We start from the raw sequence: 70,618 nt of genomic DNA on the forward strand, positions 1-70,618 counted from the left end.
ACACTCTCTGAACAGCCTCCCTGTGCTGGTGGATGCAGAGAAAGGGAGGCTGTTGTATAAAACAATGCAACGATTTTATATGTGTGTACTGCAAACATTAGCTTAAGGAAAAGATTTATGATAAAAAAAAATCGAGGCTGGCTGAGATACATATATAGTAAATTCAGTAAATGAAAATGATTCATCTGTTTGAATTGTTTATCCCACTTCAAACATTTTGTAATGTAACTCATTCAAAATGCCATTGCCCAATACACACATACCAATGTATTGATCTCCAGAATCGCAATAAAAGTGTTGATGATTACCAATAGCAAGCTGAATTTTCAATTGCGTTCTTAACAGCACTGAACACTTTTTGGGGGGGGGGGGGGGGCTCCCACTTTATATACGAATGTTTTTTATTTGCCCCATTCAGGCATTTTGGGGGGTTTACCATCCGCGCTGTTTTCTGCCTTCTCACTCACTTCCTTCCTGTGTGAGTGGAGGTGGGCGGGAGGTATTGTGCAAACAGGAAGTGACATAGCGGTGCTGTCCCTGAGGTTTCTTTGTTCGGCACTTCTGTGTCACGGGTTCCTGTTTGTGTCGTGGTGTTGCCGTGTTTCTTATGTATATTAGGGACGGAATTCACGCTCCGGTTACTGTAACTCCCAGAGCCATCCTCCTCTGCAATGTACCTTGATTTGACAAAACACCATGCTTCACTTCACTGTGGTGTGCAGCAGCAAAGATACAATCTGTATAGAGAGCTCTGTGTGGTACAGGCTGGGTAGAGAGCATTCTGTATAGATTATTATTATTTATTATTATTTATTTCTTAGCAGACGCCCTTATCCAGGGCGACTTACAATCGCAAGCAAATACAAATACATTCAAGTGTTACAATATAAGTCATACAATAAGAACAAGAAATACAATAATTCTCAAGTGTGACAAACCACAATTCAATAATACAGCAGATAATAGTGAAAGTTACATCAGGATATGATTAAGTAGTGATAGTTACATCAGGATATGATTAAGTACAAAATACTACAGGTTAAACACTTGGGAGATTACAATATTCTGAGGTACAGGATTAAATGCAGTAAAATAGGGGGCAGATAAGAGCAAAATAAAGCATATTTAAATGAAGGGTGATAGTGTCCCAGGATACAACAGAGGAGTTCTACAGGTGCTGTTTGAAGAGGTGAGTCTTAAGGAGGCGCCGGAATGTGGTCAGGGACTGGGCAGTCCTGACATCTGTAGGAAGGTCGTTCCACCACTGCGGAGCAAGGGTGGAGAAGGAGCGGGCTCGGGAGGCAGGGGAGCGTAGCGGAGGTAGAGCCAGTCTTCTAGTGCAGGCGGAGCGGAGAGGTCGAGTGGGGGTGTAGGGAGAGATGAGGGTCTGGAGGTAGCTGGGTGCAGTCTGATCAAGGCATCTGTAGGCTAGTACAAGAGTCTTGAACTGGATGCGAGCGGTGATCGGGAGCCAGTGGAGCGAGCGGAGTAGTGGAGTAGCGTGGGCGAAGCGAGGTAGAGAGAACACCAGGCGAGCAGCAGAGTTCTGGATGAGCTGGAGCGGACGGGTGGCAGACGCAGGGAGGCCAGCCAGGAGGGAGTTGCAGTAGTCTAGGCGGGAGAGTACCAGGGCCTGGACCAGGAGCTGGGTAGCATAGTTGGTGAGGAAGGGTCGGATTCTTCGGATGTTGCTCAGGAAGAATCTGCAAGTGCGTGCCAGAGTGGAGATGTGCTGGGAATAAGAGAGCTCTGTGTGGTGCAGGCTGGTGGGTGTGCTGTGTGTGGTACAGACTGGTATATGTGTGCGCTGTGTGGTGCAGGCTGGTGTACGGGGGTGCTCTGTGTGGTGCAGGCTGGTGTACGGGTGCGCTATTTGGATGATAGAACAGTTTTTATATTATAGAGTTAAATAAGACTGTAACACAACATAGCTAATAAGCCATGTGATTCCAACTTCCCTAATGGAAATACATCATCAGGGTTTGCTGGGTGGTTCTGTTACTACAGTTTATATAATATATTGTTTTTGTTTTAAACTTGCTTGGATAATCCTAAATGCCGGCACTAAACAGCCTTTCTAATTCCGTTCAAGTCATGCGACACCCCTCTGCCAACCCATCACATACTTCACATAACTTCATAGTCGGCTTTTTTAGGATGGATCTGTCTCTATCTCTTATCTCCTGAAAGGATGCCTTGTCTTTCAGGTTCAGCTCATGTGGGGGGGAAATAAGTCTTCAGTCAGCGAATCCAGAAGTTTTCTCTTATCTAAGATGGTTTGCTTTTCCTATTGGAAGAATCTTCCTGTCCGCAAGGCTGTGGTTTGAGTGCTGTGGTAAGGATGTCAGGCGTTCTGAAGCGAGTTTGCTGCTCCTTGTCTGTAAGTCACTGAGCAACCCTCAAACTCTCAAAACCTAAACCAGCATCAGTCAGGCCTGCCTGTTTCTACCATGCTACACGAAGGAGGCAGGAAGCCACAAATGCTGCAGCGGATTATTTAAATAGTGAGTGTTTCGGTTTGTTTTATTGTTTGTTATAGATAGATGTGAAGCAGCAACAGAACCCGTTCAGAATGATTTCAAACTACAGAAGATATCTTTTTTTTCTACCCCCCCCCCCCCCCCCCCCCCCTCATACCGCTGCCTTCTGTGATGGCTTCTTTAAAAAAAAAAATCGAATTTTAAAAACACTTTTTTGTCTTTCAATCTAGTTTCAAAGGAGTTCTGTTGCTTCAATATTATGTACTTTTTTTTGTTTGCTTGCGGACAGGAAACAAACTGATTTGAAACGGCTCGGCCAATGAGATTGCGGCATTGTTGTTGTTCAGTTTGATGGGGTCTGAGGGAAAGCCCCCCACTCTCTCGTCTCCTCACAAAGACCAGCTCTTCAGCCTGTGCCGGACTAACCCCTGCTGCCCTGCGTCGTGTCACAGCAGAGCCCTGATACACTGAAGTCTCTCTCTTCCCAGCACAGTCACATGAAACTCACTGGAGTCACAGGGGTCTGTGTGGACGTGCGCGTAATTCCAGCAAGTTACTTGTCATCAGATTGCTGCTGTATTACAGCAAGGTATTACTTTTAAAAAAAAATGTAATCTTGATAAAGTAATCAGATTACTTTTTTCAATGCCACCTCATTTGCTTCCCTGACGACACCTTGGTTTTAAATAAGTTATCTGATTTACTGTGTTTTTTTTAAACTCTGCATTGCCATTTCCTCGTCCTGTACTGTCCTGTATATACCGTGGATGAATACGTCACGGAACTTCTTCCTCGAGCTTAGGGCTCTAATATAGATCCCATGTTTCAGCAGCTGCAATTCTGTGGTTTGGGGGGGGGGGGGGGGGAGTTTGAGACAATTTTGGAACACGATTCATCAGAGCTAAATTTTACGAGTTTACATTTCGAATCAATAAATAGGAAAAGAAGAGAACCACGAGCCTGGTTCATTTAAAATGATATAATTGTCCAGAACGACAACCTTCAATGTTTTCACCTCACCCGAACACTGATCTCACACATATAAGTTTGATTTTTTGCAGGTTGTGCAGCATATGGCGGGTCACTTGGCTGGTCTAATTCTGAATGTCTAGGCGTGGCGAGGCACAGTATTGACGTACTTCTGCAAAATGTAATTTTTTACCACAGTTGGCAAATCTGTGCAAACATGCAGTACAGATTACAAAGACTGTTCATTTCGTCTTGTCCTTGATGTACAAAGGCCATGGCTGTGCGGTTTGCCTGACCTTCTAAATGCGTTGCTTCTTGTATTGTGATAAGATTTCCCCCAGCCATTTAAAAACTGATTTGTTGTTCAAGGACTACACCGGGAAAGGGGGCGGGGTCATTTCTGAAGTCATCTTCCCGGGAGCCAATGAGAGACGAGGTGTGAGACAGAAGGGGGTGGAGTCTGGAATGTGGTGTGATGTAGTGACAGTAAACGAGTAAGGCGAAGCCTGAACCATAAACAATACAGCTTCCTATACAATCACCAGGATGTCACCACATTCCACACCAGCCTTTCTCTCCATTAATCACAAGAGTACTGGTTTGCAATACAGGATCCAGCAAACACACACACACATTATGAAGTATTTTTTAGAGAAGAAAGCCATTCTGAAAGTTGTTTTTATATATGTTTTTGAAGAACCCATCCTTTTTTTTAACTATCTATCTATATAATGTGTTATATAAGGTATGGGAGAGGAAGATTGTATGTTTGTTTGGGTTGATTTGGTGATGCTGTGTTACTTGCGCGCTTCCTGTTTTTGTGTAAATAACAGCTGTTCAGATTCCTCCACACAGTGTAACTGCACAGTTTCCAGGTCTAGTCGTGTGCTCCTCACTGTGGTTCCTGTTCAGATTCCTCCACACAGTGTAACTGCACAGTTTCCAGGTCTAGTCGTGTGCTCCTCGCTGTGGTTCCTGTTCAGATTCCTCCACACAGTGTAACTGCACAGGTTCCAGGTCTAGTCGTGTGCTCCTCGCTGTGGTTCCTGTTCAGATTCCTCCACACAGTGTAACTGCACAGTTTCCAGGTCTAGTCGTGTGCTCCTCACTGTGGTTCCTGTTCAGATTCCTCCACACAGTGTAACTGCACAGTTTCCAGGTCTAGTCGTGTGCTCCTCACTGTGGTTCCTGTTCAGATTCCTCCACACAGTGTAACTGCACAGTTTCCAGGTCTAGTCGTGCGCTCCTCACTGTGGTTCCTGTTCAGATTCCTCCACACAGTGTAACTGCACAGTTTCCAGGTCTAGTCGTGTGCTCCTCACTGTGGTTCCTGTTCAGATTCCTCCACACAGTGTAACTGCACAGTTTCCAGGTCTAGTCGTGCGCTCCTCACTGTGGTTCCTGTTCAGATTCCTCCACACAGTGTAACTGCACAGTTTCCAGGTCTAGTCGTGTGCTCCTCACTGTGGTTCCTGTTCAGATTCCTCCACACAGTGTAACTGCACAGTTTCCAGGTCTAGTCGTGTGCTCCTCACTGTGGTTCCTGTTCAGATTCCTCCACACAGTGTAACTGCACAGTTTCCAGGTCTAGTCGTGTGCTCCTCACTGTGGTTCCTGTTCAGTTGTCCTCCTCGCACTGTTTCCTCTGCCCTTTTGGCCCCTCGTTCCATAAAGCAGGTAAAATAACAACTGTAGCTAAGAACTCTGATAGTAAAGCTCCGAATGGGAACGTCAGTCAGCGTGTGTATTTACAGTGCAGCTCTCAGCAATTCATTGATTTATTTCTGTTGTCGTCTGACCAAAACACGTTCAATGTACAAAAAAGCCAGGTTGGAACAATTAGATGATCTATTATCATTTTAAACAGATTATATAATTAGGTTTTCTGACCTTTCCCCAGTTATTCTTCTGATTTTACTGAAGCTTATTGGTAAATGGTTTTACTTTTTCCTGCAGTGCTCCAGGTGCTTGTAATATTACAATTGGAAATGGCTAATGTTCAAGAAATATATTGCTTTTGGGACATTTACAGAAAGCTTATTGTTAAAGGCACTTGGTTATTCTTGATTTACTGGTAAATGTCTGAAGGAAAGCGTTATCATGTTTACTGCTTTACCAGTACATCTTGATTTGCCAATATTCTGACTTTTACAGTAACACACACACGCGCGTGCACACACACACACACACACACACACACACACACACACGCGTGCACACACACACACACACACGCGCGTGCACACACACACACACACACACACACACACGATTACAATGGAATGGGGATGGTGGTTCAGTCCTGACAGTAGGATTCCCCAGGCAAGCCCTGCAGCAGGAAAAGAGAGATTCAGAGAAAAATGATTGGGGCAAGAACCTCCACACCCAGTCACCATGATTGCAAACAGCATGCAGTAAGAGAAAGACCGTCACGCTGCAATGCCATCTGAAACCGCGGGAAACGGCTTTACCCAATCCACACACTGCGATGCCATCTGAAACTGAGTTTAAGGGTTTCTTAGAAGTTCTTTAGCGATCGACACGTCAACAGGGAGAGGTGAAAGCGAGGCCGGTGTTGTGATACATTGCAGAGTGAATCTGTGTGCTGGTTTTACCTCTGGACTGCGTACAGCTAAACCTTCAGACTAGGCGATAGCACAGCCTTGGCCTGAGAAGATAGCCCAGTTTGTTTCCATGGAAACGTGACGCAGGAGTGTTCTGGCACACATGTTAGTTATCTGGTCCTAAAAACAGAGGGGGTCGAAAGGGGGAGCAGTTCAGTCTCCGTGCCTCAAGCCTGCCCTGGACTGGAGGGAGCACCCTTTCTCTTAGGGGGGTGAGGGAGGGAGGGAGCAGTTCAGTCTCCATGCCTCAAGCCTGCCCTGGACTGGAGGGAGCACCCTTTCTCTTAGGGGGGTGAGGGTGCAGTTCAGTCTCCGTGCCTCAAGCCTGCCCTGGACTGGAGGGAGCACCCTTTCTCTTAGGTGGGTGAGGGTGCAGTTCAGTCTCCGTCCCTCAAGCCTGCTCTGGACTGGAGGGAGCACCCTTTCTCTTAGAGGGTGAGGGAGGGAGGGAGCAGTTCAGTCTCCATGGCTCAAGCCTGCCCTTGAGGGATCAGTTAATTGTTCACTAAAAGCCTTGCTGTGCAAGATGTGTTTCAAAGCCATTGTGTACTAATGATAATGCTGTATGCCCTCTGCTAATGATTTTTGCCCTGATTCTAATGGTGTCCCAATGCTGCTGTTCAAAAGTGTATTTGAAAAACCAGCATTAAAAATAAATGACCCTGCATAAACACAAACACACACACACACACACACACACACGTCTTGTGAAGACATTAAGAGACTGGAGCTGTCTGTCTTTGTTTTTTTAAGTTCGTAGTTCACGCAGCCAGCTTCGAACACGTTCCAGTAAACGCTTGTCAGAGTCATTTAAACCTGGCTGTCCACGGGCGATGTGAATTCACTGCGATCGATCCCAGGCTGCCTGGTAACTCAATCAAAAAGTCCCCTTAAAATCCCTCTGTTAATTATACACTACATTCAACATTTTTTTCTTATGTTCTTGTAGATTAAATAAAGGGGCATTCAGAACAGAAAATAGGAGGCACTTTTTTTACACAGAGAATCGTGAGGGTCTGGAACCAACTCCCCAGTAATGTTGCTGAAGCTGACACCCTGGGATCCTTCAAGAAGCTGCTTGATGAGATTCTGGGATCAATAAGCTACTAACAACCAAACGAGCAAGATGGGCTGAATGGCCTCCTCTCGTTTGTAAACTTTCTTATGTTCTTGGTGTGCTCCTATCAAGGGCTAGACCCCATACCACGTGACCAGAACACCCCCCACCAACCTTCGGTTTAGGGTGAGGTTATTGTTAAGTAATAAACTTCGTTTTGGTGCCGACATTGATCACCCTTATCGTGTGATCGGGCTGTGGCATATAATGATGACGTCATTACGAGCTATACCCTGGGGGGGGGGAGCCTTCGTGCTGCAGCGAAACCCCTCTCTCACCTCTGCACTTAACCCGCAGGCACAGCATTGATTAAACACCAGAGCCGCGCTTCGACTTTATTATGATGTGTTTATTTAGCAGACGCCTTTACCCAAGGTGACTTACAGAGACTAGGGTGTGTGAACTATGCATCAGCTGCAGAGTCACTTACAACTACGTCTCACCCGAAAGACGGAGCACAAGGAGGTGAAGTGACTTGCTCAGGGTCACACAGTGAGTTAGTGGTTGAGGTGGGATTTGAACCGGGGACCTCCTGGTTACAAGCCCTTGTCTTTAACCACTGGACCACACAGCCTCCTTCGACTTCCGATATTCAGTAACAAAACACAAAAATAAATAAATAAATAAATAAGACACCAGCAGCTTCTGTTAATAATTTTTATTTCACTGTCTGTACTGGGTTTGTTCCCGTTGGAGTGACAAGCACCGTTGGTGCATTGCCTAGGAGCTACAAATAAAATAAAATAACAAAACTAGGACTGTTGTGAAAATGGCAGTCAGCTGGGAGACTGTGTATTTATTTATTTAACTTAGTAGCACGCCTATAGCAAGCCGGGGCCGGGGTCTGGGTGGGGGTCTAATTTGTCATTTTAATTTTTTCCGGACACGAATGGGTTAACCTAGAATGGAATATGGTGCGCTGCTGGCCCCGCCCCTGGATTGTGACGCTACTGCATTTCAAAAAATCACCCCATTCCGAAAGCACCGCCCCCTTTTACAACCCCTTATTGAAATAGATTAGAAAAAGCTCCCCGTTCACACAGAGTATAAAACATCACAGGGAGTGGAGGTCTCGCAAGAAATAATAATAATAATAATAATCATAATCATAATAAATATCAAGCCAGGCGCGGGGTTGTAATTTTCAACACCAGACGGGAAAAGCAGGAGTTTTATAAACATGATTTCGATGGCAGATCGTGTGCAGAATCGCCTCTTCTTGTTGGTATCCACGCTGGCTGCTTTGGTGATCCTGAATACGGCAAAGTCAGGTAATTTTTCATTCAACGGTCTTGAAATGTTCCTTCAGAACAAAAATGTGAAGATGAACCTAATGTAAAAGCGGCTCAGTGTAATAACATTACTAGTGCTAACACTGTATGCATTTTAATGAACTGTCCCTTTTCAAACACGTGAAATTGTTATACTGAATATGTGCTTTATTATAATGTTCTTATTACTGCAAAACAATTTCTAAATAATAATAATAATAATAATAAATAGGTATCTTTTGCACTGTACTAGTTAGATGATATTGTTTTACCTTTTAAGACCCTGTGGTGTTTTTTTAAGTACTGTACGCTATTAAAAATGAACATTAGGGGAGGGATATTTTGTTGTTCGTCCAGTCTAACCGCAGTGGCGTATACTTTATGAACTCCATGTAATTACATTTTTTTTTTTTGGACGGTATTCACTTTTTTATTTAAAGTACTGGGTTTGTTTAAGGAAGGCATTTTCATATGCTGGAATGAATGGGGAGAGCGACCGGGGTTCTGATTGGCTGTTCCAGGAACATGAGATCCTGCAGCCAATCAGTGTGTCCGCATGTCGAGGTGGGGGCCGGCCTCGGAGCTACGTCAGAAGTGCGTGCATGGGGCGCGGTGTGCTTTATATACCGATAATATATAAATTTAAATAAAATTGCAATATCGATATAAATACTTGTTTTATCAAGAGCGTTGCTGTTGTTTAGCAACCAGATTGCACCCGTGCATATCTCGGCATACCTCGGAGTTGACAAAGAAAACATAGGCGGAAAGGAATCATAAATATATATAAAATATCCGAGAATTAATACTTTATTTTGCAATCGGGCAGTCGCGTATGTTAATGCAGCGTGTGTTTTTTTGGGGTCACACAGTGTATAAATATCCACATGTCGTTTTGATTTGGTTGGTGGTGGAGTATCGTTTGCAGGTTTTTTATTTTTTTACACGGGGGGCGCGGTTAGATGTCAGAAGGTGCGGTCGCGTTTAGATATCTAGCATGGGATATGGCGGAGCAATATCTATCGTTTCATAAGTTAATGATTTACAAAAAAAAAAAATTTAAAAAAACTCCAACCCACGCCGCCCGCGTGCATTCCAACTGCTTAAAAAAATATAATAAAAAATAAAATAAAAAAAACGAGAAAGAAAGTTAAAAAAATTCCAAAGACCGTTTATGGTTTCGGTATAGTTTTTATTTTTGTTTGTTTCTTTCCCAGTAAGGTTTTTGCACAGTTCAAGTTGGTCACAGGAAGCTTGTTGGTAAATACTGTATCGATCTCGTTTGTAACCATTGTGTGCGTGTGCGTGTACGTGTACGTGTACGTGTACGTGGGGGTGGGTGGGAGGCGCGTTTCAGAGAAGTCTCTGGTTTCAACTCGGATACTATTTTTGTAAACGATTACAAAAACTGACTGGCCTGTCCTTCCTGGAAAAAAAAATAATATCCATCGAGAAACTACAGCCGAAACCCGAGGGAACAGGGATGCACTTTTCCAGGAACAGCGGCTTAAAAAACTGGTCCCGGGAGACCTAGTTTGGGGTCGCTGTATCAAACCCCCCCAAGTCTCCCCTGGTGTGCCGATTGAAAATAAGCCCCAAACCACAGAGCATCTCCGTTTTCCCTCAGCTTTAAAGGGCGACATCTCAAACTATAGTCTTCTTTAAAAACAAAATGCATTTTGAGAGGGACTCGAGTATGAGGAGGAGGAAACGGCCCATTAAAACACTGGTTTGAAAAGCAGATCAGTTGTTTTTTTTTTTTTTTTCCCTGAGCTCTGTTCGTTGTCTGAATAAAGTCGGGTGAAGTCCCGTTTTTAGGTGAAGCCCACAAGGCAACAGTTTCCAAACCCAGCGATCGCTTTGTCATTCGGTGAGTTTGAAGGTTTCAAATCTAATTTATCGCCCCCGCGTTGGTTCAGAGAGAGAAAGAGGCAGGCGGGTGCGATCGTGGGGTTGTTGAAATTAAAATTTTGTTTCGTTCTTCTTCTCCCCCCCCCCCCCCCCTTTGTTATCAAAAAATAAAATACAAACTCGCGGGTCAAGGTTATTTTGTGAGTTGAATGCACGATCAGATAATCTCAGGCCAGTTCTGGGAGCAGTCAATAGAAATCATGATCTCTACTCGTGCTTCGGCTTCGAGTTTTGTCCTGGCGATCCCCTTCAATAGTTTATAAAACCTAAGCATGCAGCTGTGTAATCGTTTAATTAAACCACGCAGTGCTCTATTTAAGATACTTCAATGCACAGACCCAAAAAAACAAGCACAAGACACATTTATAAAATCTGCTGCTGCATTGTGAGCAAGTGCCCTGGAGAATTTCTTGTAAGGCTCTTAAATTTTGCAGTGCATGCAGCCTTCTGTTAGGGAACTGCACTCCCGACTGTTTTATAAATCAAGATTGAAACCCTATTTTTTTTAATATTTATTAGTTGCATTAGTTATGCAACACGGGTACAGTGATTTGCAGAATTGGTATTTGCAATTTTCAAAACATCACCCGGGTAACTGCGCCCTGTGCAGGTTTGTATTGCTGACTCTGTTGCTCAAACAAGGTCTTTGGCATGCACACGTGGCCACGCCCCTTTCCCCATCCTATTGCGCGTATGCTAATGTTTGACATCCTTTAAAATGCGTCTGTTCAGCCAGCCAATCCCGGAGCAGTGGTGTGATTGTCAAACCACGCCCCTGCACTTCAGCCTTAAAGAGACAGTGTACAATTAATCTCTCGCAGCTGTTTCTGTGCAACTGGTTTCAAAATACATGTTTATTTATTTATTTATTTTGGTTTCTTAAATGAAATGGTCTGTTGCCATAAAAACTGTCGAGCACATTAAGTTGTTGTTTTTGTTGTTGTGGTTTCAAACCAATTTGCTAATTTGCTAATTAGCTTTTTAGAAAAAGTGTAGCAACACATTTGGTATTTTTTTTTTATTTTTAAATATTGGTTTACAAATGATTTGAACACAACCCACACAGTTAAGATATTACCAGTTCTGGAGTTTCCTTAGCAAGACTTTTACAAATTCCCCCTTTTTCAAAACCTTAACTAGTTCAAAAGAGCCATGCTGCGGCTCTCAGTGACTCCCAAGTCTTCTTCGACAGTTTGCATTGCAAATACTGTGCTGTACACAGAGTTACAAACCTGCCTGCTTCCTGAATGCGAAACCCAGCCCTGGTTTTATTACTGAGACCAGTCCCGTGTCACTGTGGTGTGATTCCTCACCGTCCCTCCCACTGGCACACACCTTGTCTGATGCGTTCTCCATGCCCCAGGTGTCTAGAGCAATGCTAATACTGGGAGGCAGTGACACTCACACAGGGTGTTTCGATTGGTCAGAGTGGTGTAGCAAAGTCATAAAGACGGTCCTGTGAAACACAGGGGGAGTCTGCCGTGGTGTGCGCAGGCTTGTCAAGCCTGGAAGTAGAACATAAGAACATAAGAAAGTTTACAACCGAGAGGAGGCCCCATTCAGCCCATCTTGCTCGTTTGGTTGTTAGTAGCTTATTGATCCCAGAATCTCAGCAAGCAGCTTCTTGAAGGATCCCAGGGTGTCAGCTTCAACAACAATACTGGGGAGTTGGTTCCAGACCCTCACAATTCTGTGTGTAAAAAAGTGCCTCCTATTTTCTGTTCTGAATGCCCCTTTATCTAATCTCCATTTGTGACCCCTGGTCCTTGTTTTTCAGGTCGAAAAAGTCCCCTGGGTCGACATTGTCTATACCTTTTAGGATTTTGAATGTTTGAATCAGATCGCAACGTAGTTTGATTGTCACCCAGCCTATTGAAAGGTTTGATTGTCACTCAGCCTATTGAAATACACATACCCACCCCCCTCCGCCCCCCCAGGAAAATAAATAAAGCACCAGCAAAATAATCCACCGGTAAATAACCGCCCGTAATGTAATCGCTGAGATTATTGAGAAGCAATTAGCTAACAGTGTAAGTGGAATCCGTGCATTTTCATATTATTATACATATCATATATGAACTTTATTATTATTATTATTATTATTATTATTATTATTGTTGTTGTTGAAAAGCAAGAAGCCTTTTTTATTAGCTTTGTACCCTTTCTCCTAAAAAAAACCCCCAAATGCTTCATCTAGCAACCCACAAGGAAAGCGTGGGTTTCTGTGTGGCTGGGTCCGTTTTAGGGAGGGCGTGCGTTCACGTTCAGTTCTGCAGTGTGCCCAGCTGGCCGGGTGTACCGATCCCAGAAGCCCTGTTCGCTGATGAGCTAACCCTGCTGGTTTTTCCTCTCTCTGACAGGGTCAGCCTCCACCACCTGCGGCTCCAACTTCTTCCAGTGTGCGAACGGACGGTGCGTGACGTCCCGCTGGATCTGTGACGGGACCGACGACTGCGAGGATGGGAGTGACGAGCTGGAGGAAACGTGCAGTGAGTGTGCAATTCCATACGTCAGCGCCACGTTATTCAGCAGGTTTCATTCCACTTTATGAAGCACAATGAGTTCTATAGGGTGATGCTAAACCTCAGGTCCCTTAATAAAATGCTAGGAACCCGCGTGGAATGCTGGCTTTATTTCATTTTTCTCCTTAACCCTTGTGACTTCGTACACTCACCTAATCTTGAATTTAGTGCCCCGATTCTGTAGTGACCCGGTGAAGTGACTCTCCCCTCCCCCTGTCCCCTTCGCCCTCTATAGGAGCAAAGACCTGCAAGCCCGATGAGTTTAGCTGTGGGGGGCGTCTCAACCAGTGTGTGCCCTCCGGATGGCGCTGTGACTACAAGACGGACTGCGAGAACGGAGCGGACGAGGAGGATTGTGGTGAGTCGTCTTGCGGGGGTCTTGGGCGCGCGTTACGATCTTCGCTTTTAAGAATATATATTTTTTTTTTATAGTAAACGTTGGTCTCAGGGCTGATGTGACCTCCGGTTTTCTTCAGTTTCAATCTAATTGCCCCCCCCCTCCCTGTTTTATCAGCCTTCCTCGCCAGGTAGCACGATAACCAAAACGCTTGCCTACTTTGACTTTCTTTATAAAAATGAATCCTCACATCTAACGCTGCTTTAGAAAACTCTCAACAACACTAGCAATGATGAAAACTCCCACTGGAGGACGGGTGCGCAGGTCCTCAGTCACGTAGACTCACGCGCTCCCTCCTGTTCTTTCAGCCCCGAAGGTCTGCGCTGACGATGAATTCCGTTGCCGTGACGGCAAGTGCATCTCGCTGCAGTTCGTGTGCGACGAGGACCGGGACTGCGAGGACGGCAGCGACGAGGACTCCTGCCCCGCGCCGACTTGCGGCTCCGACATGTTCCAGTGCAACAACTCGGTGTGCATCCCGCGGCTCTGGGCTTGTGACGGAGACTCGGACTGCGCCGACCACTCGGACGAGTCTCCGCAGAGCTGCCAAGGACAAGCCCCGCCCCCGGCGCCCTCCCCCTGCTCCAAGCTGGAGTTCCACTGCGGGAGCGGGGAGTGCGTTCACGTGAGCTGGAGATGCGACGGGGGGAACGACTGCCTGGATCGCTCGGACGAGGCCGATTGCCGTGAGTCTCCGTTTTTTATTTTTTCACGCAAGGCTGACGTCTTCTTTTAAAAGTCAAGAATTTTCACCAGCCTTCGGAATTTCCAGTTTAGAATTTTGTCAGCCCAAAATGTGTTCCATGCCCCCCCCTTTTTTATTTTTTATTTTTCCCCCCGGATAACTGCTCACCTGTCTGCTTGCTGTTTAGAATCTGATTAGGGGCATCAGTGTAGAGTCATGGTTAGGACTCTGGACTCTTGACCGGAGGGTCGTGGGTTCAATCCCAGGTGGGGGTCACTGCTGCTGTACCCTTGAGCAAGGTACTTTACCTAGATTGCTCCAGTAAAAACCCAACTGTATAAATGGGGAATTGTATGTAAAAATAATGTGATATCTTGTAACAATTGTAAGTCGCCCTGGATAAGGGCGTCTGCTAAGAAATTAATAATAATAATAATCTGAGGCTGAACGGTAAACCTCAATAAAGCGCTGTTATTAAGTTTTTGGGGTTTTTTTTGCAGCTACTACAACTTGTCGCCCGGATGAGTTTCAGTGCGATGACGGGACGTGCATCCACGGGAGCCGTCAGTGCGACAAGGAATACGATTGCAAGGACTCCAGCGACGAGCGCGGCTGTGTCAATGGTGAGCACGCTCCCTCCCGTGCTCTCACCCGATTCCACACGCAGCAGGGCGCAAATCTATTACAGCACCTCGCTGCGTCCTTGCCTGTCATTTGCTGTGCAAATGAAATCAAACCGCTGGAACTGAAAATCTAGGCAAATTAGTGATTAGTCTAATTTATTTGAAGACTTTAATAGGCCACCCGTGCAATTCATTTAAAACAGCGAGAGAAACACAGAGCCACACATGGTGAAACGCAGGAGACTTTTTAGAAGTTGTTTTAAGATGCCTGATTCAAGCACAAAGCGGTCCGACATTTTCACACAGGAGCGCCTGTTGTTTCTATATCCCTGATTACTGAGCTGACAATGTGAATTCTCCCCCCCCAGAGGTTTTCATGCAGTTTGGTGTGTAAAGGCTGCGAATGACAGCTCTTGAGGCGTTTCTGATAAACTTGCATGGGTTTGAATGTGTGTTTTATTTATTTATTTTTGAACAGTAACCAAGTGTGAGGGGCCGTTGAGGTTCAAGTGCCGCAGTGGGGAGTGCATCCACATGGACAAAGTGTGCGACAAGCAGAGAGACTGCCGGGACTGGTCTGACGAGCCCATCAAAGAGTGCGGTGAGGATAAACCCCTGCGTGAAGCCTTGGGAACCGTGGGAGGAGGAGGAGGAGGAGGAGGGGGAGACACGGGTATCCCCAGTGGATCGATCTTTATAGACTGAGAGATAAGGATTCGCAGCTGGAGAGAGAACCGAGGGCGAGGGTGCAGAATTCCTGGGTCCGCAGCCTTAAATAATTCATTCAGCCATCCAGGGTGCAAGGTGCCCTACGCAAGGAAAGGGTGGTCGCGTCATCGTAAAGCACCCAGCCCTTTATAAAACGGAAACATGTTTCTGTATCTATTGCCGTCCCTGCTCAATGAACAGAGAAGTGTATAAACACACACAGTCGCCAGCAGAGGTTCCTTTTACAAACCGCCAAGATTCCTCACCCCCCCAAAAAAAAAGCCACGGCCGTGTCAATAGTTGTATTGATTTTTCCCTTTTTCTCATCAGGCGCCAACGAGTGTCTGAAAAACAACGGCGGCTGCTCTCACGTCTGCAACGACCTCAAGATCGGCTTCGAGTGCCTGTGTCCCTCCGGCTTCCGTCTGCTTGACCAGAAACGATGCGAAGGTAAGCAAGGGGCGAGGCCGGGGCTAAACGTCTGAACGTTCCGGGGTTTTCGAGGTGCGGCGTTCAGTGACGTGCTTGCAACCCCGCTGCGTTCTGACGCCTGCGGTATTTCTCTCCTGATCAGATATCGATGAGTGCGAGAACCCGGACGCTTGCAGTCAGATCTGTGTCAACCTCCAGGGAGGGTACAAATGCGAATGCAGCGAGGGCTACCACATGGACCCCTTTACCAAGGCATGCAGAGCCATCGGTGAGTATTCAAGAAACTCCTGCCAGCCAACCCCCTTCCGAGCTGAAACCGCAGCACAGGGGCAGAACGACACACACTAACACGCACGACCACTCTGTCAATGGACATATAAACTTGCTGCAGTCCTAACTTGTAATTCATGTTGTGTTTCAGTGGGATTACTTACTGTAAACGACACTGTATTTAAAATATGAAGCTTGCACTGTAACTCTGTACTGCCCTGTAACACCCGTGTAAGTCGCCTTGGATAAAGGCATCTGCCAAATCAATAAAAATAATAATAATAACAATCAATAAATAATCACACGATGCATGCAGTGGTCCCCGTGGGATTCTTGGATGCTGCATAATGAAATCACAATGATCATTTTGTTAAATTGAAAATTGAACAGGCGTTAGAGTGGATGTAGGCATACCAGCTGTAAAAACACGCTTGTTCTTCATTCAAGAACCTTACCACCTTGAGTTTGAATTGGCCCGCTAGTGGAAAAAGAGTTTGCCTGCTTATACAAACAATTCCGATATCCGCTGCGAATGACTTCGGCCTCCAAGGCTGTGGAGCTGTCCTTAAACTGAGACGCCAGCTCCCTATATCTTTTGATTCAGAGAGACCGATTGGCCACGGAAGGCAGAGACGGTGGCTTCTCTTGTAGGCTTACATTGTGTTTGATGGCCCTCCCCGCAGGCACCGTGGCTTACCTCTTCTTCACAAACCGCCACGAGGTGCGGAAGATGACCCTGGACCGCAGCGAGTACACGAGACTCATCCCTCAGCTGAAGAATGTGGTGGCGCTGGACATGGAGATCAACGCCAACAAGATCTACTGGTCAGACCTCTCCCAGAAAAAGATCTACAGGTACGTCTTGCTTGGCCGTCTCCGTACCCGGGTCTTCCAAGTTCAGATTTCTTGTCGGTTTTGGGAACGCTTGTAAAATCTTCTGATTATTTTTAGAGGGGGTAAGAAATAGGAATGGAGGAGGCACATTTGGGGTAGTTGCTACGAATCGTTTTTTTAATATGAATTGGAATAGAAGAACATTCGCATTCTGAAACGGCTCATGTCAGATGGTTTAATTGATCTCTCTCTCCCTCTCTCTCTCTCTCCCCCTCCCTCTCTCTCTGTCTTTCGTTGGATACGTAGCGCCCACATGGACAAGGCTCACAACTCCTCTCACCACGCCACGGTGATCGGCGAGTCGATCCAGGCTCCGGACGGCATCGCTGTCGACTGGATCCACGGCAACATCTACTGGACGGACTCCCAGATCAGCACCATCTCCGTGGCAACCACCGACGGCAGCCGCCGCAAAACGCTGTTCGTGGACGGGCTGACCCGGCCGCGGGCCATCGTGGTGGACCCACTGCACGGGTAGGTGGCATGGTCTTAAAAAAAAAAAAAAAAAAAAAGTTTTAAGAGAAATCGTATTTTTGGGGGGGGGGTTTGTTACTGTTTTTTAGATGCCTAAATGATTTTAATTTTTTTTTAAAAGCTTCATGTACTGGACCGACTGGGGTACCCCTGCCAAGATCGAGAAGGGAGGGCTGAACGGCGTTGATCGAGTCACTTTGGTCTCCGAAGGAATCGAGTGGCCCAACGGCATCACGTTAGGTACGAGAGCACGTCTCAGCTGGAAGAAGTTTACAGAGTTAATCGACAGAGCAACATTACCTGAGCATCGCCCCGTCTCTACAGCTCTGGACAAAAGTTTAGCATCACCCTCTATATAGAGTGAACTCATTTCACTTCATGAAGTCGAAACCTACTGAATAACGTGCATATTGCATTACATACCGCTTTGTAGTTTTCAATATACTTAAAATCTAACATGAAATACTACTGTAGACCTTTTACGATATCATTTTGTAGTTTCTTTTGATTACATGGTGTTAAATAAAAGATCTAAATTGTGTTCCTATAGTTTAAAACAAAAATATGTCCCAAAATGATGCAATCCTTTTAACCATAGCTGGAGTTATTTTTTCAGAGCGATAATATTCCGGTTCTGTCGATCGCTTTTTGTTCTCCGCAGAGTGGCGCCCACGCGGCGTTACAGGCGACCGCAGCCCGGGTCCTGTGCATTGCACAGCCCCTCTCACACTCTGTGCCTCTCTCTCTCTCTCTCGATCTCCAGACATGCTAAACCAGAGGCTTTACTGGGTTGACTCGAAGCTCCACACCCTGTCCAGCATCGATGTGCAGGGAGGCAACAGAAGAACGGTCATCATGAGCGAGAACAAGCTGGCCCATCCCTTCTCCCTCACCGTCTTTGAGGTGAGCCACCGCGGGCACGCCCTTCAACACCCTTGTTCATTCCCCTTATCCAGGGCAACTTACAATTGTTACAAGATATCACATTATTTTTACATACAATTACCCATTTATACAGTTGGGTTTTTACTGGAGCAATCTAGGTAAAGTACCTTGCTCAAGGGTACAGCAGCAGTGTCCCCCCACCTGGGATTGAACCCACGACCCTCCAGTCAAGAGTCCAGAGCCCTAACCACTACTCCACACTGCTGCCCTGTTGGTCTGCTGTGTAAATGTGTCACCCGCGGCTAAGATGAAGTGTGAGATTGTGCCGCTAACGCACAACCGTTTTTGTCCTCCTCGAACAGGAGAAGGTTTTCTGGACGGACATTGAAAACGAAGCCATCTTCAGCGCCAACCGCCTGACGGGAGGTGACATCGTCGCGGTGGCGGAGAATGTGGCGTCTCCCGAAGACATCGTCCTCTACCACAATCTGAAACAACCCACTGGTACGCAATCAGCACATGCTGCAGCTTTAGAACAAACTGAGGGAAGAGGTTGAGGCAGTCTCCAATGCCTCAAGCCTGCCCTGGACTGGAGGGAGCACCCTTTCTCTTAGGGAGGGAGGGAGGGAGCAGTTCAGTCTCCGTGCCTCAAGCCTGCCCTGGATTGGAAGGAGCACCCTTTCTCTTAGGGGAGGTGAGGGAGGGAGGGAGCAGTTCAGTCTCCATGCCTCAAGCCTGCCCTGGACTGGAGGGAGCACCCTTTCTCTTAGGTGGGTGAGGGTGCAGTTCAGTCTCCGTGCCTCAAGCCTGCCCTGGATTGGAAGGAGCACCCTTTCTCTTAGGGGAGGTGAGGGAGGGAGGGAGGGAGCAGTTCAGTCTCCAATGCCTCAAGCCTGCCCTGGACTGGAGGGAGCACCCTTTCTCTTAGGGAGGGAGGGACGGAGGGAGGGAGCAGTTCAGTCTCCATGCCTCAAGCCTGCCCTGGACTGGAGGGAGCACCCTTTCTCTTAGAAGGACGAGGGAGCAGTTCAGTCTCTAACCTCCTGTCTCTCCTCTTATTTTCCCCTGTAGGTGTGAACTGGTGCGCGAAGAGTAACCTCCTGAACGGAGGCTGCGAGTACCTGTGCCTTCCCGCCCCCCAAATCACCAGGCACTCTGCCAAGTACACCTGTGCCTGCCCGGATCACATGAGGCTGGCTGCGGACATGAGCAAGTGTGTGCCAGGTGAGCGAGCGCCTTTAACTGGAATAGCTCAAGAAAACAGGGAGCAGGTTTGTTCCGTCTTTATTGAAGAGTGGTTCTGGGTTCTGGTGCTCCAGGATTTATTTATTTTTTTGTTGACTGCCTTCACCTGGTTTTGCCTGTCTTGGAGAATCCTAACTGCCCGGCAGCGAGCAGCCGTATTCGCTCCATTCAAGATGGCGTTACCCTTTTTCAGCTGCTTTTATATAGAGAGAGAGGGGAAGGAAGTCTTGTCAAGACACAGGCAGGTTAAACACGGACAGAGAAATAAACCCAATATCCCTGACAGAACCGACAAGCTAAAGATGAAATGACATAACTTGATACAACACGTGGGGGTGGGGCGGGATGTAAGCCAGGACTGGCTTCTCTTATTAACGACCTGCTTTGTTTCCCTCTTTGGTACAGAAGGGGAGGACTCTGTGACCCCCACAAAGGCTCCCACGCAGCCCACAACCTCCACCGCCGCCACCTCCACCTCCACCACCTCCACCGCCTCCCCAAAGAGCAGCACTGAAGCTGGGGCTAGCAGGATCTCTCCGCCCAGCGACCGCGCACTGATCACCCTCTCCCATCAAGGTGAGTGAGTTTCCCTTCCTCGGAAGCAAAGATCACCTGGTCCTTTTTTAAAGAAGTCCCGTTCACAGTGTTTTTTTTTTTTTCTCGTTTATGATTTTATCATGTTTTAATTTCTCTCTATTTTTTCTTTTCTTCCAAACAGCTCAGAATGGTGTGAATGCCGAAGCCAACACAGAAAGCCATTCCTCTCCAACTGCACTTTACATTGTATTACCAATAGGTACGTATTGTTGAACTCCTATCTATCTATCTATCTATCTAGCTATCTATCTATCTATCTATCTATCTATCTATCTATCTAGCTATCTATCTGTCTATCTGTGCCTCAAGCCTGCCCTGGACTGGAGGGAGCACCCTTTCTCTTAGGGAGGTGAGGGAGGGAGCAGTTCAGTCTCCATGCCTCAAGCCTGCCCTGGACTGGAGGGAGCACCCTTTCTCTTAGGGGGGTGAGGGAGGGAGGGAGCAGTTCAGTATCCATGCCTCAAGCCTGCCCTGGACTGGAGGGAGCACCCTTTCTCTTAGGGGGGTGAGGGAGGGGGGGAGCAGTTCAGTCTCCATGCCTCAAGCCTATCTATCTATCTATCTCTCTATCTATCTATCTATCTATCTATCTCTTTTTAATATTTTTAGATACAATAATCAAACACGTCCGACTTCTACTCATTTGTAAATGTGGTTTATTTGAGGTTTGGCTCCTGAAACAGACAGAAGCATTTTTACAACCAGGATCTTTGAGAGTATGTCTTTGTGCTCCAGTGCGGTTGGTTGTAGATTTTGAATCTTTAATAATCGTGTGTATAATCTCGCTTCATCCCGTGCTGCTGTCTAACCCCGATCTCTGTGTTTTCTTTCTCAGTGATCCTCTGTCTGGTTGGGTTTGGTGCAGTCTTGCTGTGGAAGAACTGGAAATTGAAAAACACAAACAGCATCAACTTCGATAATCCCGTCTACCAGAAAACAACCGAGGACGAGATCCATATCTGCAGAACCCAGGAGGGATACTCGTACCCCTCGGTAAGCAGCTTCTGCATGCGCGCCCGAGCTCCGAGCGCGGAGCCGGGAAGACACGGGGCAAGCAGGAGCTGATTCTGCAACTCTATGAGCAGGAAACAGCACCCTGATCTCAACAAATGCACGCCTGCTTCACAGTGTGCAGCCCGATAGAATGAACGCGAGTGAACCTGCGGAAATAATGTTAACCTACTGAATGACGTATTTGTGGTTTCCCCAGATGTGACATTTCAAAATTATAATTATTTATTTATTTCTTAGCAGACGCCCTTATCCAGGGCGACTTACAATTGTTACAAGATATCACATTATTTTTACAGGCAATTGCATTATTTTTTACACATTATCTAACATGAAATACTACTGTACTGCGATTATGGCTTCCAGGTAGACTTTTGCGATATCGTTCTGTAGTTTCTTTGATGTTAAATAAGATATGTTCATATAGTTTTAAAATATATATATAAGATGTCTCAATCCTAAAATTCTAGGTGATGCAAAACCTTTGGCCAGAGCTGTCTAGGTAACAAGCTCAGGTGTGTCTTATTAAACTCCCAGTGAAACCAGAATGGAGTCTTTCCATCCCTGGTAACTGATATTTCATACACGTGGCTGATCGCAATTTAGTCATCGTTTAAAACTTTGAAATCACTTTTGTTAACAGGTTTTTGACTGACTTTTCAACGTGTTTGTTTTACAGAGACAGATGGTCAGCCTGGAAGATGAGGAAGCGTGATCACAGACCACAAGAACGAAAAACAAATCTGGCGTGGTGGTGATGGTGGTGGAGGGGGTGTTGAATATATTGCTGCTTTAGGGTCGATTTCTGAGACTGCTCACCTCCTGTGTCCTTAGAAGACCAAAAAAAAAAAAAACTTGTGAGTGCGGACTTCACCAAGCTACAGACTTGAACTGCGGAGTTTGGTTATAGCCAAAAATCCTTTTATTTTGTATTTTTAATTTCATCTTGCATATGAAGGAGGCATGTCTGGAAACACTCTGGATGAAAAGGACACCTGGGGCGTCCGGTCACGATTATTATTATTACTATTTTTCTGGGGAGAAAGTTGTCAAGAAACAGCGAGAGAATCTGTCTCATAAACATGAGCAGTCCCTTAGACAGCAGGCGCTGCGCTCTGAAGACTTTTTATTTCGTGCCTGTTGTGATCTCTTGCACACTGCGTCTGTTTATTTTGAGATCCACTCAAGTTTACTGTTTGTTAATAACATCAGGATGTATGTTTTTATTTAGATTTGTACGAATGACTGCATTGCACTTTTTTTTTTGTTCAATCAGCAGCCAGCGAGAGCCGTGCCGCGTTTCACATTGCAAGAGGTTTTCCTTTCGTTTATTTTATTCAGTCGCGTGTGTGAGTTCTAGAAGGATCGTGCGTGTTTGTATCTGTTTAAAAAAAAAATCACTAAAGCCTTAAAAACAGAACCACTAAGGGTTAACGTTACTACAGCAATTGCCTATCTGTGTAAAGCAGGCTTGGTCGTGTTTCAATGCAATATCAGCTCAGGTCAGTAACACCTTCCAGTTGCCTTATTTTTTGATGTTTTAAAACAGACTCGGGAATGGCAACAATACTGAAGTTTGGCCAATTTAAAAAAACAAACCACTGTTGTATTCTGGCCAATCTGTTTGTTTTTAAAAGACACTAAAATGAAGGCGAGTGGTGAATATGGAGACGCTTGTGGTGGTGGTTGCATGTCTCCCACAAAAACATTTTGTTTAGAAAAGGAAAAACTGATTTTTTTTTTTTTTTTTTTTTTTCTGAGATTTTATAAACTGTATATATGTTGTAAATATTCCTGTACAGAATTTTTTTTTTTTTTTGCACAGTTTATTCGTTTGTACATTTGTGTTGGAACTGGCCATCGTGGCTCTATAATATATTATTTATTGCATAAACCACTAGTGACCATATATGCTTCATTTTAAAAATGATCCATGACTGTTAAACACTGTGCCACATTTGGAAATACCAAAAGAATCTGAAATTCAAGCCTCTGAAATGTCTGGTCCTAGCGACAGGTGGTTTGTTTTCTTTTTAATTTCACATCTTATTCTAAAAGCATTGAAACCCCACTGTGCAGTGTTTTAATTCTTGCACTGTTTGAAATGTCAGTGCCTTTAAAAAGGGGTTTATTTTCGGTGAAACTATGTTTGTACCTTTTGCCTTTCCATCAAAGGTATGTTTTGCACACTATCTCGCTTCAGGTACAACAAACATTTTTTTTTTTTAAATATATCCACGATTTCGTCCAAGTGTGTTTAACTATTGCAGATCATCTAGGGTGTGAAATGAAGCTCACTGATGCAGTTTGAAGTTGATAAATCACACGGTACCATCTGTAGCATCCGTCCGTACAGATTAGCACAAGAACCAACGCGTTTACAGCAACGAGGATATCAGCTGTGAGGTCTCTTCTGACTTTCTTAAAAAAACAAAAAAACCGACATGTGTGTATAACGTATTTATTTATCAAATTGTACAGAGATGCATTGTAAAAAAGATGAAAATGATACTTGTCCCTTGTGTATATTATAAACAAATTACATTTAAAAAAAAAAAAAAAAAATCTCGTTCTTCTTGTTTTTGTGACTGTATGTCTGGTGATGGGGTTGTTCAGTCGGTTTGTACAGAAGGTGGACAGTGAAGGATTGTGGTTGTGTCTAAAAAAATAAAATTAAAATAAAAAATACCAGGACTGTGCACCACAGCTCTGGCCAAAAGTTTTGCCTCACCCTATAGAATGAACTCCTGTTGCTTCACGAAGTCGAGTGAAACCTGCTGAATAATGTTACAGTTAACATATTGAATTACATACCACCGCGTTGTAGTTTTCCATGACTACACATTGAAAAAATGTTTCGAAATCTGACATGAAACACTACTGTACTACTATTATGGCTTCCAGGTAGATTTCATTTTGTAGTTTCTTTGACATGATGTTAAATAAAAGATCTAAATTCTATTCATATAGTTGATTTTTTTAAAATGATTCGTTTCAGCAAATATCTTCCTACACGTTTTTATGTAGCTTCAATCTGAGCTTTTCAAGTTTTTAAGTGTCACTTGGACCTCAGTTGGCTGTATTTTAATATCAAATGAAAGGCTGTGTGTATCTGGGAAAAACACTCCAGTGTGGAGTAGCGGTCAGGGCTCTGGACTCTTGACCGGAGGGTCGTGGGTTCAATCCCAGGTGGGGGACACTGCTGCTGTACCCTTGAGCAAGGTACTTTACCTAGATTGCTCCAGTAAAAACCCAACTGTATAAATGGGGAATTGTATGTAAAAATAATGTGATATCTTGTAACAATTGTAAGTCGCCCTGGATAAGGGCGTCTGCTAAGAAATAAATAATAATAATAATAATAATGTATACATTCCCTAAAAAGCAGGTTCGCCCACAGTAAAAACAAACGTTGCTCGTGCATCTGTAATCGCTGCACAGAACGAGAGCTTTGCCATCTTGCCGTCCTTTTAACGTGGCAACAGACCACACCAAACATGCTTATTAGGTTTTATAAACGGTCTGAAAGCTGTGTTTCCACCAGGCTGTCAGAATTCAGAAATATATAAACGCTTCTATATTTGAACGGTGTTGCGGTAGCTCAGGTTTTGCACTGCGCCACTGATTGGGAGTTCAGAGCAAGGGTGAAAAAAAGCACACAGGACTGCAAAGAGGCCAGGTGTGCAAAACTGACACACACTGATATGTTCTCACTGTGCTGTTGGCTTTGGCTGAAAAACAAGAACCAATGTATCTATGTTGGCAAGACGCCCCACAGAAATGATTAACATCGCTGCGTACCGGTCAGAGACAGGAAGGCACAGGGGTCATCCCTGACCATGAACAGCACGAGGAATATAAAGTATTACTAATATAAAAAGAAGGGATACCGCGTCGTTATCAGTGCCTTGAGTCGTAGGAAACGTAAATCAGACGTTACTGTGGTGTCCTAATTTATTTATATACAGAACTGTCTTTCTCTGCAGATGTGGTCAAAGGTTTTGCATCGCCTAAGTTTTAGGAATGAGATATCATTTAGAACATAATTTAGATCTTTTATTTAACACCATGTAATCAAAGAAACTACACAATGATATCGCAAAAGTCTACCGGAAGCCATGATAGCAGTACAGTAGTATTTCACGTTTTTAATTGTCAGTTTTTCGTTAAGAAGATAGGAAATCTACAAAGCAGTATGTAATTCATTATGTTAAAGTTACATTATTCAGCAGGTTTCATTCGACTTTATGATGCAAAATGAGTTCATTCTAGGGCGATGCAAAACTTTTGGCCAGAGCTGTACAAACATGCCCAGGGACACAAATAAAGCTAAAAAAAAGAGCTCTGAAGTGCTTGCAAAGGGGAAATCAATCGTTTTAATCTTAGAAAGTTGCTCTTTGAACCTAGAAGTTATTTTCAAGGCAAAGAAGCTTGAGATGTAAGAACTGGCTTCGCAGCGTTTCGAAAGAGTTCTTGGAATGATTAAATCACTCTTATCAGCAGATCTCAGATGACAGGCTGGCTTCTAAAGAATAAGAAAGTGAAAAAAAGCCAATGTGATGAAAACAGCATTCCCCCCGTGCTTTTCTCATGTGACCAGACCTCTCTGTGCTTTACAATGCTGCCCTGTGCTTTACCAGACCTCTCTGTGCTTTACAGTGCTTCACTATGCTTTACCACACCTCTCTGTGCTTTACAATGCTTCCCTATGCTTTACCACACCTCTCTGTGCTTTACAATGCTTCCCTATGCTTTACCAGACCTCTCTGTGCTTTACAATGCTTCCCTATGCTTTACCAGACCTCTCTGCTTTACAATGCTTCCCTATGCTTTACCACACCTCTCTGTGCTTTACAATGCTTCCCTATGCTTTACCACACCTCTCTGTGCTTTACAATGCTTCCCTATGCTTTAGGCAACATGCTACCAGGGCCGCTGTACTGTGCAGTTCCACTGTGTTGCCATGGCTGGCAATGCTGATTGGATGGTTCGGATAATGGCTTAGGACATAAGAGATTCAGGGCTCTCTCTTAAATCAATTTCAGCACAACACTGATCAAAATTGCAATTAGCAGTCTGAAAATGAGCTTCTCACAGCAGACGCAAATTGCTTAAACTGGAGTCACTGTTTGTTAGAACATAAGAAAGTTTCCAAACGAGAGGAGGCCATTCAGCCCATCTTGCTTGTCTGGTTGTTAGTAGCTTATTGATCCCAGAATCTCATCAAGCAGCTTCTTGAAGGATCCCATGGTGTCAGCTTCAACAACATTACTGGGGAGTTGGTTCCAGACCCTCACAATTCTCTGTGTAAAAAAAGTGCCTCCTATTTTCTGTTCTGAATGCCCCTTTATCTAATCTCCATTTGTGACCCCTGGTCCTAGTTTCTTTTTTCAGGTTGAAAAAGTCCCCTGGGTCAACATTGTCTATACCTTTTAGGATTTTGAATATTTGAATCAGATCGCAGCGTAGTCTTCTTTGTTCAAGACTGAATAGATTTGGTCACTGACAGCTTTTATTATGAGTCTTCCTGTTTCTGGAATAGGCGGGTTTACAGTATGTGTCTGAGGAAAGCGAAATGCGTTGAGCCTGCAAATGCTGGCCACACCTGTCTCTTGTGATTTGACCCCTGGCCTTGACCCCCAGTCTCAGAAGCTCCACTCCCTTTGATGAAGCACTGCAGCCCGTGCGCTGAGAATAGCAGGCGGGTCATACAAGGGAATGCCTGTGATTGGCTGAGAGCCCACAAAGGGGGCGGGTCTAGCACATCACACCACGGTTGAGGCTGCCAGAAGGGGCTGGGACTAGTTTGAAACAGAAGGCTTGCCTGTAAGTGAAGCGCGGGCACACACACACACGCATGCACGCACGCACGCACGCGCATGCACACACACACACCCATGGACATAAACTCAAAGGGGGTAGGGCTTGCAAACTGGCAAGCATGCTTATATGGTAAAAGTCTGATACACAATAAAAGTGAAAGTGCGTCTCACGAGTAGAACTGAAACACACAATTTGATTTTCGCTGTAAACGGCAGTCGCCCCCCCCCCCCCCCCACGCACGTGTTTATCCAGACAACCCGCATCAGGGTTTAATAATGACTCTGTTTATAGTTACAGGAACGCAGAGAAGGCCTCAGAGAGCTGGGTTGCCGGGCAACGAGTGGTGTGATCTGCATCACAGGCCTTGGTTTTGAGGGTGCTGACAGTTACTGACTAAACTTTCTCTTAGCGCCTCCCAAGGCTGTTTACAAACGAGTGCGTGCGTGTGCGCGTGCGTACGTGTGTGTGCGTGTGCGTGTATGCCTTTCCTGATGAAACTTTTGCATTTCTGTAGGTGAAAATCATTCTCAAAAGGAAAGTGCAGTGGTCTCTCTCTCTCTCATTGCAATCATGTACAGTTCTGGCCAAAAATTTTGCATCCAGCTATAGAATGAACTCATTTTGCTTCATGAAGTCGGATGAAACCTGCAGAATAATGCTTTATTATTGTGCTTTACCAGACCTCTCTGTGCTTTACAATGCTTCCCTATGCTTTACCAGACCTCTGTGCTTTACAATGCTTCCCTATGCTTTACCAGACCTCTCTGTGCTTTACAATGCTTCCCTATGCTTTACCAGACCTCTCTGTACTTTACAATGCTTCCCTATGCTTTACCAGACCTCTCTGTGCTTTACAATGCTTCCCTATGCTTTACCAGACCTCTCTGTGCTTTACAATGCTTCCCTGTGCTTTACCAGACCTCTCTGTGCTTTACAATGCTTCCCTATGCTTTACCAGACCTCTCTGTGCTTTACAATGCTTCCCTATGCTTTACCAGACCTCTCTGTGCTTTACAATGCTTCCCTATGCTTTACCAGACCTCTGTGCTTTACAATGCTTCCCTATGCTTTACCAGACCTCTCTGTGCTTTACAATGCTTCCCTATGCTTTACCAGACCTCTCTGTGCTTTACAATGCTTCCCTATGCTTTACCAGACCTCTCTGTGCTTTACAATGCTTCCCTATGCTTTACCAGACCTCTCTGTGCTTTACAATGCTTCCCTGTGCTTTACCAGACCTCTCTGTGCTTTACAATGCTTCCCTATGCTTTACCAGACCTCTCTGTGCTTTACAATGCTTCCCTATGCTTTACCAGACCTCTCTGTGCTTTACAATGCTTCCCTATGCTTTACCACACCTCTCTGTGCTTTACAATGCTTCCCTATGCTTTACCAGACCTCTCTGTGCTTTACAATGCTTCCCTATGCTTTACCACACCTCTCTGTGCTTTACAATGCTTCCCTGTGCTTTACCAGACCTCTCTGTGCTTTACAATACTTCCCTATGCTTTACCAGACCTCTCTGTGCTTTACAATGCTTCCCTATGCTTTACCAGACCTCTCTGTGCTTTACAATGCTTCCCTATGCTTTACCAGACCTCTCTGTGCTTTACAATGCTTCCCTATGCTTTACCAGACCTCTCTGTGCTTTACAATGCTTCCCTATGCTTTACCAGACCTCTCTGTGCTTTACAATGCTTCCCTATGCTTTACCAGACCTCTCTGTACTTTACAATGCTTCCCTATGCTTTACCAGACCTCTCTGTGCTTTACAATGCTTCCCTATGCTTTACCAGACCTCTCTGTGCTTTACAATGCTTCCCTATGTTTTACCAGACCTCTCTGTGCTTTACAATGCTTCCCTATGCTTTACCAGACCTCTCTGTGCTTTACAATGCTTCCCTATGCTTTACCAGACCTCTCTGTGCTTTACAATGCTTCCCTATGCTTTACCAGACCTCTCTGTGCTTTACAGTGCTTCCCTATGCTTTACCATACCAGGGGTGAGGGGAATGGCGCAGCCTCATAGTTAACTTCTGCTTGGGACAATGGAGTCTATATCTTGGAAACCCAGCACTGTCTGACTGGATATCAGCCTGTTATGAATGTGTCATGTCATAGTGCAGACACCTTGTATTGTGTTATTTAAGCACACAGAGACTCTTGCGTTTCTGGCATAGCTGGTTTATGTGCAATATTCTCAGGAAAACAGGCTAGGTTAATTTCCAGGCAAACAACGCTCTCGTGTATTGTTTCTATAGAGGCGTCGCCCAGTTCGCTGTGTTTGTATGTGTGCGAATAGCGACCTCTGGTGTACTGGAGAGGAATAGCAAGTGAAAGGACTTTAGTGGAAGTGTTACGTCATGCATAGAACATTTAGGGATGTTTAGAATACGCGCGGTGGCTACCGGAGCCGCCTGATTTATTTAAACAAACTCCTATTGAGATAATTATTCCCGTACTTTATTTTAAAACACGATAACATTAATTAAGTCATGTATTTATATTTGTGGCCAATTATAGTTTTTTTTAATCGTGCTAAAGCACAAATGAAAATAGTTTATTTTTTTTTTTCTTCAGGCAGTTTGTGTGGACACGTCTGTTTAGGGCGCGCTGGAGCGAAGGATTTTGAACTTTGGAAAAAATAATAATTTTTAGAGTTTTTATTTTGAACAGTCTTGAAAGAATCACCTTTATTCCGTATTTTATCCCAACCCTTCCTGTAGGTAATTATTCTTAACTACAATACGACTGTGTTTAAGGCGAGGTACGTGGGAATCGCGTCTTTAAATTATAAATTTAACAAGAACTTTAGCGGCAAATATTTCTTGTTTTTGTTTATATAAATTCCGCTTGAAATTCGTAGTTCGATGTTTCGCCTCCGATATGCAGCTTCAAATTGAAGAAAACCCGAATAATTATAGTTACGCGTTGGAAATCATGCTGGTCTGTCTGGAAAAATGAGATTTATATACGTCTAGACTAGTGTGTGTGTGTATTTGTTGCTTTGAATCTAACAGCTATTTTGTTGGGGAAAGTGTACGGGTTATCCACCCTACTGAAAATAAGTAACGCCTGGTACTAGCAGGACATTTTATTTCTGATTCGTGTTAATAAAGTTGAAATAGTGCAGAGGTATGTAAAAAATGCTGCATATACCCAGTCACTTCTGTTTATAGCTGCGTCAGTTCTGTTTGTACTTTTACGTTCAGAATACACTAGATTACAGTTTGACAAAGAAAGGGGTTCTGCTGCTGCTTGAGTTGGTATCAAAGTGAAAAACGGCGTTTATACGTGCTTGCATTGAAAACACGTTTACAAATAGCAAGCTTAAGACTTCCCAATACGTTTCCAAAAATGGAGGTTCTCATTAAAATGTTAAGATAATCACATTGCGCCCTACCTGAGAACGCATGTGAACTGGGGTTAGATTCAGGGCTCTCTCTTAAATCAATTTCAGCACATCATTGATCAGAATTGCAATTAGCAGTCTTAAAACGAGCTTCTCACAGCGGAAGCAAATTGCTTAAACTGGAGTCACTGTTTGTTAGAACATAATAAAGTTTGCAAACGAGAGGAGGCCATTCAGCCCATCTTGCTTGTTTGGTTTTAGTAGCTTATTGATCCCAGAATCTCATCAAGCAGCTTCTTGAAGGATCCCAGGGTGTCAGCTTCAACAACATTACTGGGGAGTTGGCTCCAGACCCTCACAATTCTCTGTGTAAAAAAAGTGCCTCCTATTTTCTGTTCTGAATGCCCCTTTATCTAATGTGTCAGTCAATTAAAATCGTCTTCAAATGAACGCAGCAGAACGATCACAGCAATGGTTTATTATTAAGTTATGGGATCCGGGCGATTGATTTTAAAAAGGAATTGAAATTTAATAAACCCAGGGAGTTGACCACAGCCCTGGTTCTAAGCGGCCGGCCCTGTCTTGTCTTTGTCAGGTGTTTCTGAGATGGCGTCTCTAGATGAAGGGCTTCAGGCGCTGGAGGAGGTGCACGGAGCTCTGGTCAACATCATTTCCAGCGACTCGGCTGAGATGCTGAGGAAAGCCGTGGATAAACAGCGCCTGATCTGGGAACATTTCCACCAGACAGAGAAGACCGCGTCGCAGCTCGTGTCTGGTAGGGTTGAGGCGATACTAAAAAGTACCGTCTAAAAAAAAATAATAACTCCCATTTAATGCAACTTTCAAAGTTAGTCGAAGTTGTTTCTCTCTCCCTCTCTCTCTCTCTCTCACACACACACACACACGCGCATTTGTTTCTGTCTGTCTGTTTTTCGCTAGTTGGCTTTAAAAGAAAAAAAAACAAACATTTAAAGCAAATCTTCAGATGCCCAATACAATTTTATAAATACCCCCATTTGGTCACGATTTTTAAATTTATTTATTTATTTTAAATTTTAAAAACAATTTGTGTGAAATTCTATGTAGTTCGAGAAGTTGCCCTGATAAAAACTTGTGGGGGGGGGGGTGTAAACAAACTTAAGGTGGTGTGTTTGCGCACACGGCGAGTGAAGGGGTATGCATATGTTAAATGATCTTCCACAAGCCCACACGTCCCTGTGTTTGCAGAGCTGATGCAGACGGAGGAGCGCGTTGCTCAGAAGGTGCTGGATGCCGAGCAGCAGAAGAACCGGGGTCTGGGAGAGCTGGAGAGACTGGAGAAGGAGCTGTGGGGGGCAGCGTCTCGCAACAACAAACTCGGGGCGGAAGTGGAATATCCTTTTCATTTCTGTTTGAAATCTTTAACCCATTAGGCAGCCAATTAATTTCTTTTGAAAAAAAAAAAAAAAAAAAACACAACGCAAGCTGTTTATTTATTTAATTCGATACAATACATTTAGACTCGACTTTTGCGGTTAACAGAATTAGAGTACGTGATGGTAACAAAATATAGTTAAAAGAGAATATTTAAATAACAGCTGCCTGTTAAAAATGATAAATTTTAAACTGTTAACATCCTCGGTAAAGATTCTGTACATGTACGATATCTCGATACAGGATAAAGACGCGTGCTGCTCAGGGGGACTCGTACTGCAGTCTTTCGGGTGAGCCGTGAAACCGAGGTCCTGTTGGAAGTGACTCTGCAACAGCAGAGGCTGTGTGGTCCAGGGCTTGTAACCAGGAGGTCCCCGGTTCAAATCCCACCTCAGCCACTGACTCATTGTGTGACCCTGAGCAAGTCACTTCACCTCCTTGTGCTCCGTCTTTCTGGTGAGATGTAGTTGTAAGTGACTCTGCAGCTGATGCATAGTTCACACACCCTAGTCTCTGTAAGTCGCCTTGGATAAAGGCGTCTGCTAAATAAACAAATAATAATAATAATAATAGTTCACCCCCTAGTCTCTCTGTCGCTTTGGATAAAAGCGTCTGCTAAATGATTCATTAATAACCACCGGGAGATAGCTGCCTTGGGTTGCTTACAGCTAGAGAGAGACACTAGAAATCGCTCTCAGCGACACACACACACAGTGCGCCCCTAACGCATCGTTATATTTTCGGGAGGGAGGAGCTGTTTGATCCTTGACTGCACCGCCACCTTTCTCCAGAAGGAGCTGGAAGCTTTGAAAGAGACGGAGAAGGAGATGCAGCACCTCCAGGAAGAGATCGACGAAGACACCACCGTGGTGATCCCGTCCGCAGTGTGAGTCACCGCAGGTTTTCTTAACCCCGCCCCACAGCATCACACTGCCGTCACAGCTCCCTGCAGGTCATCAGGATAAGCAGGGGTTCAGCTGGTTCAGATCAGGGTCAGGGGCGATGGCATGCATTTATTGATTGATTGATTGATTGATTGATTTTCTCAAGCGCAATTACATTTCCAATTCTTTATTTAAAATTGATTGTTTTTTGTTCAACTGCTTTGTAAAAACAAACAAACAAAAAAAAAAGCGCTTCCTCTTTTCTGTGCTAAACTTACTTTTCCTCGGCTTGCATTTCTGCTTTCTCGTTCTCTCTGCGCTAAACTTGGACTGTTCTGCATTCTGTATTCTGGAGCTGTAGCCAAAGGTTTAGCATCACCTAGAATTTCAGGATTGAAGCATAACAAAAAAATAAACCTATGATCGTAATTTTAGGTCTTTTATTTAACATTGTGTAATCAAAGAAACTACAAAACGATATCGCTAAAAAGTCTACCGGAAGCCATAATAGCAGTACAGTAGTATTTCACGTTAGATTTTGAAATGTCACTTTTTTCAATTGTCAGTTTTTCATGAAGTATAAGGAAAACTACAAAGCGGTGTGCAGTTCAATATGTTTTCGGATATATTGTGAGAAGTGTTGAATTTAAATCAAGGGAAGTAATGTTAAAACTTTACAATGCATTAGTAAGACCTCACCTAGAATATTGTGTTCAGTTCTGGTCACCTCGTTACAAAAAGGATATTGCTGCTCTAGAAAGAGTGCAAAGAAGAGCAACCAGAATTATCCCGGGTTTAAAAGGCATGTCGTATGCAGACAGGCTAAAAGAATTGAATCTATTCAGTCTTGAACAAAGAAGACTACGCGGTGATCTGATTCAAACATTCAAAATCCTAAAAGGTATAGACAATGTCGACCTAGGGGACTTTTTTGCCCTGAAAAAGGAAACAAGGACCAGCCGTCACAAATGGAGATTAGATAAAGGGGCATTCAGAACAGAAAACAGGAGGCACTTTTTTACACAGAGAATTGTGAGGGTCTGGAACCAACTCCCCAGTAATGTTGTTGAAGCTGACACCCTGGGATCCTTCAAGAAGCTGCTTGATGAGATTCTGGGATCAATAAGCGACTAACAACCAAACGAGCAAGACGGGCTGAATGGCCTCCTCTCGTTTGTAAACTTTCTCATGTTCTTATGTTGGAACGTGTCACGGGACTGAAACCAGAGTTAAGCAACACTTCCAGGAAGATGGCGGTTCACTTGTCTGGGTTCGTGATATGTTTGTCACTTGAGTTGGTTCAGTTGGGGAGACGGAAGACGCCTGTTCTCTCGCAGACTTCTGGCGCTCAGTTGCACAGGAATTCCCTCGGCTCTTCTGCTGCAGTAAACGCGCCTCCTGTCTTCGGCTGCCACGTTTTCAAAACTTGCAGCCTTGAAGATACAGAAATCGGCTCCAGGTAGAAGATGATTTAAGACTCTCCCTTTCTGTCACTGAGCCTCGCACTGACCTGCTATGCAGTACCAGGCCAGACCACGTTTCCGCACGGACTGACATCAGCGGCGCGGTTCAAAGGAAGGTGTACTTGATTTACTTGTTGTTTTTACTGTGTGCTACCGGAATGCATAAATCTGAACTGACGTATTAGCGACGCTAGGTGGCAGTATGTATACTTTATCTTTAGTAAGTCATGCGAATGAGAAATTGATTTCTTAAGTGTGATTCGTAACTGTTGATATTTTTTTTGGGGGGGGGGGGGGGGGGGGGTCACGGTGAGGCGCGAGTTGAGAACTCTTGTTAGCATAACATTATTCGGCAGGTTTCATTCGACTTCATGAAACAAAATTAGTGAATTCTCTCTAGGGTGATGCAAAACTTTTGGACAGAGCCGTGTCTGGCATGCATGTTGATTCTGTATAGCTGTGTGTGGCATGCATATTGATTCTGTATAGCTGTGTGGGGCATGCATATTGATTCTGTATAGCTGTGTGTGGAATGCATATTGATTCTGTATAGCTGTGTGTGGCATGCATATTGATTCTGTATAGCTGTGTGTGGAATGCATATTGATTCTGTATAGCTGTGTGGAGCATGCATATTGATTCTGTATAGCTGTGTGGGGCATGCATATTGATTCTGTATAGCTGTGTGCGGCATGCATATTGATTCTGTATAGCTGTGTGCGGCATGCATATTGATTCTGTATAGCTGTGTGCGGCATGCATATTGATTCTGTATAGCTGTGTGTGGAATGCATATTGATTCTGTATAGCTGTGTGTGGCATGCATATTGATTCTGTATAGCTGTGTGTGGCATGCATATTGATTCTGTATAGCTGTGTGTGGCATGCATATTGATTCTGTATAGCTGTGTGGGGCATGCATATTGATTCTGTATAGCTGTGTGTGGCATGCATATTGATTCTGTATAGCTGTGTGTGGCATGCATATTGATTCTGTATAGCTGTGTGTGGCATGCATATTGATTCTGTATAGCTGTGTGTGGCATGCATATTGATTCTGTATAGCTGTGTGTGGCATGAATATTGATTCTGTATAGCTGTGTGTGGCATGCATATTGATTCTGTATAGCTGTGTGTGGCATGCATATTGATTCTGTATAGCTGTGTGTGGCATGCATATTGATTCTGTATAGCTGTGTGTGGCATGCATATTGATTCTGTATAGCTGTGTGCGGCATGCATATTGATTCTGTATAGCTGTGTGTGGAATGCATATTGATTCTCTATTGATCCTGTTTGCAGGTACAAGGCACAGCTTTACCACAATGTGACAAAGATCAAGTGGGATCACGGGGCTGAGCCTCACATTCTCAGAGGAGGTATCCTTTTCAAGTGTCTGGAAACACCTGGCCACGGTGCGAGGGGGGGGTGTAAAGCAGACGGCAGGTTACTGATCGGTCAGTGCTGGACTCTCGGATCCGCAGGGTTCCAGTCCGGCCGCAGGGTGTCCGGTGGGGTCTGGTCTGCGTTGCACAGCAGGGAAGGCTTCTGTTGGTCCTCGTCTCGTGTATTTTAAGGAACAGTTTTTGTACCGCCTCAAAGCTTCAAGGTGACATTTTATAACCTAATGTTTAGAACAGCTGTGGCAAGCTGGATTAGAGGGACCGCATTATTATAACTGCATCTCAGAATTCATGCAATATATATATGATGAATCAACCTTTTATTTATTTAGGATGTACACAAGGTTTAAATTATTAAAGATAATTGTGACGTTTCGTACAAAAGCCTTTCTTCAAGCTGTGTGGAAAGAAATGTCTAGAAGGGCTTTTGTCCGAAACATTTCGTGTAACCCCCCCCCCCAGTATTCATGTATATAAATATATATTGAACAAATCGACCTATTGCTCCAGTAGGATGCTTTCCTTAACTTTGGTACCCAGTTCACTATGGAGCCGACATCGCAACCCCTATCAACTTTGACACCACCCAGCAATCAGAGACCTTCGTCAGCAATTACCTGTGGAGTTTAGTCAGCACGGAGTGGTAGAGGGAGAGGAGGAGAAGAGGAGAGAGAGGGAGAGAGGGAGGGAGGAGAGAGGGAGGGAGGGAGGGAGGAGAGAGGGAGGGAGGGAGGGAGGAGAGAGGGAGGGAGGAAGGAAGGGAGGTGAGGGAAGGGAGGTGAGGGAGGGGAGAGGGGGAGAGAGAGGGAGGGAGGGAGGAAGGGAGGGAGGAGAAGGGGGGAGAGAGAGAGAGAGGGAGGAAGGAAGGAAGGGGAGGGAGGAGAAGGGGAGAGAGGAAGGGAGGGGAGAGAGGAAGGGAGGGGAGAGAGGGAGGAAGGGGGGAGGGGAGAGAGGGAGGAAGGGAGGGAGGGAGGAGAGAGGGAGGGAGGAAGGGGGGGAGAGAGGGAGGTGAGGGAGGGGAGGGGGAGAGAGAGGGAGGAAGGGGAGAGGGAGGAAGGAAGGGGAGGGAGGAGAAGGGGAGAGGGAGGGAGGGGAGAGAGGAAGGGGGGAGAGAGAGGGAGGAAGGGAGGGAGGGGAGGGAGGAAGGGGGGGGAGAGAGGGAGGAAGGGGGGGGGAGAGAGGGAGGAAGGGGGGGGAGAGAGAGGGAGGAAGGGGCGGGGAGAGAGAGAGAGGGAGGAAGGTGAGGGATGGGAGGGAGGAGAAGGGGAGAGAGAGAGAGGGAGGAAGGAAGGAAGGGGAGGGAGGAGAAGGGGAGAGGGAGGAAGGGGAGAGGGAGGAAGGAAGGGGAGGGAGGAGAAGGGGAGAGGGAGGAAGGGGAGAGAGAGGGAGGAAGGAGGGAGGGAGGGGAGAAGAGGGTACTGATTTCATGATCTAATAGATATATGTGTTTGTTTTGTGGTGTTGCGTTTTTTAATATATATGTTTGTTGAAATAAAGTTTAAGGTTTGTGTCCTCCGAATCGTTCTGTGCATAGTTGTATTTCTTTAGCGAAGCATTCCTGTTGAGGGGAACTCGAGACCCATGCAAGGTCACCAGCATCTGAAACGAGATCCACCCTGCAATAATTCAACTCCCTCAAATACAGAAACGAGACGTCTGGGAAAAATAAGTGTTCACTGGAAAAATGATCTTTCAATAAAACAAACATTTTAATGTATTTTTATTTTATTTTTTTACAATTTATGGAGCCATTTCATTTAATTATTATTTTTTTTTTTAACCTGTTGTAAACTCCAGATTCTTTAACCAACAAAATACTTTTTGAAGCAACTGCTTGCCCAAGCACGGTGGGGAAGAGTGAAAAAAAACTCCCCCAAAAAAAGGTCCACAGTTTGTAAAAAGTTATTTAAATAAACTGCATGCTGATTAGACCAAAAAAAACCCAAAAAACAACAAAAAATAAACAGTTTCGTTTTTTGATTCCTGTTCATTGCAACATTACCAGCAGCAGACTTGCCTGTGATTTACAGCAAAAATATATTAATAACAACAAAAGAGGCTTTTTAAAAAGTCTCGGAGGATATAAAACATTCGACAGTCTCTTTTTTTCTTAAGAAAAACGTGTTTTAGCTCAAATGGCCGTAAAAATCTTCCCCAATTCCTGCCCAAAATAAACTGATCCAGTCTGTTGGTTTTTCTCGCACTGGGTCCTGCTTTCAGTGGTGGGACAGCGCTTGACGTGAGCTGTGTTGGTCCAGTCGTTTTAAAAAAAAAAACCACAAACGCAGGCAACTTCCAGCACATTTTCAATGCAGACTCGTTAATTTAGTGCTGTGAAACGTAGGTTTGTAACCTGATCCTAATCGTATTAGTGCTGGGACAGATTTTCAAACATTACACACAAACACACACTGCTTTGTTAAAATGCAGTGGCAGAAATGGCCACGCTGGTGTTTCTTAATGTAAAAACTGGATCAAAGATACAAATATGCGTTGTCTGAAATTAACACACAGTGTACACTATGCAGAAGATCATATCTCTCAGTACTAATAATAATAATGACTACATAACTGAAAAAATGGCTAAAATCTGGGTTTCAGTTTGCGTGTTGAACAGAAATCAGTAAAAATAAATAGGTTTGTGTTTCAGTCTGGTCTGGACCTGCGTTGTGCTGGTCTGCGTGGTGGGTGTGGTTATTCGGTTATTCCTGACGGCAGAGGATCTTTCAATCGTCTCTACTGTTGTTTCGGCGACTAAAGCGGTCCTGCTTTTAAAAAAAGTTACGAAAAAAAAAAAGCACGAAACAGTCAAGTCGGCGTGTGAAGTTGGCAGCTCGAATCCTTTGGCTTTTGGGAGGTGGACGAGGATCGCTCTTTTCGTTTGTTTAGGTGTCACCACTTTCAAGAAATCACTTTTTAGTGAGTGTTTCTTCAGGGCTTCCTGTGCCAAAAAAACAAATCCTGTTCTGAAGATTGATGGAGACGGGCGTACCCCTTTTTTGATTTAGGGGGAATGGTCCCGTGTGGTTGGTTGATCCGGCTTGGGGAACACAAAACGCCCGCTGTAAAGGGGCAGGCGGGCAGGGAGGGTAGGGGATGGGTAAAGCCCTTACAGCCGTTTCATGTTCTGGTCCTACGGTCACTTGGCACTTACAGCTGCAGCATGCGGACGCGTTTATCCTGCATTTACCCTCTACTCTCCCGCGGTCGCGTTCCTGGCGCTAGCACTTGGAGCACTCGCTCATGTGTTTCCGGCAGGGCTCCATAGTGACCGCCACCCCCACTCCGCTCCGGCCAGAGGTCATTTTGGTCACTTCGGTCCAGCAGTCTGTCGCGGGGTCGTAACACTCCACGCTGTCCAGAAAGATGTTGCCGTCGTAACCCCCTGCGAAAAGAAAACACAGAGACCGCACTGACAAGCTGCTTGTGATCTACAGGGCTAGAGGAAAATACTGCTTTGTACATAAGAACATAAGAAAGTTTACAAACGAGAGGAGGCCATTCGGCCCGTCTTGCTCGTTTGGTTGTTAGTAGCTTATTGATCCCAGAATCTCATCAAGCAGCTTCTTGAAGGATCCCAGGGTGTCAGCTTCAACAACATTACTGGGGAGTTGGTTCCAGACCCTCACAATTCTCTGTGTAAAAAAGTGCCTCCTATTTTCTGTTCTGAATGCCCCTTTATCTAATCTCCATTTGTGACCACTGGTCCTTGTTTCTTTTTTCAGGTCAAAAAAGTCCCCTGGGTCGACATTGTCAATACCTTTTAGGATTTTTGAATACTTGAATCAGATCACCTCGTAGTCTTCTTTGTTCAAGACTGAATAGATTCAATTATTTTAGCCTGTCTGCATACGACATGCCTTTTAAACCCGGGATAATTCTGGTCGCTCTTCTTTGCACTCTTTCTAGAGCAGCAATACCCTTTTTGTAACGAGGTGACCACAATATTCTAGATGAGGTCTTACTAATGCATTGTAAATGCATAAACACACCCTCGGTTTATCACTGCTGTAAAACGAGAGCATCTAACTCATTTATATGCATTTAATGCACGTTATTGCTTTTCAAATGTAGTGATGAATGGTAAATGCTGTGCAGGGCAAACCCTATCATTTACAAGTTCCACTCTGCACCAGTAAGTTAACTGCTGTACTAAAAAACAAAATATACTGCATTAAGTTGCTTTTTCTGCTTCTTAAAAAAAAAAAAGTTTTTCTCCTGTTAAACTCCTGTTAATTGTAACACTCCCTAGTTAGTAGTTCTTTTTCGATCTTATTTTGCTTGTTGGCTTTTTAGAATAAGACCACACCTTTACAACAAGAGGGGGAGAGGGGACGAAACAGAGAAGAACGAATCGTCCCTTTCAGATTTAGATGACTGCCAGAAACATCACCGATATTTTAATAGGATTCAGCGCCGATAATCTCCCGATCTGGCCGGTCCTGAGCCCCAAAGCGCCGTGCCCCTGGTCTGGTCTCTGTCTGAGCTTACCCAGGGCGTAGATCTGTCCGTGGTGTGCCGTGACTCCCAGGGCGCTTCTCCGGTGCTTCATCGGCGCCACGAAGCTCCAGCTGTCGCTCTCGATGTCGTAGCGCTCCACGCTGTTCAGCTGGTTGGTGCCGTCGTACCCGCCCATCGCGAAGATCGTGTTCCCCAGCGCGGAAACGCCTGAGAAAGCAGCAAGCCGGAGGATTATTAATTAATGAATCAATCAGTCATTTAGCAGATGCTTTTATCCAAAGCGTCTTACAGAGACTAGGGGGTGAACACATCGCAGGGGGGTGTGGACTCTCTCCTCTAAGCGGTAAAGTGTGAAGGATTCCTCTCCAAGAGGTGTCTGTGTGTGTGGCTCTATCTACAGCCGGTCACGTGGGCAAGGAAAGAAAAGCGAAACACGGAAAATGCATTTAAAGAAAGGAGATGTACCAGTGCCACTCACCCCGAGGCAAGGTTAATCAGAAGCTCTCTCCAATCTCTTAAGAACATCTGTTGATGCAACAAATACTGCTTTGCTATGGGTATCGCGCGATGCGATAGTGTCCATTAATAATGTTTTCAGTCAATACAGCTTGCTATACAACACACTGTAAGAGTTACATGGCCACGGGTAAAACCAGGGAAGAAGACCCTTTGTTTAACTTGAAAAGTCCAGTGAAGGCTCTGCCCAGCCTGGACAACGTAAAAACACTCCCGTCAACAAACGAAGGATTTCATGCATTCCCCAGCCCTCTCATCCCGACGGCGCACTCACCAGCCCCGCTGCGCACGGTGTTCATGGAGGCGATGGCTCTCCACTCGTCCCTCTCTGGGTAGTAGCACTCCGCGGAGTTGAGCCGACTGGTGCCGTCGAAGCCCCCCACCGCGTACAGCAGCCTGTTGATCACGGCCACGCCCACCCCGATCCGTCGAGTCAGCATGGGAGCCACCAGCTGCCACTCGTCCTTCTCGGGGTCGTACCTGAGGAGGCCAGCGAGGAGGCAGAGAGCAGGGTTAGGGGTCGCTTCCTTTTTGAAGTTAACAACACACAGCTACCGCACGCCGCACGCTTTTGTGTATCGCTGAGCAGCTCCAGTAGAACGAAAGTACTTGACGTTAATTACGATGAAGCACCGAGAATGACGGCAAATAATATTCAGAGTTAGAGGGAACCGTTTAATATGTGTGGGGGGACAATAGGTACAGTTTACAGCTGTGCACAAATGTTTTGCCATGCCTAGAGTTTTAGAATTGAGATTTTAAATTGAAAAACTATATGAACATGATTTTTTTAATCTAACATCATGTAATCAAAGAAACTACTAAACGATATCGCAAAAGTCTATTGGGAAGATATCCTAGTAGTACAGTATTTCATGTTAGATTTTGAAACGTCAATTTCTCTTTAAGTATATGGAAAAACTAGAAAGCAGTGTGTAATTCGATATGTCAACATGACATTATTCAGCAGGTTTCGTTCGACTTCGTGAAGCAAAATTAGTTCATTCTATAGGGTGATGCAAAACTTTTGGCCAGAGCTGTATGTACAGAATGATTCGTAAGTCAGAAATGTTTCCTTTTGCATATCACCCTCCACAAACCCTACAGTTCTCACAACGCTCAGACGATCTTGAGTTATGAATCACTTTTACGAGCAAACAACGTGCATGTAGTCTTTTTCTTGAGCTTGTTGGGGTTAGTGCGTTATTCAGCCCACAGCATTATTCACAGCATTCCCAAACGCAGGCTGTGTTTGTGGCATCTTACTATATAATTGAAGTCAATGTATTTTATCATGCTCTTAATTGTATTAATACTTGTACTGTGATTCTTAAAATGTATTTTTTGTTTACTGACTGTAAGTCGCCCTGGATAAGGGCGTCTGCTAAGAAATAAATAATAATAATAATAATAATAATAATAATAATAATAATAATAATTTCAGAAGGTGGTCACACTGGCAGGGCAGAAGCCTGGCTGCTGTAAACTGTGTGTGTGTGGGAATGTGAGGTTGGCAGGGATGGGGTTAAATCCGTCCCTGCCAGCGCTCGCAGGTGTGATTTTTTTGTATTGTTTTGGAAAATGTGTTTAGAAACCTCCGTCGGTATTCCTATAAAGTGTCCTGACCTAATTAAAAGCGGACTATAGACTGAAAAGGTGTTTTATCTTTGTGAGTCGCATGATCAGCGTTGCCATGACTACACATCCTTCTTTAGTTACTAAATATTTGTTTTTGCTCGGGACTTCCTCTTCAATAAGGAAGCGAACACGTTGTCGGACTGGCTCACTGCTGCCAAGTAACTGTAATAATAATAATAATGATAATAAAAAAAACAATACCAGCAATGAAAGAAAGCTTCATGAAATACAAGCCCATTCACAGACACGGTATTTCCCTACAGTTTAACAATTGTCTGCAAATGACTCAACACAGATCAGTGAATGAACTAACAGGTATACCCCACGCCTCCTCTTTCAGAAATCAGGGGCAGACGGGAGCCACGAATCACGTCACCCGAGAGCTGGTTCTGCCGTACAAAGGTCCGCCTGATGAAAGGGGAGCACTGCGCTACATGCAGCGGCAGGTGGTTATGAGTGATGTCTGCCGGCTTCACTGAAGCTCAGGGAAGCAGCAAAAAAAACATACACTGCAGAATAAAGCAGGTGTTTTGTTGTGTTTTTAATTTTTTTTCACAGCTACTGAACTACAATGTGCTTGAGCAGCGGTTCACAGATTTGGTGGATTCGTGGCTGGGCCACAGTTGCATTTAAGTGCTGTATTTTACTGTACCAGGGCACTAGTTTAGTGTTTTCGATATTGTTTTGGTGTGTAATTCAGAGGCCGGGGGCGGGGGGCGGGGGGCGTGGGGTGGGGGGGTACTGTATATTTTATACACGCACTCCACAGTATAGATCTCAGGACAGCAACTTGTTATTACAAATGCCAATGCACAGCTTCCCTGAAACCCAGGGACACAGCCTTCATCTAACCAGCTCACCACCTCCTACAACTGCGGCCAAAACGTTCTGCAGCACCCTCTGTATGGAATGAACGAATCTTGCTTCCTAAAGTCGAATGAAACCTGCTGAAGAACCTATTAACCTATTGAATTGTGGACCGCTTTGTAGTTTTCCATACACTTGACTTAAAGTTGAAAAACGCAACATTTTCGAAATCTCGAACACGAACGACTGTACTGCGGTTATGGCTGCCGGAAGACTTTTGCAATGTCATTTCTATCTTCGACTACGCGACGTTAAATAAATGATGGTTCGCATTTGATTACGTCTCAATCCTAAAATTCTAGCACGCGGAACAACAGAGACCGAGCTGGGGGGAGTGAAGGAACCCACCTCTCCACGCTGTTGTGATGGATGCACCCGTGGGAGCCTCCGGCCGCGTAGATCATTCCGTCGATGACCCCGACTCCGATCCTGTTGCGGGGCACGCTCATGGAGGCGCAGGGAGACCACTGGTTGTTCATGGGGTTGTAACAGTCCAGGGCGTTGGAGTCCATGTTCCCGTCGGGGGCGTTGTTGCGGCCTCCCACCGCGTAGAAGAGACCGCCGACCACGCAGCCGGCCAGCCCGCTGCGGGGCACCTCCAGGTCAGCCAGCCTGATCCACGCTCCGTCGCAGGGGTTGTAGGCCTCCAGGAAGCTGAGGGACTGGCGGAAGTACCCCCCGGCGGTGTAGATGAGCTGGGGCACTTTCGGGGTGCGGCAGGACAGGACCTTGGTGGGCTTGTGGAGGGTGAGGTCCTGGAAGATCTGGGAGAGGTAGTCCTTGCTCTGGGTGTCGGACCTGAGGATCTCGCAGCGCTGGAGCTGGGTCTGGAGGAAGTGCGGGGTGAGGGAGTGGCAGCGGACGGCTTGCAGCAGCGCCTGCACGTAGGGCCGGCGGTTCTCGCAGTCGTACCTCACCCAGGCGATGCAGGCGTGGAAGACCTCAGACTCGCAACGAACGTTCAGCTCGTCACGGCTGATCAGAGTCACCAGCTGGCAGTGAGACAGGTTGAAGAACTCCTCCTGCTTCGCGATCTGCCGAACAAAACAGAAAACAGCTTTTATTAGCGGGATCGTTATTATTCATTCACTCATTAATTAATTAATTAATTAATCAATTAATCAATTAATCAATCATTTGATTGATTGATTGATTGATTGATTGATTGATTGATTGATTGATTGGTTGATTAATTAAATTAATTAGCAGATGCTTTTATCCTTCGAATTTTAGGATCCAGATATAATTTGAAAAATAACAATAATTCCTACAGAAACAACATTTAAATCTTTTGTTTAACATCATGGAATCATAAGAAACTACAAAATGATAAATCGCAAAAAAGTCTACCGGAATGAAGTCGTATTTCATGTTACAAGGTGAGAGAAAAATGCTCAAACCATTGTTATTTAAGCAAAAAAAAATTAAAAAAAATTGTTTGCTTTGGTTCATGGGATTGTAATCGACTGTCTCATTTTAATTCAGGCACAAATGAAGACATCTTTCAGGGGTCCTGTTTGCTGTCCTGTGGTTGTGTTCTGCAGACTGGCTGTCGCCTGGTTTTTGTAAGTACCAGTTCCCTTCTTTATACCGAATGGAAAAGTCAACCACAGGGCTGGGTACTCTCTTGGCTTTGCGGACGGCAACGTCTTTATCATTTTCAAGCTGAAATAGAGGTTTCTGGCGCCTGTTTGAAACCCACAAAAGATCCACACATGGTCTGAAGGCCGTGCAAAGCCACAGGTTCAAAATAACAAGGAGAATTTTGAACAAACAGGCAGAATTTAATTTAGTGCAACTGCAAAATACTGGCTTTGTCAGCATGTCAATAAAAGGGGAGGGGGGAGGGGGGTCAATAAGTCACCCCCCCCCCAGATTACCGTTCAAGGGGATGGTTATTTAGAGCCGCTGGTGTTTAGAATAAGGTTTTTTGAAATGCACGATTACTATAACGTTACATTAGGTTTGGGTGACAAGAGTGTTTTCCCAACCACTGGGACCGACTTGAAAAGTGGTTTGAAACCAGGCTCGCTCGTTTCCATCAGAGATCAAATCCATTTCAAATCGGGACTCTCAGCCAGTCAGTCAGGACTGCGGGCTGGCAGAGGGCCGTCTCTCCACACTGACGGTGAAAGCTTCCCACTGGAGCGTCCAATTGGAAGGACGCTGCAGAGAGAGAGAGAGAGAGAGGCGGGTTTTAAAATCTCTGAATGCAGGAAACAGTTGTGTGAACAGGAAGCCTGTGAATATATTCTACTGTCAGGGAAGTCCTGGAGGTCGGTGACTTCCTTTATAAACAGCAGCTTCACAAAGACATGCTGAGCACAGATGGGCTCAGACTTGTGTGTAACGTGTCCGGTTACAGAGCGGGCTGCAGAAGGAACCGGCCCCAGTTTGATACTGGGAACGAGACGAGTTTTACACACTGGTGCAGACGGACATGCAAAGTCAACTGCCACTTATGCTGTGCCTTTAAAAATAGCGCATCAAAACATACCGTATTACAAATAACACCATTTGCTGCAATATTAACCCCTCCTCATTTACAGCAGGGCAGTGCAATTCTGACACACACACACACACACACACACACAGTTACATAACCTCACCAGGTATGCATGATCTCCCCTACACAGCCACTGCTGTTTGTTCAGCTCCTACGTAGGTGACCTTGTGTCTGAAATGACTGTGCAGAAACACTGGTGCAACCTCCCTCTTGTCTGAGTTTTTACCACCTCACCTGTCTGTACTCTGTACTCTCCACGAGGTTTGCTCTTGTTGTATAGTGTTGGGAGGATGACAGAGGACTTTTTTTTTTCTGAACAGCCTCCCTCTGCTCTGTGCTGGTGGAGCAGAGAAAGAGAAAGGGAGGCTCTTCTACTCTCTGAACAGCCTCCCTCTGCTCTGTGCTGGTGGAGCAGAGGAAGAGAAAGGGAGGCTCTTATACTCTCTGAACAGCCTCCCTCTGCTCTGTGCTGGTGGAGCAGAGAAAGAGAAAGGGAGGCTCTTATACTCTCTGAACAGCCTCCCTCTGCTCTGTGCTGGTGGAGCAGAGAAAGAGAAAGGGAGGCTCTTATACTCTCTGAACAGCCTCCCTCTGCTCTGTGCTGGTGAAGCAGAGAAAGAGAAAGGGAGGCTCTTATACTCTCTGAACAGCCTCCCTCTGCTCTGTGCTGGTGGAGCAGAGAAAGAGAAAGGGAGGCTCTTATACTCTCTGAACAGCCTCCCTCTGCTCTGTGCTGGTGGAGCAGAGAAAGAGAAAGGGAGGCTCTTATATTCTCTGAACAGCCCCCCTCTGCTCTGTGCTGGTGGAGCACAGAAAGAGAGGGTTTTGTAACTGCTTCCTCCCTTCTGTTCTAAACTCTACTTCGCTTCCATTTACACCCTCCTGTTCTGCTCTCTGTGCTGAATCTGAAGTCGTGTCTTGGGTTAACTGACTTCCATCAAGTCTCTTTTTTAAAATGTTGAAAGCGTTATAGCTTTAGGCTTGAGAATCACTTCACTGAGAGGGTGGGGGTGTTCTGGAGAAACCTGTTTAAAATACTTGAGGTCTTGTGTGTGTGTGTGTGTGTCTCTCTCTCGCTCTCTGTATGTGTGTCTGAGTGTGTGTTTCTCTGTATGTGTGTGTCTGTGCATATGTTCATTCGTGTGTGTGTGTGTCTCTGTATGTGTGTGTCTGTGCGTGCGTTCATTTGTGTGTGTGTGCGTGTAGGTCTCTGTGTGTGTGCATGTGGATGCCTTTGTGTGTGTGCGTTCGTTTTGTGCGTGCGGGCGCGGATGCCTTTGTGTGTGTGTGTGTGCGTGCGTCATCAGCTTTTGACACCCAAGGCATTTTCACATGTGTGTGCTTTACACAGGAGACTCAAGCCTGCAGGCTGCAGCACTGGCAATGACGCAGCAGAATCCAATAACCCTGCAAACTGCACAGTGTGACCAAGAATGACTTTATTTACAACAGTGCGGTTCCACGAGAAAGACCCCGCCCCCTGCCTGATCGCTAACAAAGAACCGAGGACTCTGAGAAACACTTCTCCAGTCACTAGGTTTGCCAGAGAACCTCACACACTTCTTTTAGGACTGACACATTTTAACATTACAAGGCTTGGGCAGTGGAGCCTTGTTGTTTTGTCACAGAAACATTTTTGCCAAAACTATGAGTATAAGAGCCTCTCTTTCTCTTTCTCTGCTCCACCAGCACAGAGGGAGGCTGTTCAGAGAGTATAAGAGCCTCCCTTTCTCTTTCTCTGCTCCACCAGCACAGAGGGAGGCTGTTCAGACAGAGAAAGAGAAAGGAAGGCTCTTATACTTTCTCTGCTCCACCAGCACAGAGGGAAGCTGTTCAGAGAATAGAAGAGCCTCCCTTTCTCTTTCTCTGCTCCACCAGCACAGAGGGAGACTGTTCATAGAGTATAAGAGCCTCCCTTTCCATTTCTGTGCTCTACCAGCAAAAAATGAAACTAATCACGCTTGCTACTCAATCCTTTACATGGAGACCAGTTATACTGGGGCTTACAAAGGTGTTTTGTAATTACAGCACAAGATAATGACAGCCCACTCATAATACACACTGGTATGAACAGAATGACCTATCTAAAGTCACGTGGTATATTTGCATAAGGATTGCACAATCCCACTGATCTGGACCACAGCTTCTCTGTTTACCTTGCATTGTGCTCTGTGGCTGCACATTTTCAGCCTGTGACGCTAAAACAAGAAATATTAGAATTCATGAATAGGGACGTTTACTTCCCCAAAAGCGATCCCCGTTGCGCGGAGTGAACCGACACCTCTTTCTCTTTTTGGCTCTTGTGCAATGCAGTGACAATGCAAAAATGACAGCTGTTGACGGAGAGACCACGCTGTAACCTCTATTGCGTGCAATGCTCGTAATTCCTGGGTCAACAAGCCATATTTTGATGGCTCGGTTTTCAGACCCCAACGCCGCATTTTCAGCGCTTCGTGAAGCATTTACTTCTGAATGTCTAAAGCTAACTTCGTTAGCTGTAAAATTAACTGACTAACAAAACAGGGACTTCAGCTGAAATTATTTGTTGTTTGCCGCTGTTGCGAGGGGCTCGTTTTCAACAGAGTGCTGCCGACTGCAGTTTTGATCAGGGAGGTGTTGGATTTGATTAAAAGGGAACTGGGAAATTCATTTTAAAAAATGAATTGACCCTGAAACCTGCTCCCTTGTTTTTATGATTTTAATCCGCTGCGCGTTGGGTGTCAGAAACAATTAGATCAACAGAGTTAATTGAGAGCTTAAAAGTTGGAATGAAAACCAGGAGACCCCGCGGCCCCCCCAGGACTGGAGTTTGACAAGCCCCGCCCTCGAACACTGACCCGCTGAACGCAAGCGTTGCTTCAGTGGGCGGCAGCGTGTGAAGAGGCACCCACCTCGCTGAAGTTCATGTAGATGTACTCTCGTGCTTTCTGGTGCAGCTCGGTGCAGCTGATCTGCTCGGCAAAGCTGGCGATGCCGATGGCGTTGCTGGGGTCCAGCTGCTGCACCAGGAAGTCGCAGCAGGCCTTGACCACGCTGTCGATCTGGTACATGACCGCTCCGGTCATCACGTGGATGACGCACTTCTCTCCCACGGAGATGCTGGCCGTGTAGGAGAACTCGATCAGACGCTCCATGACCTGCGGAGAGAGGAACATCCGTCACTCCCCCCGGCCCGACACCTAGGACCGAGGGCAGCAGTGTGGAGTAGTGGTCAGGGCTCTGGACTCTTGACCGGAGGGTCGTGGGTTCAATCCCAGGTGGGGGACACTGCTGCTGTACCCTTGAGCAAGGTACTTTACCTAGATTGCTCCAGTAAAAACCCAGCTGTATAAATGGGTAACTGTATGTAAAATAATGTGTAAAAAATAATGTAATTGTATGTAAAAATAATGTGATATCTTGTTTGCTAAGAAATAAATAATAATAATTTGAAACTGCAGCGTGTTTTAACTCCCATTGATTGCTTCGTTAGTAATCAGTCGTTCATTATCTCTCGTGCTCTTTTTCAGATTTTTTTTTTTACTTGTTGTCTTTTCCTTCTCATAATATTATCATTATTATTATTATTATTATTATTATTATCATTATTTAGCAGATGCCCTTATCCAGGGCAACTTACAATTGTTACAAGATATCACATTATTTTTTACACATTTTTTTTTTACATACAATTACCCATTTATATGGGCAGCAGTGTGGAGTAGTGGTCAGGGCTCTGGACTCTTGACAGGAGGGTCGTGGGTTCAATCCCCAGTGGGGGACACTGCTGTTGTACCCTTGAGCAAGGTACTTTACCTAGATTGCTCCAGTAAAAACCCAACTGTATAAATGGGTAATTGTATGTAAAAATAATGTGATATCTGTATAATGTGAAATAATGTATAATGTGATATCTTGTAACAATTGTAAGTCGCCCTGGATAAGGGCGTCTGCTAAGAAATAAATAATAATAATAATAATAATAATAATATAGTTGGGAATCAATTTTCCCCTTCAGTTGCTGCGTGCACAATTGCACCACGAAAAAGTTTCCTATCTGTGTATCTATTTCATAATGCATGCATGTTTTGGCAGGGCAACTTCTCGAACTCCATACAGTTCACGCAAACTGTTCTAAAATAAAAAAAAATAAAAAATAAATAAACAGTCGTTTCGTGCAGCACTGCTGGCAAAACCTCGTCCAGCTGACGTCTTTGCCGTCGTTTCCCTGAAGCGAGAGCGGCACTGACCTTGGGGTGGACCCCCTCGATGGACACCACTTCCATGCCGCACTCCTTCAGCCCGTTGGTGAACATGGCCCTGAAGACCGGCGAGGAGGAGGCCAGCACGATCTTGTGGGCCACGAAATCCACGGCCTCCAGGTCGCTGTACTTGACTCGGAGCGTGACGTCGCACAGCAGCTTCCCCAGCCGGAGCTCGTTCATGATCCCGAAGGCCTGTGCCGTGTGGTTCTCCAGCGTGTAGCTGAAGACGCGGTGGCCATTGCGCAGCGAGGGGGTCACCTCAGCCTTGCACTCCGTGGCTGCGTACATCTCACTGGGGCTCGCAGGCCGCCACGGGGGGCATGGCTCGCCAAGGGGGGGAGGGAGACAGAAAGGGGCGGAGAAAATCGAATAATAAACGGGTAGGGGGTTCAGACACTCAAATATAAACCAGCTGCATGAAGTAACCAATCAGCACCTCTTAAAAATGTTTTCAATGCATTTGAGTGATGTCGTTATCTCAGCGAATGCATTTCTGCTTCAGGTGCAGGTCAGTTCAGGGTTGGGGGGTTGGGGGGTTGGGGGGGTGGGGGGGGGGTTTTCCAGACAAGTTTCAAGTCTTCTGTTCCGGTGTAAGGACTGGGAGGGGAGGGGGGTAGGTGTTCTGTAACCAGGGGGTAAGGGGATGCGAGGGTGCGTGCAGGGGTTGGGGTGGAAATATTTGCGAATGGGGATTTGTTTTTCGTTACAGGCGGGGAGGAAGCGTTCATGGAACTTTTCAAGATTTGTGAAAAAGGAAATAGGAAATTCTTTCAGGTGGGGGGGGGTGGAGGGGTGTCGGAACAGCAGAACAGGCAACGATAAAACGGGTGGGAGGGTTGTAGGTTGAAAATAAATATTGTTGTTTTTTTTTTATATATATTGAAAAAAAAAAAAGTCTTGTTTTTATTGATTTTTGTTTGGTTGTTCTTCTTCAGTGTCCATGTCCTGGTCTTGAATTTGTGAAGGAATCAGCAGGTCTGTCCGGGCTGGTTTGGCACCTGCGTTGGAGACACAGAACTTCGTTAAGGTACTGGGAATTTGTACTTTTTTTATTTTACTGTTTTAACCATTTTTGGTGGGAAAGAAAGAAAAATTGGCAATGGACTCTGTGATTCTGTCGAGACTTGCAATTTAATTAATTTTTTTATTACATGATATAAAAACAGCTGACCTAAGCATGTGCCGTGGCCAAAAAGGCTTAAATATGCGCGGTCCAAATACTATTGGATTTCCATGAAATGTACCCACTGCCGTGTAATATGTAGATCCCCACTTCTGAAAGACTAGTGCAAATAAACGTTTTTGTTTTATCACTTAAAAATAAACACAGCAAACGTTTCTCTGATTGAGGCACCGCCTGTTCCACTGCATTCAGGAAGCTGGCAGCCGGTTTAGCTTGCTTCCTGTAAGCGATTGAACACACACTACACCATTTCTTTAAAATGTCAACGAAAGATCAGAAATATTTCTGCTAAAGACCTCGCTCTGTCCAGCACAAGAAGGGGACATTTCACGTGTCTTTTTAAAAACATTTTTTTACATGTATCGATGTTTCTATTTTGTTTGATAATTCACTGATGGTGATGCATGTCTTTTTTTTTTTAAAAAAAGCATTTAAATATTTAGCAACAACTCTAGAGAAAAAGGATCCATTTTAAACGCGACGCTACAATGTCCATCATATTTAAATTGTGAAATATGTTTTGTGAAACACTTCTAATCATATCTGTAACCCCTTATTTGTTTCGTAACCAAGTAACCTTTCTTGACATGACAGAAGCCTATATCTGTATCCAAGCCTTTTGTTTTTCTCCCCTTATCTCAGAGTGACTCACAGGTCAACACGAGAGGAGGCCAGTTGGCCCTTGTAAGCTCACCCGGTTCCTAGTAGCTGATTCATCTAAGAGGTGTGTGTCATATCCATGTGATTCAGCCACAGCAACATGACTAGGCAGCCCATTCCATTGTTTTCTATACTGTAGTGGAAGTGGCTATAAAGTATGGACATTTACCATTACGTTTTTACAGTATTCAATACATGGGGTGCAAGTCCGCCCGTATATTTGTCCACATGTCACAGTTACAGGTTTGCGTTCTCTGTTAAACCTCATTAAACTTGGTAGAAGCATATTCAGCATACAGTATGAGGAGTGTGCGGCTGTGGGGATATATAGAGGTGTCTGTGTGCATCTTGAGACCACAAGACGTTACACTGATTACAAATCAGCGATTATTAGATTTTACTACAAATCGTGTCATATGAAAATGATCTCATTCTGCCGTCTTTTCAGTTTGCACTGTGGAACGCTTTTTAAAAAGTTTTCCTCTCTCTCTCTGGCAAAAGCTCTGCAGTGCCACGAGCTTTCGTTTATAAATGAGTCTTGTGCAGTGTGGGGGAGAGAGGGCTGCAGAGTTAAGCTACTCAAAACTATTTCTGTTATAAAGAGAGATGCCCGACCTGTATTAAACAATCACACACACACACACACACACACACACACACGCACGCACACACAGATTGAACTGCATTCAGAACAGAAAATAGGAGGCACTTTTTTTTACACAGAGAATTGTGAGGGTCTGGAACCAACTCCCCAGTAATGTTGTTGAAGCTGACACCCTGGGATCCTTCAAGAAGCTGCTTGATGAGATTCTGGGATCAATAAGCTACTAACAACCAAACGAGCAAGATGGGCCGAATGGGGGCTCCTCTCGTTTGGAAACTTTCTTATGCAGTTAAACATAAAAAAAGGATTTGTGTTTCTTTAAGAATGGTGCTTAATATGTTCTAAGCACAAGATGCGACATCAACGCAGGGATGGGAATAAGACTCCCGCTGCACAGCAGTTTGATCCATTCCTGGTTTCACTAGGAGTTTAATAATAAGACACACCTGAGCTTGTTAGCTAGACACACTGGGGCTGATCAAGCTGGTCGTAAAACCTGGAATGGGTGAAACTGCTGTGCAATAGGAGTCTGATTTCCATCCATGTAGAAGGCATTAAACTCAACCCCTGTGTGTGTGTGTCTTGGGTGCAGAAAGTCAAGGCTCCTTTTTCTCACGCAACTTTTCAAGCTACGGTTTTAAACTGCGAAAAGACCAAGCAACAAGAAACCTCAATATATCTGTGATTTGAGAAACTTGGGAGGAAATGCCACGAACATGTTGCAGGAAAAAAGAAAAAGAAAAAATCTAATAAATAATAAAGTGGAATCATATTTCACAAACCATTACTGTACCCCCGCTAATAGCATCTTACCCTCTCTAAAGCAAGTCAGGGGTCATTAGCAGCTGATCACCAGGACTGTGCGCCCTGCACTTGCTCGTGCAGGTTAGTCTTATTTAAATATTCACTTACAGGTTTTTTTTTTACCAAACTAATCGCGTCTGCTCAGGTTGCCTAACAAACCAACCAACCAAAACCAGCAAAATGCAATGGCAAATTTCAACAGCGAAGACGTCGACCCCCTCATCTTCAGTGTATTCTTCACAATGAAGTCAGTCTGTGAAACCAGTCTTGGCTGATCCTCAAGGGAAGCCTTATCTGTGGGGATCCAAGTTTCCTAATGCCACCTTGCCCGAAGTCAGTCAATAACTGTTTTTTTTTAAATTCCAATCCCATTTCCAGTTCATTTTTAAAATCAATTCCCAGTTCTAAGTCCTTAGAAGGAGTTGGAAACCATATGTTGGCGACACAATAAACAATTGCTTCCACCTGCTTTCATTTGAAGCCAGTTTGATTGACTGACAAACAGTGGCGGCGGTTTTAGGTCATTTTGTTGCGAGGCGCTCATTTAAAACAGAATACTTCTAACTGCAATTTTTTTGGATCAGTGTTGGAATTGATTAAAAGGGCACAGGAATAGGGAATTGATTTTAAAAAGAAATTGTAACTCCACAGAATATCAAACTGTGTGCCCAACAAAAACGCTCTTGCGGCGCCACTGCCAGCAATAGAGGAGATTTAAAATTACATTTTTTCCCCCTCTCTCTCCTACAGTAACACCAACATGTGTGTAAATATTTTAACTGTGTACAAAAAACAAAACATTTATACGTCTTAGGTTTAACTCCATATAGCCTACATAACATATTCAGTACATCAGTCAACTAAATCTAACACATTTTTATTATTGACTGTCGTTGTATATTTAATACTAACAATGTTAACCATTTCAATTAGATTATTTGAAACGCTGTTTCTAAGTTTATAAAATTTACAACCCAGCCGCGTCTTTATGCAGGCCAGGCCTCAAATCCTCGGCCTAGAGTAGAAATGTGTACCCAAGTCCTGCAGCGCGACCCCGCCTTAAACTAAAATCGCAAGAAAAAAATAAAATAAAATAAAATAAACAAACAAACAAACAAAAAAAAGGTTGTATATTTCCGTATTAAAAACGCTCTTCAAATACTGAAGTCGCAGGATACAGCTATTTTGTTTTGTATCCAATACGTGTTTTAGTGTTACAAGACACAACTGTTTTTAAAAAAAAAAAAAACTTTTTTGTTCAGTTTAACTCGTTATTAGGCGTTGTTTTTCGTCAAAGATACACACATATTAAAAAGAAAACGTTGGTCCTGTCTTAAAACTGTATAAACTGTATAGAAATACAACACATTTAAAAATACATTTAGTGTCATGACCAGCTTCAGCGTTTAGCTGTTTAATAATTTTAAGACATATGTAACGTTTTAAGTAACACAGTAAAACAGGTAAGCAATAATTACTTGTTGAAGTCACTCTACGGTAAATTAAAAGTTACACATGTATACGTTTTTACATCAGATGCAAAAAAAAAAACATTGTGCCACTAATGATGTCATTTTTTAGGGATTAAAGTTCTGCTTTGTGTCTTCAACTACGTTTAAAAGTATTAGATTTCATAATTCCGTTTACAAAAATTAGCAACCGCTGCAACCAAACCTCAGCACATCTGTAACAAATACAGCAAGTGTGATAAGGACAGAACTTAACAGCACCCACACTTTGGATTTGAAAATAATAACAATAACAATAACAATAATAATAATAATAATAATAATAATAATAATAATAATAATAATAATAAATCAATTAAACAGGTTTGTTATTAGACTTTTTTTGCATGTTATTTTCACCGTTAGTCGCCTTTCTACACCGTAAAATATTCTATCGTGCAGTTTCTGTCGTGTAATATTCTATCGTGCAGTTTCTATCGTGTAATAAATTCTATCGTGCAGTTTCTATCGTGTAATAAATTCTATCGTGCAGTATCCACCCGTTCTGTAGCTAACGCACGGGTCCTTCTGTCAACAACAACAGCAGTGCATTGGAAAATGAAATGCACGATGCTGTGCAGCTGCCATACGCTGCTTACAAAATGTATTGCAATATGCATCAGACAAACGAGTGGACCCCTCCTCAGAGACTTTAATTAATTGCTTTCTGTATTGAAGCACTGCCCGTTCACTGCATATGCAACACAGGGAGACCGAATGAGAAATCGAGCGCCTTGTTTCTACGCGGTCAGGATACTCACAGAAATCGTACACTGCTGCCTTGTCTCTGCTTCCTCCATAGCGCTTTACTAGCTGTTTTTAATAAGAGCAGGATAGGGGGGAAGCTAGTCTAAGTCACCATGACTAAGCATTGTCCCTCACCTCGCTGCCACGATAAGAGCTCGGTTGGAAAGGAGGGGAGCTGTCCGGCTCGTACACAAACAGGAGGGACTCTTATTATGAAACAGCAGGGGAGCGCACAGAACGCTACTCTGTTCTGGAGCGTTGCCATCCGATTCATCACACAGACATTCGGACACGATGTCCTATTTATTACATTATCGCAGCTTCAGCAATTATGTCAACATCACACAAGTCTGTTGCTAAGGGCAGCATATCGTTTCCACTGTCAATACATACATTATATATATATATATGAAAAAAGAGAAAAGGATATTTGAGGTACTTTATATATATATATATATATATATATATATATATATATATATATATATATAATAACTTCTTTCTTAGCAGACGCCCTTATCCAGGGCGACTTACAAGATCACATTATTTTTTTACATACAATTACCTATTTATGCAGTTGGGTTTTTACTGGAGCAATCTAGGTAAAGTACCTTGCTCAAGGGTACAGCAGCAGTGTCCCCACCGGGGATTGAACCCACGACCCTCCGGTCAAGAGTCCAGAGCCCTAACCACTACTCCACACATATATATAGCAGTGTGGAGTAGTGGTTAGGGCTCTGGACTGGTGTTGTATATATATATATATACAACACACAAACACACACACTAAAGCAGGAATACCTTTGTCATGAACGAATACTTTAAAATAAATATTTTTTTTCAAAATAAAGATTAATTGTTGAATTACTAGAGATTGTGTATTTATTTATTTTTGCTTTTTGTTCTATTAAAATTTACTAAAATGCTGCTCCTTAATCTGCCGCCTTGCATTGTGGTATAATAAACATATAGAAATGTAAGATTTTTTTTTAAAAAAAAGAAACGGACTCGCAATTTAATTAATCCAGGTGTCCTGGCTTATATAAAATATTGAAATCCGTTTTAAAGGTAAATGCTGCCCCCTGCTGTCTGAGAACATGTCTGCAGTTGGTTTAAAAAAAATGACGTAATCTGCTATATACACACTTACCACAAGGTGGCGGATGTGAGTTCATCTGGTGAAGCTTTCCAAAGACACTAAAGTTATGCGAGAAAATAAAGACGCCAATTGGAAAAGATAAGGTAGGACAGTTGTACTGTGATTTACTATGTTTTTTTTTTTACAATGCTTTATCATACTTACAGCAGTGAGAACATGCATTATAACGTCGCATGGCTTCTGTAGTTTTTGATTTGTGCGTATGAAATCAAACCACTGGAACTGAAAATCTTGGAAAATTGTCAAAACACGCAAATTAGTGCTTGTCTAATTGAATTGACGACTTTAATTCATTTAAAACAGTGAGAGAAGAGGAACACAGAGCCACACATGGTGAAACGCAGGAGACTTTTTAGAAGTTGTTTTAAGATGCCTGATTCAAGGACAAAGCGGTCTGACATTTTCACACAGGAGCGGCTGATTGAAATTCTCGCACCCAGAGGTTTTCTGTCGGACCTGACCCTCATGACACAGACTCCCCAAGGAGCTAGAAGGTGTCTCAAGGGAGCCATGCATTTGTTAACATTTCACCCAATCAGCGCAGAGAGGCGGGGTCTGGATGACGATTGTTCAAGTTCATCGGCTGCATTATAGCCTTGAAAGCAGCCATCGCCCTCTTGTCTTATATATAATCATTTAACCCTTTTGTGGACATCTAAAAACAAAAAAACAGTTATTCATTTTCATACACTGTAGTTAGACCTCCAGTGTAAAGACATACATACACATTAGATACCAAAAAAAAGTAGTCAAGTCTAGAATTAATGCCTAAATGCCAATGCGAGTTCAGACCTGCTCCTCAAATGCTGCGGTTCAGTGTTAATCCAGCCACCTTCAAACACCTGCATACTCTTAAAATGCCCCAAGCCATCAAGACAACTTGATTCCATTAGTCTCGTCCTACCAAGTCCTGTAAAAAATAAACAACACCACCGCATTGTGCTACAGAGAGTTCAGGGGAGGGGAGGGGGGGCAGTCGTGACTTGCTCTGGGTTTGTGATAAGCAGCGGTGGATGGTTTTTCGGTAAACCCCCTTGGGGACTGGAGTTGAGGCTTTTGAAAGTGCCTCCTGGAAGGTAATTTCTCTGTGTTGCTGTAATTATATCTTCAATTACCGTTCAATCACTTTTGACATGGCTTTCTCTGGGTGGCGTGGGAAAACACATTCGTTACTATTGTTTTAGTATGCTTGGCTTGCTTGGACTTGGAGAGTTGTTTATAGTAAAGACTGTGTATAAAGCCTGAATAGCTAATTGTCTTTGAAATTAGCAAAGGATTTAGATTATCACAAATGCAGTGCTACCGCAAAATGGCATTTATTTTTAGGCATATAAAATAACTATCTATCTATCTATCTATCTATCTATCTATCTATCTATCTATCTATCTATCTATCTATCTATCTATCTATCTATCTATCTATCTATCTATCATCTTGGTTGTGATGGAGAGAACTTGGATTATGTACATAGCTGTTTGGTTTTATTATTATTATTATTATTATTATTATTATTTATTTCTTAGCAGACGCCCTTATCCAGGGCGGCTTACAATTGTTACAAGATAACACATTATTTTTAAATACAATTACATTATTTTTTACACATTATTTTTACATACAATTACCCATTTATACAGTTGGGTTTTTACTGGAGCAATCTAGGTAAAGTACCTTGCTCAAGGGTACAGCAGCAGTGTCCCCCACCTGGGATTGAACCCACGACCCTCCGGTCAAGAGTCCAGAGCCCTCACCACAAACTAACGGGAGTCCCTCTTTCAAAGACTCGAAGACTCGACTAAATGCTTTGAAAATATGACTCTATAAATGTACACGACTGGTAAAATGTATAGGTGAAACACCTGATGCAGTAAAAAAAAAAAAAAACACAAAACAGGGAGATGCAGCTTTTATAGAGCGCCAGCGATACCATTTGCAGGGTCACACAGTCTTTATGTACCTTCTTTTAATAAAGAAATGCAAAACGCCTGTTCGTTTTCACTAGTAACAGGAGAAGCATTGGAACTCCCGCAGTTGCGTGCCAGTGTCGGTTCTGGGGATGACATTAAAAGCTGCTCACGAAGCTGTGGTGAGTCGTCTGATGTCATAGGGCTGGCGTGTGCAGATGTGCAAGCTTGTGAATGCCACTGAAGTCGGTATGCAGGGCGAGGGGGTTACCCCATTGTGAGCTGTGTGGTAAAGCCTTGGTATTTACTGGTAACAGCATGCGCTTCACGGAGCTGTGTGTGGTATTTTGGACCACAATCGCATGCTGCAAGCTTCCTGTCAAAATTCGAGGGGCACGACAACCAAGCCTTTCCATTGCCCCCATTCTCCATCAGCACTGTGCTGTTCCAGTCATACCTTCCCCTCCCTCTGCACGCAGGTTCATTCAGGTCTCAATGTGGAGAATGGGTAGGAAAGCACTGTGCTGTTCCAGCGACTGCCCTCCCCTCCCTCTGCACGCAGGTTCATGCAGGTCTCAGTGTGGGGGATGGGTAGTACAGCACTGTGCTGTTCCAGCGACTGCCCTCCCCTCCCTCTGCACGCAGGTTCATGCAGGTCTCAGTGTGGAGAATGGGTAGGAAAGCACTGTGCTGTTCCAGTCATACCTTCCCCTCCCTCTGCACGTAGGTTCATTCAGGTCTCAGTGTGGGGGAGCACTGTGCTGTTCCAGCGACTGCCCTCCCCTCCCTCTGCACGCAGGTTCATGCAGGTCTCAGTGTGGGGAATGGGTAGTACAGCACTGTGCTGTTCCAGCGACTGCCCTCCCCTCCCTCTGCACGCAGGTTCATGCAGGTCTCAGTGTGGAGAATGGGTAGGAAAGCACTGTGCTGTTCCAGTCATACCTTCCCCTCCCTCTGCACGTAGGTACATTCAGGTCTCAGTGTGGGGGATGGGTAGTACAGCACTGTGCTGTTCCAGTCATACCTTCCCCTCCCTCTGCACGCAGGTTCATGCAGGTCTCAGTGTGGAGAATGGGTAGTACAGCACTGTGCTGTTCCAGCGACTGCCCTCCCCTCCCACTGCACGCAGGTTCATGCAGGTCTCAGTGTGGAGAATGGGTAGGAAAGCACTGTGCTGTTCCAGCGACTGCCCTCCCCTCCCTCTGCAGTATAATGACTCCAGTTACAATGATAAGAGAAAATCTTCTCAGCCAATCAAAACAGACATTTCCTTCAGTGTGTTTTTGTACAGAGGTGGACAAGAGACACAAATAGTATATTATTAATAAAAATGCGGACAGTTCAAACGCCTGCTGCAAGAAAAGCATTTAATAAACGCAGATTACATTTTTTTTATTAAAAAAACACACATACACAAGTTCTGAAAAGACATATAAATTAAAAAAAAAATTATATTTTGTTTTGTAAAATATTTTTAAAATGGGCAACACATTTTCAGATTTTTTTTCATACACAATATTTACAAGATATATATGTGTGTGTGTGTAAAATGATTTATTTTTTAACAGACAGAATCTAATACTGTTGTTCACCAACATTCAGCAACCCATTCAATAAAACAGAGGCAGCTGCTGGATCTCAGTCCGCATGCATTTCTTTCATAAGTTGTGGTTTGGTTTATAGATCAGTTTGCCCTTGCACACCTCAGTCTGCTGTACAGTGAGTTTTTGACATAGTTCTCCGTGGTTCTAACAGCAGTACCTTAGCATGTCACTCTGTGCTTTACCGTGACTCCTTCACTCTGCTCTGCCATGCCTGTACCACAGTAAACATTTAAAAGGTCATGCCAACCAACGAAAATAAGTGCTTTTTTTTGTGTGTTCAGTGAATTTAATGCTCACGACTGGAGAATATTAACAGTGGTGCAGTCTAGCTTGATGGGGCAGTTTTGAAGGGAGTTACCCCTTGAAGCAGTTTCAATGCTAGATCTGCTGTTCCTCTGCTCACTGGTGCCAGCGAATGCAATTAAAACGTACATCGTTTCAGGGTTACAAACTCACACTAGCCCTGCTGCTGCTGCTGCACCCAGTCCTGGAGTTCAGAGCTCCCCTCAATGAAGTCTATTATTATTATTATTATTATTATTATTATTATTATTATTATTATTATTATTATTATTATTATTATTATTATTGAAATGATCAGGAGCCAGGAGTTTGAGCAGGGTTACAAACTCACACTAGCCCTGCTGCTGCTGCTGCTGCACCCAGCCCTGGGGTTCAGAGCTCCCCTCAATGAAGTCTATTATAAAGTCTATGGTAAAGCAGAGCTGATAGAACTTCTCATCACAGCATGAAAGTCACAGCTGAGTCTGTAGGTTTACTAACAAGAGTTGTTCATGCAGATCATTTCAATAATAATAATAATAATACTAATAATAATAGACTTCATTGAGGGGAGCTCTGAACCCCAGGACTGGGTGCAGCAGCAGCAGCAGCAGGGCTAGTGTGAGTTTCTAACCCTGCTCAAACTCCTGGCTCCCGATCATTTCAATAATATAGTTAACTCAGGATTCTGAAACCGAGGCCTGGGTGCTAATTTGAGTTTTAAGCCCTGGCATTGAACAGCATGCACGCCTCGCGATATACAGCAAACTGTTATTGAAGAAGTACAGGGTCCCCTAAAACACACACACATGCAGTATTTGGCAGTCCGAGCTCACAAATGATCATGGAACAGTTAGCAGTAAGGCAGGGTGTGTGGTTCAGTGCCAGATCACCGTTATATTCCTCTGTTATACATCCAATCACAAGTTGCCCCAGAGAGAGACAAACACTGTCCCTAAGCAACGTCCCAGCACTGCCTGTATAGTCCAGCATGGTCTGTGCTGGTTTTCAGCCTGGCTTTTGCTGTGAACCTCATAAAGATCAACACAGCCTCTGCAGTTTCACAAAGCGTCACTGCCAGCGCCGCGACAAAAAACGGGTCGCCAACACGCCATGGCCGACGACCACCGCTGAACCAATATGGGTGGTCGATGCTTGCAGTCTGTCCGTTTTTCCTGAACAGGCACAGCTCAGGACTTCCCGGTTTTGGGATAGAGGGGTTTGATCGGAGATGGCATGGCGTTCCCAGAAGACACGGTCACCTCCATGCCTTCCAGCCGGTGGGAAGACTTTTCTGACTTGCTGGTGCTCCAGTCCAGGAACCTCTTGACTTTCCCGTCCCTGGAGTTCAGGAGGCATTTGCAGAGCAGCTTGAGGATGGCCTTCCTCATGTCCTTGCTGGTCAGGGTGTAGATGATCGGGTTCAGCAGGGAGTTCAGCATCGCCAGGCCCAAGAAGTAGTCGGCTTTGTAGAGGATGCCGCACCTCAGAACTTGACAGGAGACGTCCAAGAGGAACAGGACGAAGAGGGGCAACCAACAGGCGATGAAGGTGCCCACGACGGTGGTGAGCGTCCTGAGGAGGGCCATGTGTTTCTGGGACTTCCTGGCCACCCCTTTCCTCTGGGACCCGAACCTCTGGCTGTTGAGCTTGACGATCCTGTAGATCTTGATGTAGAGCACCAGGATGGAGAGGAGGATGACGATGAAGACGCTGATGCAGAAGAGGATGTAGTTTTTGGAGTACAGGGGCAGGATGGTGGAGCACCGCTCCAGCTCCTGCAAGCAGTTCCACCCGACGATGGGCAGGACGCCCAGGCCGATGGAGAGCACCCAGCTGGCAGAGATCAGGGCGAACATCCTGCCTTTCTTGTCTTCGTGGTAGAGCTTCATCTTCACCATGGTGACGTGCCTCTCGATGGCGATGGCCAGGAGGCTCACCACCGAGGCTGTCAGGGTGATGAAGACCCCTCCTTCGCGGAAGAACCACAGCAGAGGCGTGAGCTTGAGGGTGTTGGAGCCGGACATGATGATGTTGACAGCGTAGGCCACCCCAGCGAGGAGATCCGACAGGGTGAGGTTCCCCAGAAGGAAGTACATGGGGGAGTGGAACTTCTTGTTCTTCCAGATGGCTATGAGCACCACCAGGTTCTCCAGCACAATCAAGGTGCAGATGAACAAGAAGACGACAGCCTCGGTTTTGAGCCCTCCTTGGTACCTGCTGGCCTGCAGCTTCCCAGTGTAGTTGTAATGTATGGTGATTATCTCGTTGTTTTGGTATTCCCTGAAGATCCGGGACAGTCCAGCGTTCTCTGAACCCATTTTCAGGGGGGAAGACGTTTCGCACTCAAAAGATGGCACCGAAGTTCAAGCCTCTCCCAGGACAGCGGGAATCCATAGAAAAGATCTGGTTTACTTCGATAACATCCAAGTTGATTGGCTCTCTGTCTTACACCGGTCCGGCCACTAGGGGGAGCTTGTGTTGCAGTAAACGTGGTTGGTTGCCATGGAACCTGAAAATCAAAAAAAAATAAGGCCTCTCATTAGTTCCATATAGGGTTTTAATAAGTTTATTATACCATAATTCAAGGTAACAGATTAAGGACAAGAATTTTGTAAAATTTAAACACTTTTTAATATACGAATACATATAGGAGGCTGTGTGGTCCAGTGGTTAAAGAAACGGGCTTGTAACCAGTAGGTCCCTGGTTCAAATCCCACCTCAGCCACTGACTCACTGTGTGACCCTGAAGCAAGTCACTTAACCTCCTTGTGCTCCGTCTTTCGGGTGAGACGTAGTTGTAAGTGACTCTGCAGCCGATGCATAGTTCACACACCCTAGTCTCTGTAAGTCGCCTTGGATAAAGGAGTCTGCTAAATAAACTAATAATAATAATCTGTCGCTACAAATACGTCACTGTAGATATAACTTGTTGTAATCCTAACTGGCTGCGTCCTAGTTCATATTTTATACTGTACTGTATTTAAATATGAAGCTTGCATTGTAACCCTGTACTGCCCTGTAACACCTGCGTGAGTCGCCTTGGATAAAGGCAACTGCCAAATAAATAATAATAATGTAACACAAAGCAAAATAGGCCATTTTGAGTCATTAATCTTTATCAAAAACCAAAAAAAAAAAAAATATTATAAAATTATTCTATCTGAAATAATGAAAAAGTGAGGGGGACATGTGTCCCGTGTAAATTACATCTTTGTTTTCCTCAAGGATTCCAAAAAATAGGTCCTTAAACTAGGTCCGGGAACATACCGAGGGTAGTACAGGGTTAATCTGAACTACAGAGAAGTACCCGAGCCACAGCTGACGAGAAAGAACCCCATCGAACCACAGCCCCCCCCCCCCCCCCCCTTCCTCGGCCACAAACATGCTTTACAATCAGCGTTGTCTCAATGTTTATTTTTATCATATAGGCTTTTAATACAGCTGCTCGATAGCAAACGGAAATCGACACCTACAGAAGTGTTGCCGCCAAGCCTTTACTTCAGTTTACAGAATTATGAGCGTCTGCATTTCTTGTTACAGCAGGGCTTCCAATATATTGCATCTGGTAACAACGCGTTTAATTGTGTTTTGGTGCAGGACCACTACAGTAACATGCTTTTAAACGCCTTTTAACATGTCTGTACAGTGCATCCAACTATTATTATTATTATTATTATTATTATTATTATTATTATTATTATTATTATTATTATTATTATTATTATTATTATTTATTTATTTCTTAGCAGACGCCCTTATCCAGGACGACTTACAGTCGTAAACAAAAATACATTTCAAGAATCACAGTACAAGTAATAATACAATTAAGAGCAAGATAAATACAATGACTTCGGTTCTAGCAAGTACAAGAATATGACAAAATACAATTCAATAACGGAGCAGATAACAGTGTCAGTGATAGTTACATCAGGATATGATTAAATACAAAATACTACAGATCTATGTGTATGTATGTATGTATGTATGTATGTATGTATGTGTTTTTTAAATGTATATATCGCTATTGATATATTTTCCAAAAAGACAACAAAGGCTATTGAAAGTAACTGGCTAATATAGCTGCAAATGATATTTTTGCAGCTGTGTGTTAGCAGCAGCGTTGTATTCTGTTTCCCCACAGAATGCAATGTAAATACAATGGAAAAAGGGGCAGGTTGGAATAGGTCTAAAAAGTTCAGTGCAATACTGCGCTTCAGAGTAGAGCTCAAGGGGTTCCATTGCCCCAAGATGCGCCCGCTGATAAGCTCGCGGCGCGTCCCTGTTTAAAAACGCTGCAAGGTGCCGTCATGCACGCTCGAATGTTGCAACAGTTCATGGGGAGTTTACAGCGGCTTTGCTTTTCCCACAGCCTCTAACCTCTGGCTGTGTGGGAAGGCAGTATCGCCCTGCTAAACATTCAACTTTGTAGGCGGTGTGCATTAAACGATTCGTAATTATTGGCTAGCAACGCTTCCATTATGAGTAGGTGAAAAAACTTTGGAAAATAATAACTACAAGTAACAATGCGAGTTATTATTACTAGCAGTATCGTTATTACTGTAGTATTATTACAATAAACTATCTATCTATCTATTATTATTATTATTATTATTATTATTATTATTAATTTCTTAGCAGACGCCTTACCCATGGCTACTTACAATTGTCTCTCTGTCTGTCTGTCTGTTAGTCTATCTATCTATCTATCTATCTATCTATCTATCTATCTATCTGTCTGTCTGTCTATCTATCTATCTATATATATATTGCATTCACCATCAGACAGATAAGCTACATTAGCTTTAATACTTAATGTTATTGATCTAGTGGAAGGACCAGCCTAATGGGTCTCACCTTTAGTAGTGGTGCCAAAAGTGAGAAAAATCCCATTCTGCTCTTCACTGCTTTATATTTCTCTGTAAACCTTACTTCTGCAGATTAAACTGTTAAAATACGTATGTTGTATTATGTTCCATTTATTGTGGTTACTCTCTGTAGTTATCAATGAGGTTATGTGCAACAATGCAAGTACTTGTAGCGAATGCATTTACACCACCGAATGCGCACCGGTTTTTAATTTGTGTTGATTGATTGAAATATCTGTCTGTCTGTCTGTCTATCTATCTATCGATCTATATTATCTCAAGCTATATCCTCATTGAATTTAACACACCTTGCAAAGTTATTTTTGGTGTTTAATGGTTGGATGTTTTTTGTATGGATAAAATAACCCCGATTATTATTATTATTATTATTATTATTATTATTATTATTATTACATGAATTTCAGTTTATTGTAGACAATTCCTGTAGAACGATCTAAAAATCAGCCATTTAAAAAAATATATATAAATAATAACAATAATAATAACTTAGTTATACAATTAGACGAGACTTTTGTGTCTGTATTATTATTATTATTATTATTATTATTATTATTATTATATTGCATACCCACATTTTCCTTGCTGAATTTATAGCGGGGAACATCTAACTACTCAAAACTAAACTAACCGATCAATCTTTAATCTAGATTCTAGAATTAATCCATTAAGTACCATTGTCCTCATTTTGTTACATTTGGTAATTTTGTGGGGCATTTCTTTAACTGGCATTTAAATGTTCTCTTTAACTATATTGTTATGATAACTTAATTCTGTTAAGCCGAAGTGTATCAAGTTACAGAAATACAGCTTGTGTTGTGATTTTCTGTTGTTGTTTGTTTTTTGCAAAGAAAAATGAATTTGTTATTTCAGGGGTTAAGACCGCGTCTTTCCATGGCTTCGGTCAAAGGTTGTGCGGCTTGATCAAACACTGACGAAATGCAGGGAAGCTGACCCGGCGTGATGACTTACCTTGACTAATATTAAAATAAAGGTTATTACGAAACTCTGTATGGATGCATTTACAGCAGCGTGCACATGGATTCAAGCACCCCATTGCTTCTGTAGTTTCGATTTGTTGTGCCTATGAAATCAAACCACTTAACTGGAAAATTGTCTAACTAGGCAAATGAGTGATCAGTCTAATTTATTTGGAGATTTTAATAGGCCACACTTGCAATTCATTTAAAACAGTGAGAGAAGAGGAACACGGAGCCACACATGGTGAAACGCAGGAGACTTTTTAGAAGTTGTTTTAAGATGCCTGATTAAAGCACAGAGCGGTGTGACATTTTCACACACGAGTGTTTCTGTATCACTGAGCGAGAATGCAATGTTCTCACCCCCAGAGGGTGTTTTCACACAGGCGGGTCTATAAAGCACATGTGTTCCAATACATTTGCACACTACCCTGGGTACGAGAATAATAAAAACATGCCGTGTTTATGTGAAGGAAGTTATAAACAGACTGCAGAATCAGATTCGTTGCCTGTGCAAAAACATGCCCGTGGTACCGAAGGAAACGTCCCCTATATGGTCCGGGGAACACTTGGGGTATCTGAGTATTCCAAAAAAAAAAAAAAAAACCCAAAATTTGGCTACTGCCCGAACATCCAGCCATTCCATATCCCCCAAACCAGAACCGGCAACATTATCAGGAACACAGTCCTTCACGAAAATCCGTATTCCTTGTTTTTTGGGTATACCCTTTTAAAAGTGTCCCATACACGTCCAGTAAAGTGTAATAGAGCAAAGCTAAATCATCATAGAGGTGTTTGGTAAAGCATATTAAAAAGCAGGACAAACCACTGGAAACGGTATTAAACCCGAAGCATAGCCGTGAGAAAAGAGATATTCACTACAGTTATTACAAGAAGTCTTCCATGCAGTTCGGTGGGATTGAACCCAAAAGCTCCGGATTTACAGGGACAGTAATATCCTGGATTATTGTTTTCTTAAATCAAATGCAAACGACAGAACCCTCTATTTAACTCAAACACGCGTTTGCGTCATTGTAATAAATACACACATGAACACACATATATAAGCATCCTTCTGTTCAAGTGTACAATGCACCTTGTAGCGGGTTTAGTCGAGTAAATGTGGATTTTGCATCCAGATCCTCGGGTAACATTACAGAAGGTATTGTCCAAGATCAATGGCTAACGAGGTCCGTGAAACTTGACGCTTTTGTTAACCGTCTGATTCAATATAACAGCTCTCAATATAATTTCTCTCCATGTTTCTTGAATATCTCTGTATCTCTTACTGTTTAAAAAAGTGGTTACATATTTTAAAATATACCTTATATGGATGATAAAATAAATACAGATAATAATAATAATAATAATAATAATAATAATAATAATAATAATAATAATAATAATAATAATAATACACAATGTATTGGACAGCGGATTGGCTATATTGCGTAAAAGCCAAAAAAAAATGCAATTCGGGAGACATGATTATTTGTATTGTATATGAATTATTAGTATTATTATCAGCATTATTAACTTTTCACGCCAAACGATGCTGTCACTCCTGCTTCGAAAATCGCAACAAGAAATGCGAAGCAGCCGCTGTTATTTCAATGTAATGGTCTGTCACTTTATCACATCCTTTTTATTATTAATTGTCTTTACATTAAATTACAGAGATGTGATTCCCCCCCCCACATCCCTTTCAAAACTGCTAAAAGTTTCCAGATAAAATATTTTTACATCGTTGCGCTGCGTGCGGGCTTTACCAATGCGCTTAGAAAAGAAAACACACACGACAGTTCAACGCCTCAGAGCTCATTTTGTCAACTCCTCTCAGCTTGATGTACAATTTCCATTTTCCACAAATGTAGTATGCCGTTTGCATGCGGCACAACAGCTCACACAAGTGCCCTATACGAGGATACAGCTGCACTGTACGCTAAAACCATTCTTGAGTTCATTACAACAACGTATATAGAGTATCGATGATTCAGATTTGGAACCCTTTTATGAAACGCATGCACGCGGAGTGCAGGAATGCAATAACCCACAGGATATAAAATGGGTTCTAAATTCTGTCCGAAACGTCACAAACCCTTTTGCATTCCTGTTGTACTTTTAAATGGTTTTATTTATCTATAAAATGTACAATCTACCTTACAGCGCTTATCAACCCACTGTCGTACTAATCGGTTTAATTTGTCTCCAAGTTTCTTGAATATCTCTATCTCTCTCTCTTTTTTTAAAAAAGTGGTTAAAATATTTTAAAATATACCTTACATGAATGATAACATGAAGAAAAAATACTACTATCTGTACCGTAGCCTATTGGGTATACGCACCACGATACTGTGAGCGCATTGTGTGATTATATATGGTACACGCCGTTTAAACCTTCTAATGCAACAAACACAGTCGGTATTGTCACATAGTGCACAAAGACTTGTAGAAAGCTGGTTTTGCGAATGCGTTTGAAAGTGGTAGCAACTTACCTTTAACGCGTTTTGAAGAAGCAAGCTAGTGGGGTTGAGCAGACCTGTATAACAGCGGTGCTGTGCGCGCCTCGGCTCTCACTGGGAAATGCAAGCTGCTGAACTAACTGGCTTGTTAAGCAGCAATGACAGACGCGACTCAACTCGCTGTCAGGGTTGCCAAACCAAAAAAAAAAGGGGGCCGGCCTGTTCTGGAAACTGCCGTGGTTCAGCGCTGTGTAAAGCCAGACCAGCGGTATTTAAATAAAAACAAGCGTTGGAAGCTATACCCGTGCCAGGGTATCCTGTTCATGCATGCGGGAAGAAATGCTCGTGGATGCACACAGCGAGTCTACCTTTAACTGGACAGAGGAAATGCAACATGCACTGCTAGGAAATGTAACTGATCTGTGCATGCATTCACCGCTGTTTACCCCGGCTTGCCTGGTTTGCGCTTTACCATACCTCGCTGTTCTTCATGCCTATACGTCACATTGCTTTTCCTATGGTACACATGCATAAGGGAGGAGGCTATATTTCCATTTCAGTATGCTGGGGTGTGGGGGAGTCTCTGTATGGCCGTTCCCTTAATGCATTATTAAATGTAAAAAGTCAACGCACGGTATTTGACTGCGTTCCAAAAAGCCGACGACAGGGCCCGAGTCTTCAGAGGTGGGTAAAAATTGTGACGTGGTTAACCGGAGTTTTACAATTTACCAACAACTGGACAAAGGATAGCAGTGTGGAGTAGCGGTTAGGGCTCTGGACTCTTGACCGGAGGGTCGTGGGTTCAATTCCAGGATGGGAACACTGCTGCTGTACCCTTAAGCAAAGTACTTTACCTAGATTGCTCCACTAAAAACCCAACTGTATAAATGGGTAATTGTATGTAAATATAATGTAATTGTTTGTAAAAATAATGTAATATCTTGTAACAATTGTAAGTCGCCCTGGTTAAGGGCGTCTGCTAAGAAATAAATAATAACACAAATCTGCGTTATAAAACAAACGCGCCTCTTTAGCGGTAGGGGGCGCTACATACAGTACGGCGCGTTCCTTTGCAAAGTTTTTTTTTTTTTTGTATTGTCATTTCTTTCAGTAAAGTCGACACTGTGCCTCCACATTGCGCGGTGACTAATTAACACTGTAACTGTGGACTCCCGTGATATTCTGGCATTTGGGTCATTCCGGTGAGCGGAGGGCGGCAGGTTCGACTGTCACTCAGCTCACTGGCAGATGGACTGAGCTGTTGGTCACCCAGTTGTCACCGAGTTACCCCGCAGCTGCTCCACACAGCCCCGCGATTCCAGTCACATGTGTCGTCAGATCCGCCCTCATTTCAAATGCCACTGCCAGAAGTTTGTTATGCCTTATTTTGCAATTGCTGTTTCTCCAATAGATAATGGAGATCAATTGACGTATCTGAATGCAATTAATTAAAAGCGGACAATTAAGTAAATACATACCTAACCTTAATATTGACTTAATACAACTATTTGTAGATTCATTCTAGAGTGTACTGACATGTTTATTAAAGGTATATCATTTTTTAAAAAGTATGTTACGCTAATATTGAACAAATATTTACACACACACACACACACACACACACACACACACACACACACACACTCATGCAGACATACAGACAGACTCTACACAGGGGAGCAGGGTACAGCACAGGGGAACCGTACAGCACAGGGGTGCAGGGTACAGCACAGGGAGGCAGGGTACAGCACAGGGGAGCAGGGTACAGCACAGGGAGGCAGGGTACAGCACAGGGGTGCAGGGTACAGCACAGGGAGGCAGGGTACAGCACAGGGGAGCAGGGTGCAGCACAGGGAGGCAGGGTACAGCACAGGGGAGCAGGGTGCAGCACAGGAGAGCAGGGTACAGCACAGGGAGGCAGGGTACAGCACAGGGGAGCAGAGAACAGCACAGGGGAGCAGGGAACAGCACAGGGGAGCAGGGTGCAGCACAGGGGAGCAGGGTACAGCACAGGAATCAAAGCGCTGTGCGCTTACAGAGCCAGAAGAAGGGAGGGTCCGATCAGAGCGGAATTCCATCTGCCTTTGTGTAACGTGGAAAACAGATTAACACTTCCAACGAAGTAAGGAAAGGACCAAGAACTCCCACG

The 70,618-nt window shown here is 44.1% G+C and overlaps 4 protein-coding genes across 7 annotated transcripts; 2 read left to right on the top strand and 2 right to left on the bottom strand.

The window, feature by feature from the left end:
• Window positions 1-8,188: 8,188 nt before the first annotated feature.
• On the top strand, window positions 8,189-23,339 carry LOC117402032 (low-density lipoprotein receptor). The gene is made up of 18 exons (XM_059006890.1): window positions 8,189-8,461; window positions 12,733-12,861; window positions 13,130-13,252; window positions 13,600-13,977; window positions 14,477-14,599; window positions 15,078-15,200; window positions 15,638-15,757; window positions 15,882-16,007; window positions 16,693-16,864; window positions 17,150-17,377; window positions 17,499-17,617; window positions 18,141-18,280; window positions 18,625-18,766; window positions 19,334-19,486; window positions 19,913-20,083; window positions 20,226-20,303; window positions 20,940-21,097; window positions 21,795-23,339. Exons 1-18 carry the CDS (start codon window positions 8,371-8,373, stop codon window positions 21,828-21,830), a joined length of 2,610 nt encoding a protein of 869 aa, XP_058862873.1. The 5' UTR covers window positions 8,189-8,370; the 3' UTR covers window positions 21,831-23,339.
• A 6,006-nt stretch (window positions 23,340-29,345) lies between these two features.
• Window positions 29,346-36,126, top strand: LOC117401940 (kinetochore protein Spc24). 3 transcript variants are annotated; one of them, XM_059007201.1, is made up of 6 exons: window positions 29,346-29,705; window positions 30,886-31,065; window positions 31,518-31,662; window positions 32,485-32,589; window positions 35,353-35,429; window positions 35,994-36,126. In XM_059007201.1, exons 2-6 carry the CDS (start codon window positions 30,897-30,899, stop codon window positions 36,098-36,100), a joined length of 603 nt encoding a protein of 200 aa, XP_058863184.1. In that variant the 5' UTR covers window positions 29,346-29,705; window positions 30,886-30,896; the 3' UTR covers window positions 36,101-36,126. The 3 variants fall into 3 exon arrangements, with proteins under 3 accessions (XP_058863184.1, XP_058863185.1, XP_058863186.1); XM_059007202.1 differs by having other exon boundaries at window positions 29,346-29,664; XM_059007203.1 differs by having other exon boundaries at window positions 29,346-29,660.
• Window positions 36,127-36,888: 762 nt separating this feature from the next.
• On the bottom strand, window positions 36,889-50,555 carry LOC117402049 (kelch-like ECH-associated protein 1B). Its single transcript, XM_034002868.3, has 6 exons — window positions 49,671-50,555; window positions 48,333-48,578; window positions 43,284-43,969; window positions 40,705-40,910; window positions 39,945-40,121; window positions 36,889-38,838 (listed from the first exon to the last, which is right to left on the bottom strand). Exons 1-6 carry the CDS (start codon window positions 49,971-49,973, stop codon window positions 38,675-38,677), a joined length of 1,782 nt encoding a protein of 593 aa, XP_033858759.1. The 5' UTR covers window positions 49,974-50,555; the 3' UTR covers window positions 36,889-38,674.
• Window positions 50,556-60,732: 10,177 nt separating this feature from the next.
• On the bottom strand, window positions 60,733-68,805 carry LOC117401989 (sphingosine 1-phosphate receptor 1-like). 2 transcript variants are annotated; one of them, XM_034002775.3, is made up of 2 exons: window positions 68,503-68,805; window positions 60,733-62,653 (listed from the first exon to the last, which is right to left on the bottom strand). In XM_034002775.3, the coding sequence occupies exon 2, from the start codon at window positions 62,460-62,462 to the stop codon at window positions 61,332-61,334; it is 1,131 nt and encodes a 376-aa protein (XP_033858666.2). In that variant the 5' UTR covers window positions 62,463-62,653; window positions 68,503-68,805; the 3' UTR covers window positions 60,733-61,331. The 2 variants fall into 2 exon arrangements, with proteins under 2 accessions (XP_033858666.2, XP_058863187.1); XM_059007204.1 differs by lacking the exon at window positions 68,503-68,805 and adding an exon at window positions 66,000-66,083.
• Between the last annotated feature and the right edge of the window lie 1,813 nt (window positions 68,806-70,618).

Source organism: Acipenser ruthenus, chromosome 34 (genome assembly GCF_902713425.1).
Source record: "Acipenser ruthenus chromosome 34, fAciRut3.2 maternal haplotype, whole genome shotgun sequence".
Classification (NCBI taxonomy): Eukaryota; Metazoa; Chordata; class Actinopteri; order Acipenseriformes; family Acipenseridae; genus Acipenser; species Acipenser ruthenus.

Bases quoted from the DNA above. Each gene is read 5' to 3' on its own strand.
- LOC117402049 (XM_034002868.3), bottom strand. From the start codon at position 49,973: ATGTACGCAGCCACGGAGTGCAAGGCTGAGGTGACCCCCTCGCTGCGC. The intron at 48,579-49,670 runs GTCAGTGCCGCT...CTCTCTCCGCAG, and splicing joins TCGAGGGGGTCCACCCCAAG to GTCATGGAGCGTCTGATCGA. The intron at 43,970-48,332 runs GTGGGTGCCTCT...TTTGTTCGGCAG, and splicing joins TCTACATGAACTTCAGCGAG to ATCGCGAAGCAGGAGGAGTT.
- LOC117401940 (XM_059007201.1), top strand. From the start codon at position 30,897: ATGGCGTCTCTAGATGAAGGGCTTCAGGCGCTGGAGGAGGTGCACGGA. The intron at 31,066-31,517 runs GTAGGGTTGAGG...CTGTGTTTGCAG, and splicing joins CGCGTCGCAGCTCGTGTCTG to AGCTGATGCAGACGGAGGAG. The intron at 32,590-35,352 runs GTGAGTCACCGC...TCCTGTTTGCAG, and splicing joins GTGGTGATCCCGTCCGCAGT to GTACAAGGCACAGCTTTACC.
- LOC117401989 (XM_034002775.3), bottom strand. From the start codon at position 62,462: ATGGGTTCAGAGAACGCTGGACTGTCCCGGATCTTCAGGGAATACCAA.
- LOC117402032 (XM_059006890.1), top strand. From the start codon at position 8,371: ATGATTTCGATGGCAGATCGTGTGCAGAATCGCCTCTTCTTGTTGGTA. The intron at 17,378-17,498 runs GTAGGTGGCATG...TTTTTTTAAAAG, and splicing joins GTGGTGGACCCACTGCACGG to CTTCATGTACTGGACCGACT. The intron at 18,767-19,333 runs GTACGCAATCAG...TTTCCCCTGTAG, and splicing joins CAATCTGAAACAACCCACTG to GTGTGAACTGGTGCGCGAAG.